This window comes from Hypanus sabinus, chromosome 25 (genome assembly GCF_030144855.1).
Source record: "Hypanus sabinus isolate sHypSab1 chromosome 25, sHypSab1.hap1, whole genome shotgun sequence".
NCBI lineage: Eukaryota > Metazoa > Chordata > Chondrichthyes > Myliobatiformes > Dasyatidae > Hypanus > Hypanus sabinus.
The window spans coordinates 15883315-15955403 of NC_082730.1; the positions used below are offsets into that span (position 1 = coordinate 15883315).

Genomic DNA, 72089 nt, shown 5'->3' on the forward strand with positions numbered 1-72089 from the left:
CCCTGCGTGTGGGCCAAGACTGAGCCAACTTTAGGAACACCATGTTGACAGTGCTGTGTGTGGGGCTCCCATATTGGCCCAAGAGTGCCTGAAGCAAATTCAAACCCCCATGCTTCTAAAACACCATTTCTCCATTGCTCTTTCTCCTCTAACTGGGCAGATGGGAGAATCATAGGTGTAGATGTGTAGCTGCTGTCTGAGACTCAATCGCTCCAGTCGTGTGGCTTGCAGTATTTACAGTGGGAGCTCATAAACTCTTGCCTTTGGCTTAGCAGTAGGTCTCAGCCTCTGGTTCAGAAGATTGAAGAAGTGAAGCCTTATTTCCAGCCTGTGGAGACCAATGTTCCTGAAACGTCGACTGTGCTCTTTTCCATATGAAATGCTCTGGTTCCATCGGCTGCACAAGTCTAGGGAAGACAGTCTCCGGCCCCAGCAAATGTATGAAATTGAGGAGCATGCCCACCCAGAAACCCCTGGTTTGTGTTGATGCTGCGTGATTCATTACCCTGTTATGAATAGGTACCATGAAATAACAGACAGTGCACCACACACAATTAAACTTGCAAATAGAATATAATTCTTAATTTGACTAAAGAGTTAGTGAAGAAAAAGCAAAAAAAAAGGGCCCATGTTAATGAAACAGTCTAACGTGCACAAGTTGGAGCTCACAGTTTCCCCTTTGCCAATCCTCCATTTGATCTCCCCAGGCTTCATCGAATCATGGCCCTGCTCCCGGCTGAGTTCTATGGCCTTTTCTCCCTCGCATCTTCTCCCTTATCTCCCACCGAACAAAAGACCCAGCTCACACCAGCGTCAAGCACACAACACAAAAATGCACTCCCCTCATTAGACTGCTCACATTCCAAAGCACCCATTATCACTAACACTGCTTCTACAGAAAGACGATTACGTTAGTAGTGAAACCTTTACCAGGGTGTTACACATAGACGCTGCCTGACCTGCTGAGTTCCTCCAGCATTTTGTGTGTGTTCCAAAGTTTCAGCTTGGGATTCTGGGTTTATGTCATGGATATCCTATACTCACCTCCAAATGTTGTATTGATTGTGGAAGCTCATGCAACTTACTAAGTAAAATGGACTAACTCATGTGATTGGTAGAATGGTTACTTTAACAACTTCGGGAAGGCATTGTGAATTCTAGGTAGCAGGGTGGAGATGCCTTTGTACCAAAGAAGGTGTAAGGTGTTCCTTCCCACCAGTAGCCTGCAGGTCACCCTTGAGCAAGTTGTAGCACGCACTTAGCCACCCTGATCAGGGTCATGTGAAGCTGTGGGAGCAACTGGTGCATATCACAAATCCAGGTTATGTGATCATTGACGCCAAGCAGAGAATCTCTGAAGAGTATTGATAATGGCTGGGGTCACCCATCTTGTAAAGACAAGAAGGCAATGGCAATCAACTTTAGAAAAATTTGCTGATAACGAACATAGTCATGGAAAGACCATGATAATCTATGTCAGCAGTTCCCAACAGGTGATATAGGAAATAGAAGCTGTCAGGGGGCATTCAAGATTCTTGGCAGGAGTGGTAAGTGGCACCCTAACTTAAGGCACGAGACTTAACTGACTGTTAGTAGAGGAGGCAGTTCTGAAAAAAAAGGATTTTGTATTAGAACACAGAAAGAACCAATGCTCTGCAGGTGGTGAGCACACGGTGTCACAATGCATCTGAAACTCGGCAATCTGATCCAACCTTACCAACTTCGGCTTCATATGTGTGATCAAGAACCAATTTTATGAGACCTTCTGTGATTGGTCAATCATGCAAGCAGCAATAGCATAAATGTAGCTTGCCGAACACCGGCTCTATCCCAACTAACGTTCAGATTCAAATCTGAATCCTTGTCAATGCAAATTTCGCTGTTGTGATCATCTTCATCTTCGCCTTGCCGTAGCTTTGCATGCCGCTACCATCGTTCCATCCGTGTCAACTTGCTCCCATCATCAACATCCGATAGGCATTCTAAATTTGTGCTAATTTTTTATTTTAATGTAGCGCCATTAATAATGGATAAATCTGTAAGGCACGATCTCTGTGAGCCTGAAGGCAGTGAAGCCTTGAATACTAACCCTGTTGAGAAACAGAGACTACAGAAAGTGCATCAATACAATGTTACATACCTGGAGTATGGTTTTATTCTGTTCCCATCAGATTAACAACCCCCCATATGTCTGGAGGAACTCAGCAGGTCGGGCAGCATCCGTGGAAACAAACAGTCAACGTTTCTGGCCGAGACACTTTGTCAGGACTCAATGAAGGTTCTTGGCCCGAAACATAGACTGTTCGTTTCCACAGATGCTGCCTGACCTGCTGAGCTCCTCCAGCTTGTTTGTACATGTTAATTTGACCACAGCATCTGTACTGTACTTCGTGTTTACCCCCCCATGTGTCTTATTTGTAATACTGTACTGTCTAATGAAGCCATGAAACTATCAAATTTGCAGGAACACATCCATAAAAGACACCCTGAAAAGGCTACTCGGTTCCATAAGATGAAAGAAACATTTGAAAAGCATTGTACGCTCAAGCCATTTGCCATGAAAGATAAAAATGATCTTGACAATGGTCTCATTGCTTCTTATAACACTTCGAAAATGATAGCGAAGTGTGGAAAATATCATACAATTGTTGAAAGATTAATAATGCCTGCTGAATCAAAAGTGCTCACCACAGTTCTCAAAATGGATACCAGTATTTTAAAATCAATTCCACTGAGTAATAACTCTGTAGCTCATTGTATTGATGAAATGAGTGAAGATACTGAGTGTCAACTATGCACAGAATTAGGGATGCAACTGGATGAGTCAACTGTGCCAGACAGTGAGGCATTGCTAATGGCATATGTACAGTTTATCAAAAATGGAATGCTTATGAAGAGATTCTCTTCTGTAAAAAGATAAAATCAATTATCAATGGAGAATGAATCTATGATGAGCTTAAAATGTATATTGAGGATAAAAGTATTCTGATTAGGAACATGATTTCTTGTGCAACAAATGAAGCACCATATATGACAGGTCTCCATGCTGGTTTAGTGGCATTTCTGAAAAAAGAGATTCCAGGTCTGTTTGCAATCCGTTGTGTAATTAATTGTCAACATCTCACAGCCAGAAACCTCAACCAGTGACTTTTTTCCCCCCAAGCAGGACTCTTGTAATATCTGCTATCAACAAAATTAAAGCTCATCCATTAAATAGCAGAATATTTCACCAGTTTGGTCAAGATAATGATGAGGAGTTTGAACGCTTGCTTCTTCACATTGAAGTGCATTGGCTGTCAAAAGGCTGCTGATTAAAATGTTTCTTTGATCTTTTTGACAATGTGATTGATTTTTTGCTCAAAGTTGACAAGATTGAACTTTTACATGGAGATGTGGCATACCTAGCGCATCTGTATGACAAAATGGACATTCTAAATATGAAACCACAGGGCGAAAGTTTCAATTTAATCCAGGCAAAAAGTGCAGTCCACTTTTATTGGAAATATATAAGCAAAGCATTAGGGGAAGAATATTCTCAGTTTTCTTGCATGGAAAGTATGGCACTGTCTTGGACAGATGGTGATTTGGAAGACTACTGCTTACATCTGCAATCACTGAAGAAAGATTTTCAGAATCAGTTCAAGGCTTTGAACAATCTGGAAATTCCAGAATGGGTAATTACCCCATTTCTTTGCAAGTGGAAGAACAGGAAGAGAGCTTGCAAGAAGAAATGATCAAAATTCAAAATGAAGAAGAAACAAAAATGCTTTTCAAAAATGGCAGCTTTTGTGGCATGTGCTGTCATACAAAGTTTCCTGGTCTTTGGAGAAGAGCGAAACTGCTCTTTGTTGCATTTCTATCCCCCCCCCCCCGCCTACCTTATTGAAAGAGGCTTTAGTGCAGCAAACCAGTCACAAAAAACAGAAACCACTTGGACATTGGTACGAGTGGGAACCTTAGGCTTTTGCTGTCACAACTTGAACCAGATACTTCAACTCTTGCGAAAACCCATCAAGCTCAAGGACCTCATTGATACTGAAGCTGCTGTACAGCACCACAGGTACTGTGTAAGCTAGGTTTTAAAAGGCAAATAAAAATTTAAAGCAGAATCATTTTTCTCATGTTAGCAGGTTTTTAGACTATGGGGCCACTGGAAAGTATTTTGTGCCAAGAGGGGCATTGGCAAGTATGAAAGTGCTTTAGGGGGGCATTAGGCCAAAAAAGGTTGAAAAACACTGGCCTATGTCACAAGACATGGCTCAGATCGAATGAGGAACTGTGAACTGCCAGACTGTGAAATCCTCTAGTCATTGAAGTCACAATACAAAAATTACAGTAATGATTTAGCACAAGATCAGGCCGTTTGGCCCAACCAGTCTGTGCTGATATGACTCTTTCAAGTGAGGGAACAAAGTCATAGCTTTCTTTCATCATACAAATAGTCAATGCGTACACAGTACGTTCCCAGAGGTATAACTGCATTGGTTCAATTTCATCCAGAAAGTGAATCAGCATGGAATCTGTGGGAATTTCATGGCATTGATTCAGACTGAGCTTGCCCACATGAGGTTAATAGATAGAGCATATTCTGCCTGGAGGTCTAGACTTGTGGTGTTCTGCTGGTATCTGTTCTGTGACCCCCCCCCCCCACCACCACCATCTCTTCATCATTTTTATAAATGACTTGGATGAGAAAGTTGGAGGTGCTGTGCATGGTGTAGATGGTTGTCATGGGTTACAACAGGATATAGACAGAATGCAGAGCTAGGTAGAGAAGTGGCAGATGGAGTTTAACCCAGAAAAGCATTGAAGTGATACACTTTAGAAGATTGAATGTAAAGGCACAGTACTTCATTAATGCAGAGTTCTTAGCAGTGTGGATGAACAGAGAACTCTGGGTCCAGATCCATGGATTCCTCAAAGTTGCCACAAGTTGAAAGATGTTTAAGAAAGCATATGGTATGCTGGCCTTTATTAGGTTGGAGGTTGAGTTCAAGAGCCACTAGGTAATGTTGCAGCTCTATAATGCTCCAAGCTTAGAATATTCTGTTCATTTCTGGTCACCTCGTTTATAGGAAGGATGTGGACACTTAGAGAGGATGCTGCCTGAATTAGAGCAAAGGTTGGGTGATCTAGGAATTTTCCCTTTGGCGTGAAGGAGGATAAGAGACAGCTTGATAGGGGTGTTTAAGATTATGTGAGGCATAACTAGAGTGGACAGCCAGTGTCTTTTTCCCAGGGTGGCAATTACCAATTCCACTGGACAAACATTTAAAGTGAGTGGAGGGAGAATTAGGGGGGATTTCAAAGGTAGTGTTGTTTTTACAGAAAGTGGTAGGTGCCTGGAACGCATTGCCAGGGTGATAGTAGAGGCTGATACAACAGGGACATTTCAGAGACTCTTAGATAGGCGCATGGATGGAAGAAATTTGTGTCGGTGGGAAGCGTTAGATTGATCATGGTGAAGTTTATATATTTTGGCACACTAGCTTGGGCCAAAAAGCCTGTTATAGAAACATAGAAAAGTTACAGCACAATACAGGCCCTTCGGCCCTCAAGGTTGTGCTGAACATGTCGCTCCCCTAGAATTTACTAGGCTTACCTATAGCCCTCTATTTTTCTAAGGTCCATGTACCTATCTAGAAGCCTGTCAAAAGACCCTATCGTATCCGCCTCCACCACTGTAGCCAGCAGCCCATTCCACGCACTCACCACTCTCTGAGTAAAAAACTTACCCCTGACATCTCCTCTGTACCTACTCCCCAGCACCTTAAATCTGTGTCCTCTTGTGGCAACCATTTCAGCCCTGGGAAAAAGCCTCTGACTATCCACACGATCAAAGGCTCTCATCATCTTGTACACCTCTCAACCTCCGTCGCTCCAAGGAGAAAAGGCCGAGTTCACTCAACCTATCCTCATCAGACGTGCTCCCCAATCCAGATAACATCCTTGTTATATTCTCTCCTGTTCTGAAAACAACCCCTCCCCCTTTACTGGTTCCTTTATCAACTTCCAGCATAAAATTCATCAACATTGACTCGGTTTCAGTCTGATCTTTTGAGATGGGTGGTGAACTCCACAAATCTCTACCAAGTGGTTTCTGCTGCCATTTGCTCCAAATGGCTGTTTGTGATGCAAAAGTCTATTCCCCAGCTAAACTATACTGCAAGACAGAAATGCCTTGCTTCTCCTCAGTCAACCTCAATGTGAAATGGATGTTTTAATCCAGGTGCCATTTCCCAAGCCCATTTACACTTCACAGCTTTGTCAGTGTGCACACACACAGTCCATTTGACACTACTAGATGCTAAGAGCATCAAATTCTTTCAGGTTTTTCTTTCGTTTTTTATTCTTTGCTGTATAAACCCATTCACAAACACCCTGTGATAAACATAACATGCATCATACCTCAGAGTAGTAACTATAATAAATAACTAGCTTCATCCACCAGTAGAAACTATATTTTTAAAAAATAATTGTTCTTTGTGCAAAATTGGACAGAAAAATGTCTGAGAAACTAGTGTGAATCAGAGTTAGGGCCCATTAGATAAACAGACACTGTAAATGATGCAACTACAGACATTAAAACCTTTTAAACACAAGGACAATACAGTTTAATGTAGCATTAGGAAATTTAGTGTGTATGACTCTATGACCTATTTATTCTAGGGTAAATAATGTAGAACAATTAAATGAGGTCCATTTCAAGATCTGTGATCACAATCAATGCTGATATTTCAGTTCAATTCTGCTTGATTAAGAGCCTTGAACTGCCAGAAGTCCCAGCATGTGATTGAAGGCAGCATCAGTCTGTTCAGGTGGATAAGAAACAGAAGGCAATGAATGGTTTGTCTCTCTGGTTCCGTAACTTACCCTCAACCTCAATCAGCTTGATTAACTAGCAACTCTGTAAATCTTGCTGTGCAGAATATTGTGACTCTATTTTATTTCTTTGTTCTGCTGTGAATGCCCATAAGAAAACGAATCTCAGGGTAGTATATGGTGACATATACGTACTTTGATAATAAATTCACTTTGAAGTTGAACTTCTGTTGTCCTATTTGACAACAAGACAGGTTGAATGGCTTGCAAAAAATTCTCTTGGCTACCCAGCGATTTACAAGTCCTTTCCTTCTTCATCAGCCGGCCCTTGTTCACCTTTGACAGGGAATAGTTCTGCAGATATTTATTGTGGGAGAGTAAAGTGTCAGGCAATGTCCCTGGTAATGTGAAAATTACTTCTGATTTTGGATATCTCCACAGCAGCTGACCTGCCTCTGATGGCCAACAAGTCATCTTCTGAGTGTTTATATCTTCATTGACCGCTTGCTATTAATGTTGAAAGCATCTGCACAACAAATAAACAGTTAAAACTCTACCACTTTCTTGACCTTAACATGTTATTACAAGTGAGTTTTTCATGACCTGTTGAGTCTCTCTTTGAGATGAATTTTTGTCCAGCAATTCACAGGACACCAACTCCTTGTGGAGCACATTCAATATGTCCAAAGAGGCCATCATTACTGTAAAACAAGACGTAACAAAAAGTGTTAACGAAAGTAGAAATTAAACCAGCTGTCTCTGCATTGCAAATTGACTCACTGCTGTAACCTGCTCACCTTGTCCTCCGCTGTAACAAATGTCCAAAGTGTTCAATAAGATCTTTCCCAATGCTCGTCTTGATATACTCTATAGGCAAAATAAAGGGAAAATACAAATTGGAATGCAAGGTATCCATGCTAAGGAAGAGGGATGGGAACATTAGGAAGTCAGAGCTCTGACATCACTTATATCCATTGACTCTGACAGAACTACCAGCACCAAAATAAGGAGGCAGAAATACCTGCAGTACTTTGCAGTATATAGGTACGGTGCCTGAGATCTTTAGATAGTACCGTAATAGTTTTGTGTACTGCACTCTACTGCTGCCACACAAAAAAAAAACGAATTTCATGACTAAGTATGTGAGTGATGATAAGCCTGATTCTGATATAGGTCTCTATCGTGAACTGAGAGTGGGAATGGGGCAGGGAGAGGAGAATCATGGTTGGGACAAAGGGAAGAGAGAGAAGAAGGAGTGGGAGACATTCCTTATTGATCAATAAGCATATTTTTTGGAATCAAATAACCTTGCATGGTGTCTCAGGGCTAGGTGTGTCTGTACCCACACCATTTCCCGCCATCACTCCTTCTCTGCCAACTGTTCCACACCCCTCCTGCAGCACTCCACCCTCGTCATTCCCAACATCCTTTGCTCCTGCCAGATTTACTAGCTCGCTTCCTGCTCAGTACTGTGCAAAAATCTTGGGCGTCCTAGCTATATATATGTGTCCAAGACTTTTGCACAGTATTGTAAATGGAACCCTGCATTTGAACATGGTGGAGAGATGTAACCTAAGGATCAAAATAAGAGAAAGATCAATACCTTGAATCTCAAACAATCTCTGAAAATTCCACCCGTCTTCAGTTGCAGTGGCTGAATTGACACATATCCTGCCATGTGGTAACCAATAACCATCTGCTGACAGTCCCTTCGCTGTAGCGGTGAGATCCAGCATAGACCATAGTCAATTTCCTAAAGTTCCTTCTGTGCTTAGATCACCGAGTTTTGTCACTCTGTGTTGGTACAAGTCTCCAGTACCTAGACCCCTTTCCATTCCAAACTCTGCAATTCCTTTTCCACCTTTATAATGCAACTTAAAACAATTCTTGGTTATCTGCGTTTTATGGGTTATATTGTTAAATTTGACAACATTCTGGGAAGCACTGAAGCACTTTGATCTGTTTTACAGAAGATACAACACACATAAGCTATTACCACTCTTGTGGATGAATTAGCAAAACACATACTGTGATCCAAAATTAAAACCAAAAGTCTAATTGTGTTCATACAGGAAGGGACTGCACTCAGATGCAGTGTACATTGTAATAAAATCACGAAATTCTGAAAAACATTTAGCAGGCAAGGCAGCGTCTGTGGAATGAGAAGCAGAGTCAGTTTTTTGATCTAAGATCTTCCACCAGATTCGGGTACATTTGATGAATCTTCAACCTGAAATGTTAACGTTCCCTCTCCAAGGATCAGGGGTTCCCAACCTTCGGTCCACTGATCCCTCGGTTAATAGTAGGGTTGCATGGCATTAAAAAGGTTGGGAACTCCTGCCATAGAGGCTGAGTGATCAGCCAAGCGATTTCTGCTTGTTTTCAGTCTTCCATCAGCTGAAGTTTCTTTTTAATTTTCTAGGATTTCCATGATAAATATCTATGTAACCTCTCTATGTATCTAAGTCCTTCATATTTTTACAAACATCCTCCTTTGTTGCAGTAAGAATAAACCCAGTCTATCCAACCTCTCTTTGTAACTACATATCTACATCCCTGGGAATATCCTTGTGACCCTCTTCTGCAATCTCTCAATTACAACCACATCCTTTCCCTAGAGAGGGGGCCAGAAATGTACTTAATATTCTAAGTGTGATTTCATCAGTGTTTTGAAAAATTGCAATGTGACACCCAATTTGACTCTAACTCCAAGTCCGCTGGAGGCTGTAGGCCAAAGAAGATGGCCTTTCCTGGTGGTTAGTGTATTGTGTATACAGGTGAGTGGGATAGAGGAAAGGGGCTTGTTTTGCTGTTTTTTTTTGTTTCTTGTTCTGCTTTGTTTCTGTTGTGTTCCATGTGGTTCTGCCGAGCATTGTGGGCATGTTATGTTGGCATCAGAATGCGTAGCGACACTTGTGGGCTGCTCCCAGAACACTCTCGGTTGTGTTGGCTGATAATGCAAACATCTTATATCATTGTGTGTTTCAACGTACACACCGACAAATAAACCTGAATCCTGATCTTGATCCCTTTATTCTAAGCCTCGTCCTATGAAGGCAAAGATATTCAGCCTATTTTATCTGCTGCAGTCGTTCAATTAATCCATTTAATTTCATTCTTAGGGAGGTGTTACCAGCAGAAGCAAAATCAGTATGCAACTTTGCAAAAGCGATGTGAATTCTGAGAACCTGTAATAAAAATGGTAAATGCTGTAAATATTCTTATTTGAATCTGCAATTATTCTGGACTTGAACCAAATCTGGAAGACTAAAATATGTCTCAATGGGCAATAGGTCCTGTTTCTCAACTAGGATTGCACAGAATGCAGGAAAGGATAGCACAGTAAAGGCCCTTTAGCCCAGGATATTGTGCCAACCTTTTAACCTATTCCAAGGTCAATCTAGCCCTTCCTTCCCATATAGTCCTCTATTTCTCCCTCATCCTTCTTCCTATCCAAGACTCTCTGTAAATGTTCATAATGTATCTGCCTCCACCATCACTCCAAGCAGCATTTTTGAAGCACCTACCTCTCATTCCCTCAATACTTTCCTCCCAACACTTTAAATTATGCCCCCTTGTATTAACCATTTCCACCCTAGGTAGAAGTATTTGGCTGTACACTTGATCTAGGCTTCTTATCATCTTGTATACCTCTGTCAGGTCACCTCTCATCTTCCTTCTCTCCAGAGATAAAAGCCCTGACTCACTCAACTTATCCTCATAAAACATGCTTTCTAATCCAGGCCTCATCCTGGTAAATGTCCTCTGCACCCTCTCTAAAGGCTGCAGAACGAGAGGTAGTTTATTAATTGGGTTTCCTTCTGCTTACAATCATAGGCTACGCACCCACACTTCTCTGTATCCATCCTCTGTATTGCAAACTAACTGAGACTGGTCCTGGGTTTGAAACAGAATCACAAACCTGACAGAGGGAGGGGAATGATCAGTCTTCAGTGAAGGTTAAAACACACAATCTGCCAGCACAAATGAGATGAAATGTCCTTCAGGAGAGGAACCCCCTGAAGGGTTTAATCTAATCCTACCGACACGAATTAGATCAAGTTAACAGGAGATATTCTTCTGGGAAGGTCAGGGATAATTACCAGCAGTCGCAGCTGTTGCAAAAGCTGTAGGACATCGGTCAGCTTCTCCTCCACCAGTGAGAGTCTCACACGATCGGCTTCAACCATCTGCACTTCCATCCGCAGCATCTCCACCTCCTCCCCCTTCAGCTGAAGCTCCTTTGTCATTGAACAGGCTAACTGCAAGGGAAGAGGTGCAGCTCAGACCAGGACTACAGTCACCTGAAGTTCCTCACAGGGGCTGGAGGAGCTTGAACATTCCTCCAGGGCATGGGAGAGGGACTGAAGAGGGGTTAAACTCAGGAAGGTTTCTGGGCAAAGCAAATAAGGAGATGGCAACCCCCAAGGCAGAAAGATAGAGAACCAGAGGAGAGGGTTAAAACTCATGACTCTGAGGGAAATGAGGAAACCTTGTTTATGTGCTGCATGTCAAAGCAGTGGAAATAAAACCTTCAAAGGAGAAATGGATAAACACTTCATAAGAAGTATTTACTAAGGTTAACTGAATAAAGTAAGGCGAACATGTTTGCTTTCATTGGCTGAGGTATGAGTTGAAACATGATGTTCCAGTTCAATTAAACATTGGTTAGACCACACTTGAAGTGCTGTGTGGTGTTTTGCTTACCACTCTGCAGGAAGAAGGTGGCGACAATAGAGAGATTTCAGAAGAGATTCACCAGGATGTATCCTGGAATGGAGGCCTAAGCTATGAAGAGAGACTATGTAGGCTGGTTTATTCTCCCTGGAATATAGGAGGCCGAAGTTCAACATCATAAAGTTTTATAAAATTATGGGGGGGAGGGGTATAGGTAGGATAGAAAGCTCCATTCTTTATCCCAGGACATGGAACCAGAGAGCATACATTTAAGCAAAGAGGGGAGAAATTTAAAGTAAAACCGTGGCATGGTGAATCTGTGGAATTCATTGCCGCAGACTGCTGTGAAGGCCAGGTTGTTGATTATACTTAAAGCAGAGTTTGATAGGTTCGTGTTAGTAAGGGCATCAAAGGTTACGGGGAGAAGGCAGGAGAATAGAGTTGAGAGGAATAATAAATCAGTCATTAGTAAATGGTGAAGCAGACTCAGTGGACTAAATATGGCCATCTGGAATAAGCTGCCAGATGGAGATAGTGGCGACAGATTCAAAAGGCATTTGGAGGGGTACTTGGATAGAAAAGATGTTGCAGGACATTTGCCTATAAGGCAAATGGGATTAGTGTGGATAGGTATGGATAAGATGGGACAAAAGGGCCCATTTCTGTGTTGATTCCATGAATAAGCTCCTTCTACATTAATCTATGGAAGCAGGATTTCCATTTAAGTAGCAACTTTCAAAATCACGAAGCACTTGTGTCCTTTTGAAGTGCAGTCATAATGAAGCAATTCTCAGCACAGTAAACACGCAGGAACAGCAGTCAAGGAATGCCCAGGTGATATGTTTAACCTCTCCTGCACTTCAATCAAATAGTGCCGTGTCCTGCAGGAGCAGACATTTTGGGTCTGATTTGAAAGACACACAGTGCTCTCTATGGAAGACTGTTGGCAGATGGCCAAATGTACAGTGATCTGGTTCTGAGAGCCAGGGTTAGAGTCACAGAGTCATACAGCATAAAAAAAAGGTCACTTACCTCATTTGGTCCACACTGGCCAAAACACCCATCCATTTTAGTCCCGTTTGCCCGCATTGGGTAGGAAAATGGAAGGCCCTAGATATTTACTTATTCTCGTTAGGGATACTGTGCAAATAGGCCCTTCCAGCCCACTGAGCTTCACCATCCGGCAACTCACCTACTTAACCCTAGCCTAACCACAGGACAATTGACAATAACCAATTAACTCAATAACCAGTATGACTTTGGATTGTGGGAGGAAACTGGAGCACACAGAGGAAACCCTCGCACTCCACGGAAAGGATGTGCAAATCTTCTTAGACAGGGTGCTGGAATTGAACTCCCCAATGCACCAAGCAGCAACAGCTTTGCGCTAACTGCTACGTGCTACTGTGGTGCTCACAGATTACTGTGTTGAAGGATTAACACGATAGGTATGTAGAGCAGAAAGAGTGGGGCATGCCTGAGGACAGAAAAACATTTGCAATGTTGTAAGCTGGCTCCGCATTCTGTGAAGCCCATTACACATTTATAAAGCCATTAAGCACAAAATAAGTTTGAGAGGGATGTGGGTAAACATGGGCAAATAGGGCCACCCTAGATAGGCCTCTCAGGTGGCATGGACAAGCTGATCCAAAGAGCCTGCTTTTGTGCTGTATGACTCCATGTATCTATGTTGGCCAAGGCAAGTGGCTTAGTACTATATAGTGCTCATATAGACAATGACAGAAGATCTGAGCATTGAACAGTCAAGCAGGGGAAAGACAAAAACAGCCTTTTATACTGTATTTGTTCTGATCTTTGTTTCGAATCTCTCTGATTCCATGGTATCTCCATCCCTGAACTTCTGGAACCTTCTAACCCAGAGGGATGGGGAGTCCAAATCTTTGGAGGGATAACAATTTTTGAAAGATTAGGAAACTGAGGTGTCTCCGAGAACACTTGAAGATTTCTACAGATATACCATGGAGAGCAATCGAACTGGCTGCATTGCAATCTGACATGGGGGGTGTGACTGCACAGGGTAGAAGAAAGCTGCAGAGAGTTGTAAACTTAGTCAGCTCCACAATGGGCAATGGCCTGCAGAGTATCTAGGGTATCTTCAAGGAGCGATGTCTCAAAAAGGTGGCATCCATCACTAAGGACCCCATCACCAAGGTCATGCCCTCTTCTCATAGTTACCATCAGGAAGGAGCTACAGAAACCTGAAGGCACACACTCGACAATTCAGGAACAGCTTCTTCCCCTCTGCCATCAGATCACTGAATGGACATTAAACCCATGAACACTACCTCTCTAATTTTTTATTTCTATTTTTGCACCACTTGTTTAACTATTTTATATAAACTTGCTGTAATTTGCATTTTTTCTCTATTATGTATTGCATTGTACTGCCACAAAATCAACAAATTTTATGACGTGTGCCGGTGATATTAAACCTGATTCTGGTTCTGACTAGCAGAGAGGAGCGGACAGGGTCTGGGGCAGATCCATCTCAATCATATTGAATGGCAAAATACGCTTGATGAGCTCAATGGCTTACTCCTGCCCCTTTTCTATTGTATTCTTCCAGTCCATAGTCTACAGTTTCCAGGATGCTGTACCCAAAGGGACCATAAAGCTGATGTATTACTTGTGTCAATACAGTACTGTGCAAAAGACTTAGGCAGATGAATATAGCTAGGGTGCCTAAGACTTTTGCACGGCACTGTACTAATTTTATTTATTGCACTGTTCTGCTGCCACAAAAAAACAAATTTCATGACATATGTGAGTAATGATAAACCTGATTCTTATATGGGTCTCTATTGTGGACTGAGAGTGGGATGGGGGCAGGGAGAGGGGAATCAAGTTTGGGAAAAAAGGAAAGGTGAGGGGAGGGAGTAGAAAGTGTTAGAGAGAGATATTGCAATTATCAATAAACCAATTTTTTGGAATCAAATTACCTTGCTTAGTGTCTCAGGGCCACCCCCTGAACCAACACAAACACCCCCCCGCAAATGCCACCCCCTGAACCACCACCCCCCCCCCCCCCCGCAAATGACACCCCTTCTCTGTGAGCTGCCCCACACCTCTCCCACAGCACTAAACCATTGCCATTCCCAGTATCCTTCAGATTGACAAACTCGCCCTCTGCTCCATGCTGCAAAAGTCTTGGGCACCCTAGCTATTTATATGTGCCTAAGACTTGCACAGTACTCTATAGCCAGGGGATAAATGTAAATGCAAGCATTTCAAAGACAGCGATTAAATTCAGAACCAAACAAAATTACTAGCTAATGGTGTTGACATAAGCTGAACAAATAAAGACAGGAATTCAGGCTTGCAAAACCTTGTACTGAATAGAGGTGTGTCAAATCCTGTCCAAACAAGACTGCTTATCTTCCTTCACAAAAACAATTTGTAACGAATATACAGTATATTAAAAAACAAAATAGTTCATCAGACTGCTGAGGGAGCGGTCATGCTAGTGTTACTGATCAACCAATGACTAGGGCTCCCTCCCCGGAGGAAGAGGTGCAGGAACTGACGGGTGGAATTCCTTAACTTAGGGTCTAGGGTGATGCTGGTGACATGACTCCTTAATGGAGGAGAGCTGGTGAAACTTCAGGGGTGTAGAGGAGATTGGGTTAGAGTAATATCGTGAGGGATTTAAACACTAGAAGGAGACAGAGATTAAAGGGGAGAGAGGAGTCCTTTGGGATAAGTTCAAAGTAAATTTATAATCAAAGTACATATATGTCACCATATAACCCTGAGATTCATTTTCTTGTGGGCATACTCAATAAGTCCAATAACCTTAGTAGAATCAATGAAAGACTGCACCAACAGGGCAGGCAGTCAGTGTGCAAATGACAACAAACTGTGCAAATACAAAAAGAAATAAAAAATAATAATAATAAATAAATAAGCAAAAAATATGAAGAATATGAGATGATGAGTCCTTGAAAGTTCCCACAAGTTGTGGGAACAGTTTTGAGTGAAGCTATCCCCTCCGGTTCAAGAACCTGATGGTTGAAGGGTAATAACTGTTCCTGAACCATGTGATGCCAGTCCTGAAACTCCTGTATCTTCTTCCAGATAGCAGTAGTGAGAGCAGAGCACAAGCTGGGTGGTGGGGGTCTCTGATGATTGATGCTGCTTTCCTGTGACAACACTCAATGAAGATATGCTCAATAGTGGGGAGGAGATTGACTGTGATGGACTGGTGATATCCACTACTAAAAAGAGACAGAATTAACACTAAAGTGTTCTTATGCTCAATGGAGTTTGATGGGTCTAGGAAAAATGGTTTGGAAAAAAGAAGCAGTTAAGTAGCAATGAAGCACTGGCCAAGAATTTTGTCCTCAAAACAATGGTGTAGGACCCGAATGTTGATGCATTTCCCACTTGGTTGGAGAGGAATAGGGGCATAGGGGCAGTGGCAATAAGAGAGAAATAAAGGAAATGGAGCATTAGGGAGATATGGAGAATTAGAGAGGGGGCGCAACATTTTAGGGCATTAGCATGATGCAAAAATAGCCTGGGAGGGAAGTACATGAATAATCTCTGACAATGACAGACAAAGGAGGTATTGACATCACACTTAATCACATTACTAAAATCAGTAAGTTCTTTGGCTCAATATGCTGATTTATATTCCAATCACTATATACACTATAAAATCAGTCACTTTGGGCAGGTGGTGCTCGTCAGCCATGGTTGTCAGCTCATCTAACGGAAGGAAAACTCTGATCTCACACCTCCGCTACCTTGTGACTATGCCCACTCATGGGGAAGGCTTCAGAAGTAAACCCTGAGGGAAAATTCTGGAATTGGAGTCCCTAAGGCAGTCCCATACTGAGTTCAATGCTGACGGGCAACTCCTGCGATGCTGCTGGTAGCAAACTGTATAGGTCCCTGCCATTCCTTTGGGTTCATCAGTTGCGTGGAGAGGGGGAGCTTGCTACATGGGCAACAGCTTGCTCTCCATATCGTACTGTCTAAACAGCTATGACGCATCATTCATGGTCAACTCTAACCAACAGAGGCCTTAGCTATACATTTTTGACTATAAACACAATTCCTATCCTGAGTGGTTGGGTTCAGAACAGGTTTGGATAATTAAAGTGACGTATTAGATGGACTAGAGTCATTTAATCTGCAAAGTATTCATTCTTGTGATTAAATCCAGCCTCACCTCCTGACCAAGTTCCTGTAACCTCTCTAGTCCAGCATCTACCCAAAGCAAAACAATATTATGCTGGGAATGCAAATAAAACTAACTAAAAAACACTGGAAAGACTCAGCAGATCAGGCAGCATCTGTGGAGAGAAATCAGGCATTGAATCTTTGACTTTATTTCTGCCTTCACGAATGGCATCCGACCTGCTGAATGTTTACAACATTCTCTTATTTCAATTAAAACCTGAACTCTACATTTCCTAGACTTGCACTGCTTCTCTCCTGGCGCTGGGTTTCATCTTTCAAGGATCTATAATTTGATACTCCCTCTCCAACTCCTCCACCTTTTCATTTATCCCTCTTGTAATAAGAGACAGGATTAATTATCTCATTATTTTCAGATGGAAGAAGGTTTACCTGCGTCAGAGGCAGAACATATTTACACATTACTTTAAAGGTATTCAATTCTTTTTCTTATAGTTTCACACTCCATGTCCCAAGGTTCCATTTGTCTATCATCCCATATGCCTATTTAAATGTCTCGTAAATGTCCCTGATGTACCTACCTTAGTCACCACACCTGGCTGCAATTTCCATGCACCCACCACTCACTATGTAAAAAGATACCTCTGACACCCTCCCCCCTTATACATTCCTCCAACCTTAAAATTATGCCCCCCCCCCTCCCAGGATGTCAGGATTCTTTGAGCATCCGTACCTGGTCTATCTCAGCCTGGAGATCAGCCACTTGTCTCTCCTTGTTTTTTAGCTCTGCCGCGAGTTCCTTCTCCCTTTCCCTGGAGACCTCAGCACCTCTCCCTGCGTGACGACAGCTGGAGTTGTAAGACAGTAATCGCTGTAATGTGCTACTGGGACTCCTACTGAAAGTGAGATGAATGCAGTATTAATCCCAAGGAGATAGCCTTCACGTCTGCCAGATCCCCATGCAGCATGAGTTTGGGAATGTAATTAAAATGAAGTTAGGAATTAATAGGATACTAATAAAGTCTTAAATAAATTTATATTTCTTAGACAGCTTAATCATATTAGGATGTCCCAAAGGGTTTTAATGCTCAACTATATTGAAATGTAACACAATTATAATAAAGTAGCACAGCAAGATTCCACAAAGACCAATGAAAATTTACGAGCAGATAATCTGCTTGCTGTGATATTGATTTGTTCCAGATAATTGTTGTGTAGATACCAAGAACATCCCTGCTCTTTGAGGAATGCAAATCATTAACACAAGAGATTCTGCAGATGCTGGAAAGCCAGAGCAACACACACCAAAATGCTGAAGAAACTCACCAGATCAGAGGAATAAAGATTGATGCCTTAGGACAAGATCTCAGCCCAAAACGTCAACTCTTTATTCCTTTATGACTGATCTGCTGCGTTCCTCCAGCCTGTTACTCTTTGAAGAACACGCTTTACTTGGCAACAGAAGAATTTTATCCTTTCCTGAGCTCAAGCCAGCTTTTGATTCAGTTTGCCAAACAAAATAATAGTAAATAGAGCAGACTCATTCTATCAAGTATACATTTATAATGTTTCTTATAATGAATCTGACGCAGTCAACTTTTGAGTTGAGAGCTTCTTCAGATTTATTGGCACTGTCTTGCAATTGTGATGTGATGGACCGAATTAGGAAAGTTCAAATTAAATTTATTATCTAATTACATATGTGTCATCATATACTATCCTGGCATTCATTTTCTTGCAGAAACAAAGAAGTATAAATAGAATCAATGAAAAACTACACACAAAGACTGACAAACAACCAATGTGCAAAAGAAGACAAACCATGCAAATAAAATAAACTAATTAAATAAATAATACTGAGAACATGAGTTTTAGAGTCCTAGAAAGTGAGTCCATAGGTTGTGGAATCAGTTCAGAGTTAAGTTAAGTGAAGTTATTCACACTGGTTGTAATAACCGTTCTTGAACCTGGTGATGTGTGACCTGAGGTTCTTCTACCTCCTTCCCAATGACAGTAAGGAGGTATCGAGACTTACTAAGGTCTTGGAGCTTAGGAATTAAATAACATTAATGATAGATTATTTGAGGACTGGCTTGTTTTACAGCAGAAAATGCACATTGAAGCTTTAAGCAAAGTGGGACACCACTGAAGCGGGAGACATCAGTGACTATGGTCTGCATAAGAATTTAACAGGTGGCACCGGGCAGAGAGGTGAGGAGCTGTTTGACCTAACTGAAACATTACCTTCCAGAAACCCTTAGAGTGGTCCTGCCTCACATCATCTCCACAGGAGATAAATATTGGGAATAAAGTATCTACAGCAGACTGGACAATGCATTCACATTGTAAAGGGGGGGCTAGAATATAAAAGCAAGGATGTAATGGTAAGGCTTCGCAAGGTAGTGAGGCCTCACTTGGATTATTATGAGCAGCTTTGGTCCCCTTATCTTAGAAAGGATGTGCTGACAATGAAGAGGTTTCAAAGGAGGTTCATGAAAATGATTTTGGGATTGAAAGGCTTATCATTAAAGGTGTATTTGAAGACTCCGGGCCTGTAATCACTGGAATTCAGAAGATTGAGAGGTGACCTCATGGAATGCTATTGAAAGGCCTTGATAGAGTCAATGTGGAGAGGATGTTTCCAATGGTGGGAGAGTCTAGAAACAGAGGACATAGTCTTGGAATAGAGGGACGTCCATTTGGAATGGAGGATGAGGATGAAGTTTTTCAGCCAGAGAGTGGTGATCTGTGGAATTCATTGCCACAGGTGGCTGTGGAGGTCACGTCATTGGTTATATTAAAGGCAGAGGTGGATAGGTTCTCGATAAGTTAAAACATGAAGGGTTATGGGTAGAAGGCAAGAGATTGGGGCTGTATTTAAATATGTGTAGCATTCGGAATAAGGTGGATGAATGGTAGCCAAGATGTGGGGTTGAGAATGCAAAGGGAGCTGGAATAGAGACTTCAATGTAATGAGGACTTCAATGTGCAAGCAGATTGGGAAAATCAAGTTGTGTCAGATTACAACAGACGGAATTAGTCGAATGCCAATGAGGTGGCTTTTTCAAGCAACTCACGCTTGAGTCTACTTGGGGAAAGACTATCTTAGATTGGGTGTGTGTAATAATCCAGATCTTATTAGGGAGCGTAATGTAAAGGAATCCTTATGAGCCAGTTATATGATGGAATTCATACTGTAAGGGAGAAGCAAAACTCAGATGTATCAGTATCACAATGGAATAAAGGGAATTACAGAGGCATGAGGGAGGAGCCTGCCCAGGCAGATTGGAGGGGGATACTGCTGGGGATGACAGCAGAGCTGAGGTGGCTGAAGTTTCTGGGAATAGTTCACAAAGGTGCAGGATGGATATGTCCCACAGAAGAAGTGCTCAAATGGTAGGAGTAGGCAACCGTGGCTGACAAAGGAAGTTAAGGACTGTATGCCAAGGAAAGGGCATATGAGGTAGCATAAGTGAGTGGGAAGTTGGATAATTGGGAAGCTTTTAAAATCCAACAACAGGCAACTAAAAAGGATATAAGAAGGGAGGAGGAAATATGAGGTCAATCTAGCCAATAATATAAAGCAGGATACTAAATTTTTTTCAGTTATATAAAAAGTAAAGGGAGGTGAGAGTTGACATTGGACCACTGAAAAATGATGCTGGTGAAGTAGTAATGGGGACAAAGAAATGGCAGATGAACCGAAAGGGTACTTTGCATCCGTCTTCACTGTGGAAGACACTAGCAGTGTCCCAGAGGCCCGTGAGTGTCCGGGAACAGGAGTGAGTTCCATTATTATTACAAAGGAAAAAGTGCTAGGCAAACTCAAAGGTCTTAAGCTGGGTAAGACAGCTGGACCAGGTGAAGCACGTCCTAGAGTCCTGAGAGAGGTTGCGGAAAAGATAATGGATGCACTGGTCATGATCTTCCAAGAATCACTTGATTCTGGCATGGTCCCAAGGGATTGGAAGATTGCATATGTCACTCCGTTCTTTAAGAAGGGAGAAGGTCAAAGGAAAGGAAATTATATGCCAGTCAGTGGTTGGTAAAGTGTTGGAGTCTATTATTAAGGATGAGGTTCCGAGGTACTTGGAGACTAATGACAAAATGTCAAAGTAAGCATGGTTTCTATAAAGGAAAATCTTTCCTGACAAATCTATAAGAGTATGGAGGAATTTAATGTGGGGGGGGGGGGGGTTATATGGGAAGCAGGGTTTGAGGGTCAGCACAATATTGTGGGCTGAAGGGCCTGTAATGTGCTGTATTATTCTATGTTCTATGTTCTTCGACAAAGTACAAACAAGGAGGACAAAGGATAAGCAGTGGATGTAATTTACTTGGATTTTCAGAAGGCATTTGATAAGATGCTACACATAAGGTTGCTTAACAAAACAAAATCCTATGGTGTTACAGAAAAGATACTGGCATGGACAGAGGAATGGCTGACAGGCAGGAGGCTGCGAGTGGGAATAAAAGGGGCCATTTTGGCTTGGCTACAGATGACTAGCGGTATTCCTCAGGGGTCAATATTAGGACCGCTACTTTTCACATTGTTTGACAATGATTTGGATAATGGAATTGGTGGCTTTCTGGCAAAGTTTGCGGATGATACGAAGATAGGCAGAGGGGTGGGTAGTGCTGAGGAAGCAATGTGTTTGCAGCAGGACTTAGACAAATTGGAATAATGGACAAAAATGTGGTGGATAGAATATAGTGTTGGGAAATGTATGATATTGCATTTTGGTAAAAGGAACAATAGTGTGGACGATTATCCAAATGGGGAGAAGGTTCAAACTTCAGAGGTGCCAAGGGACTTAGACCTCCTCGTGCAATACTCCCAAAAGGTTAATTTACAGGTTGAGTCTGTGGTAAAGAAGGCAAGTGCAATGTTGGGAATAGAATATAAATGCAAGCAGATAATTCTGAGCCTTTATAAGGCACTAGTCAGGCCACTCTTGTCGAGTGTGTAAAACTGTCGACAGTTTTGGGCCCCATATCTCAGAAAGGATGTATTATCATTGGAGAGAGTCCAGAGGAGGTTCACAAGGATGATTCTGGGAATGAAGGGGTTAACATTTGAGAGCGTTTGGCAGCTTTGGGCCTGTACTCAATGGAATTTAGAAGAATGCCTGGGGATCTCATTGAAACCTACCAAATGCTGAAAGGTGGATATGGAGAGGATTTTTCCTCTGGTGGGGCTATCCAGAACTAGAGGGCGCAGCCTCAAAATTGAGGGGCGACTTTTTAGAATAGAGTTAAGGAGGAATTTATTTTTTTTAGCCAGAGAGTAGTGAATCTGTGAAATGCTCTGCCACAGACTGCAGTGGAGGCCAGGTCGTGCATATACTTATGGCAGAAGTTGATTGTTTCCTGATCAGTCAGAACATCAAAGGATATGGCAAGAAGGCAGGTGTATGGGATTGGTTGGATCTGCAATGAGCCATGATGGAATGGTGCAGCAGACTCAATGGGCAGAATGGCCTAATTCTGCTCCAATGTCTTATAGTTTTAAGGAGAGGGAAATGTATCAGCCAAAACGAAATGGTGGAGCAGACTCAATGAGCCAATTAGCCTAATTCTCCTTCTATATCTTATGGCTAACGTACAGCAGGATTACTCTGCAAGGGGTAACATTCTGGTCATCAAGCAGTTGGGAAACTTTAACTCTACAGAAACCTACTAAATTCCTGTGCAATCCAGTACAGGTGGGGGCAGATGGGCAGAAGGGCCTGTTTCTATGCTCTTTGACTAACGCCTAGTCACTACAAAAATGCAAAGTTCTTCAATGCTAGCAAGCACGTGAAAATTTATTCATCTGTTTCCAGATTTGACTTAACCATGGACTGAAACCTGACTCTGTACAGGATTGGATAAGGTACACTGGGGGCAGAGAAGGTGACAGAGTGGGGGCACTGGGGTACAAGGACTGTTTCAAATGCTGGGGTGCTGACATTCTCTCCCACCACAAAGTCAGATCCAGCATTGCAAAGTGTTGGTGCAATGTTATTGCAAGCACTAAAGGCCAGTAGATCAGGACTAGTTCTGTGGTCCCCATTTAGTCTGCAGGGCGTAATGGAGAAAAATCAGGACAGTCCTTTCCTTGGGGTTTTTTTTGGTGAGAATCTTACTTACTCTCCACTGCTGCAGGCATCTTCATTCAATGTCAACACCTGACTCTGCTGCTCGGGTGAACCTTCCTCCTCCTCCTCGTCAGAAGCTGCCCGGCCTTCCACTGCTCTCAGTAACCACTCATTATCTGTAGGAAGAGCAGAATTAGGTGAATGCTTTCCTGCAACCCAATCTGACTTGGCCGTACACTGGAATAATGTCAATGGAAATAAGTCCCTGCAATAATTCTCAGAATTGATGGCAAAATGATACGCTGCATCATCTCCCTGCGTAGATTTGTTGCCAAATATTGCATGACCCTAAACAGTCTCTGCTTGAAGGAACAGACTCTGATATCAACTCAGCCAGCCCCATCATGGGCACCAACCTCCTCACTATCAAGGACATCTTCAAAAGACAATGCCTCAGAAAGGTAGCATCCACCTCAAGGGCCCTCACCATCCAGGACTTGCCTTCTTCGCATTACTACCATCAAGGAGAAGGTACAGGAGACTGAAGACACACACATCAACGTTTTAGGAAAACGCTTCTTCCCCATTGCCATCAGATTTCTGAACGGACCACGAACACTAACTCACTATTCTCCTCCTCTGTTGTACTATTTATTTTCTACATTTCTCATTGTAACTTAGAGTTTTTTTTTATTATTTTTATACCTTGCACTGTACCACTGCCACAACGTTACCAGCATTTCGCAGCATATGTTAGAGATAAACCTGAATCTAATTCTGAGGATTTGCCATTGACAACATTGGATCTGCATGGTACACAATCCTCCAAACCAGTGTAAATCTGAGAATATCACCCGAGAGTGGGTGCACATTCTGCCAGAAATGCAAGAATTCATACAACCCTCCAATTTGCAGGGACATACAACAACTATTTTTCACATTCTGTGAGGAGTCAGTAAGAACCACTATTAAACCTGATCATCCAGTGAGTGAGATCATTCCATTTGCTATAAACTCTGGAGTGACTGTGGTTTAATTCCTTCCGTATTGTGTACCCAAAGATTCACTCAAGGTTGCTTTTGATTACTTTGTCACAGAGACAGTTTTTCCCCCTCAATATTACCTTCATTACAGGGAGAAGGCCTCATCTGCTCTCCGCCGAAACTCCCGGCCTCTGGAGTTGATTCTGCTCTCCCGGCCGGAGATCTCCGTGCTTGTTGCTGGCAGGGACTCCAGGCGCAGTGCTTCCGGATGAACTGTGAGCGGTTCAGCAGAGCAGGGGCCTCTGTGCTCTGTCTTCCTTGCGATCTTAATTAAAAAAGAAAGGTGCTGTCAGTAATGGCTTAGAAACTGAATATGGACGTATTTATTTGATATGAGTCCCTCTTAATATATCAGCCAGGTCTACATAGAGCATCTAGTAAGGACCCTCACTCCACAACAGATATGTCTATTGGCAGAGGATAAATCTAAGATGAAAAGTAAGATATTTAGAGGGGATCGGAGGAAGAGCAGTTTTTGCTCAGAGAATGGTCAGAATCTAGAACACACCATGGAGGAAGATTTTCTCACAACTTCTAAGTACTTAAATTACTGAACAATAGTTGACAAAGGACCGACTAAATGGGATTAGTATAGATAAGTACTTGACGGTTGGCATAGGCACAGTGGGGCCAGAGGGTCGGCTTCTGTGCTATATGACTCTGTGACTCTAACATTTACTCAGCTTAGTGATGAACTGTGGCTGTTGCCTGCTCCAGCTGCATTGATGTCTGGCTTCATGAACCTCCAGCTCTGAATGCTACTTGCTTACACTTATTGTTGGTGGAATTCGTTTTCTTCTCTCTCTGGGCATTGGGTGCTTGACGGTCTTCATTTTAATGAGTTCCTTCGAGCTTTCTTTGCTTTGTGGCTGCCTGTAAGGAGATGAGTCTCAAGGTTGTATAATGTGTACATACCTTGATAACTGTACCTTGAACTTTGAATATTCAGCCCAAAGGCACTCTTCACTACATTGTGTGACTTTGCCATTGTACTAAATGGAGTAACTCTAACTACTTGGAACTGGGCATCCAAAAGATACTAATGGGGCAAATGCAATGGTGGAAAAGGAACATAAATAGGAGCAGGATTAAGCTATTTAACCATCTGCCATTCAATAAAATCCTTACCAACCCAACTTGTCACATTTTACCTGCCCTCCCCCCACCCCCATGTCCCTTGCTTCCTCCAAAAGCTGTTGACCTTAGTTTTGAGGGAAATTAGTAACTGAGCCGTCTTGCCTTTTCATGATAGAGAATTCCAGAGGTTCATCACCCTCGGAGTGAAAGGAAATGGGTCTAATATTATTACCAAGTCAGAGGACCAAATGGCCTATGATGAGCTCAGTGATGAGTGTACAAAGGTGCTTTGCTGGAGGCAGCATCAGGCCCACCTAAAACTGATGCAACATTTTGGTAAAACCACTACAAAGATTAACTTGTACTCTAAAACTAGTATGAACTAGACAAACGCAAGTAATCTGACCACAGTGGATTGGATCAGACAATCCAACCACAACTCTTTATTAAAAGAACAGGACGCTTCAATGTACAGTAAAGGCAATAAGACCAGACACTTTAAGACCTCTGCTCCAAGAACACCCTGTCCTCTCATCAAGCTGCCGCTCCAGCACAGATCTTTGTTTTGTTACATAACACGTCATTAAATTTTTAATCTTCTAAACCAAAATGAAAACTGCTTGGCAACCTCTCTGATCCCAAAGAAACACTTCCATGGTGCAGGCTGTAATCCTCTCAGCTGTAAATGTCTTTTTATTTATTGTCAATATTTAGTAGTTGTACGTCAATGCAAAGTGGATGTTCACATCTTCATTTTGCATTATCACAGGAATCTAAAATCTATCATTTTAACAATGCATTTCTGTTCAAATATATATTACAATTTGTATATTTAAGTTCCTTTGAGAATCCTAAACTAGGCTTTGAGTTTCTTTTTCGTTTGGACCACTATTGCTTGGCGTCTAACTCTTTGAATAGCAGCAGAAGGGTCCACACACAGATCAGCAGATCCTTAATGCATACATACTTTAAGGACCACAGTGAGAGACATTACCTCACCACTGAACTATAAAGATTAGCTTTATTTGTCACACGCACCTCAAAACATACAGTGAAATGCGTCACTCTTTTGCACCAACGATCAACACAGACGAGAATCGTGCTGAGGGCCCGTAAATTACGTGACGCCAATGTAGACAGCCCACAATTCACTAATGCTAACCAATATGCTTATTGGAATGTGGGAGGAAACCAGAGCGCCTAGAGGAAGCCCACAAAGACATGGAGAGAACATAAAAATTCCTTACAGAGAGCAGCCCTGGGTGGCCACTGGCACTATAATACGATTGTGCTAACTCTCTCTCTTCCATGCTGTCCCCCTAGCCCAAAGTCACACACATGGGTAAAGATTCCAATAAACAATTATTGATGGGAAAACATAATTTCCGAGCAATAAAACCTGGTGTTTAATAAAAATGCTACAATATTCTTTCTGCACCTTTGGGAATATTTTATAACTCATTCGTAAATCAGCGACTGAGTTTGAAACACCACAATGAACTACTTCCACTCAGTTACTTCAAATTCCCTATGTTCCATTTTATTCCACTCAGTTTGTTCTACCACTCCCCCCTTCTCCGTTCCATATTTTCACTCCATGTAGCAGAACTAAAACAGATTAGTCAGGATTTTGTCAAGTGAGCCACCTACTTGTTCTAGCAGCATTGTGTATCTCTCAGCTGCTTCTGTATGCTGACATTAGCAGCTCATTCATGCCCGCTAATGAAGTGTTACAAGCTCGACAGCAGCAAGCAGCAGCTTAACAAGACAGCTGGTGACCACAAAAAGCTTGCTGAAAAACACAAGGCAAGTTAAAGCCACTTCACTCACTTGAAAGATCCACATGATAACCATCAACACGGTCTGGTTCATGGGGTTATGACAAATAGCTAAGCCTTTGAGCTGCCTTGTTCAAAGATGAATCTTACAATGTAGATTGATTGCAATGTAGATTGATCGCAAATCAGTGCTTCTATGCATGTTAGAATCCAATTTGACTTTTGGGATTAGTTCTATTCAATTCTTTACAACATCACTACAGTACATTAATTTTTGATTATACACAATTTATTCTATTCAGTTCTTCCCTCAGAATTAGAATCAGGTTTAATATTACCAGCATTTGCTGTGTAATTTGTTTAACTTTGTGGCAGCAGTACAATGCAATGCATAATAATAGAGAAAACTGTGAATTACAGTGAGTATATATATTAAATAGTTAAATAAGTAGTGCACTTTTCTCTGCTGTATTAATCCAATACTCTATGCACTCAGTGGCCACATTATTAATACACATGTACTCCTCTTTGTTAATGCAAATATCTGACTAGCCAATTACGTGGCAGCAATTCACTGCATAAACATGTGCAGTCATGGTCAAGACGTTCATTTCTTGTTCAGATCAAACATCTGAATGGCGAAGAAATGTGATCTCAGTGACTTAATGATTGTTGATGCCAGTAGGGGTGGCTTGTGTGTCTCGGAAACTGCTGATCTTCTAGGATTTTCACACACTACAGGCTCTAGGGCTTACAAAGAGTGGTGCAAAAATACACAAAAATCATCCGCTGAGCAGTAGCTCTGTGAGCAAAAATGCCTCGTTAATGAGAGAAGTCAGAGGAGAATGGCCAGACTGGTTCAAGCTGACAGGAAGGTTCAGTAACTCAAATAAGCATGTGCTAAGACAGTGGTGTGGAGACATGCACAGCACGTCAAACCCTGAAGTGGATGGGCTACAGCAGCAGAAGACGATGAGGTTACACTCAATGCCACTACGGGAGCTACCTAATAAAGTGACAATTGAGTGTAAGATTCTTATTTAAATCAAAACTGTGTTAAACTTTAAAACTTTCTCAGAACTTCACTGGAAATAGCAAAACCAGGAAATCTCTCCAGCAACAACAATCCGCTGGAGGAACTGAGTTGGTCGAACGGTATTGTTGGACTTCGTGTTTCTCCAGATTCCAGCAGTTTTGATACATATGCTGATGATATTAAACCTGATTCCGATTCCGATTCTGATTTGCAGTCTCCTGTGTCTCAAGAAATCTCTTCCCCTGACTGCAATCATAACCGGATGGTCTGCCCACCTGAGCTCCTAGCTCTCATCTGGTGCTTAGGAAGGATCAGGTGAGACAATTTAGACTCAGTTCAGGTTTTGAAACTTTATGGCTGACGAATCTTGTGTTTCCTCCTTGGAGTTTATGCCAGATTTCGAACTGTCAGTCCTGGATACTCTACAACTCGGGCTTTGCATCCAACTCTTGACATCAGGAAGGAGGTGAAGTCCCAATGAGAGGACAAGGAGATTGATCACCTAGAATGGATCCAGGGATAAGGTCTTGTCCCACATTGTTAGAGTGGAGAACCATTTTCAGTTGAAACCCCTTATCTGGGCTCAGATAAAGAATTCAGAAGAAAAACCTTTGTCAGGGAGTAAGGAGAATGTGAAACTCACTGTCACAGGTAGTTGGTGGAATGCGATCTCATTACCCAAAGGAGATGATGACAATGTGGAACTCACCATCCACAGGTTGATGAAGTATTTAAGGGCAGGCGGATCTGACATAGGAGGGGTCATGCTGACAGTCAGATAGGGGAAGGGAGGAAGAAAATGAGGGGTTAGTTGCAGGGATATAATAATGGTGTTGATGGGGATACTCTGAGAGTTGGTAGAGACTTGATGGACCAAATGGTCCAATTCTCTACTATGAGAAGATCAGAGACACCAGCATTGACTAGTTTCTCTATCCTGTGTGATGGTAATCCCTCACACTGACCTGTACTGTTCCAACTCCTGCTCCAGCTCCTGGACTCTGCTCTGTAGAACGGGGATCTGCTTGGCTCCAACCTCCAGCTCCCTCACCTTCTCTATGGCACCCCGTAGCTGTGCGCTGGCTTCTTCCGCCTTCCTCCTGATCTGGGTGGCGCAGGCTGTGAGCGTGGCCGCCGACTGCTCCCACTGGGCCAGCAGGCAGTGCGCCTGCCTCAGCTCCTCCTCCAGTTGCTGGTTGAACCGCATGGCTTCCTGGATCTGACCATCCCTCGACTCCCTGATCAGCTCCAGCTCCCTCAGCACACTCCGGAACCCCGGACAGCTCCTCTCCACTGCCTCGCTCCTCTTAGCCCAGCGTGGAGATCCTTGCTCTGTCCAGGTGTAGACCTTAGCACATAGAACAACAAATATTAAACACAGAACAGTACAGCACAGGAACAGGCACTTTAGCCCATAATGTCTGGGCTGAACACAATGCTAAATTAAACTAAGTTTCTTCTTCCTACACATGTTCCATAGCCCTCCATTCCCTGCATATCCATGTAGATATCTAAGCCTCTTCAAGTATCTTCTTCCATCACCACACCTGGCAGCCCATTCTAGGTCCCGACCACTCTCTATATAAAGAAAATGCCCATAGAATCAAATAGTACTAAAACAGGTCCTACAGCCCAACTCACCCATGCCAAGGAAGATGCCCATCCAAGGAAGTCCCATTTGTCTCTGTTCAACCTATATCTCTCTGTACTAAGGTTTTCCAACCTGCAGTCCACAGACCTCTTGTTTAATGATGTTGGTCTATGGCATAAAAAAAGGTTGGAAACCCTTGCATTCCAATCTATGTACCTGCACACGTATCTTCTCAAAGTTCTTAATGTACCTGTCTCAACCACTTGCTCTGGCAGCTCATTCCATATAATGGCCACCCTCTCAGTGAATAGGTTGTCCATCACGGCACGGCAGTGTAGTGGTTAGCACAACTTGTTACAGCACCAGCAATAAGGGTTCAATTCCCGCTGCTGCCTGTAAGGAGTTTGTATGTTCTGCCTGTGACCATGTGGGTTTCCTCTGGGTGCTCTGGTTTCCTCCCACAGTCCAAAGGTGTACTGATTGGAAGGTTAATTGGTCATTGTAAATTGTCCCATGATTAGGCAAGGGTTAAATCTGCGTGGCATGGCTGGAAGGGCCTATTCCACACTGTATCTCAATAAATTAAAAATAAATAACAGACAGCCTCCCCATTCCAAATACCCATCTTCTAGTATTGGACATTGCCACCCCGGGTAAGAGATATTGACTGTCTACTCTATCTAAGCCTCTCTGACTATATAAAATTGTGTCTGATCTCTCCTCAGCCTCAGCCCTTATGGCTCATAGCCTCTAATCTAGGCAGCAAATGATAAACGTTTTCTGTACAGATTTACTGAACAGGAAGGGCCTGTTGGCTTTGGAGGCAATACATTGGAGGTTCACCGGGTTGATTCCATGGATGAGCAAGTTAACCTATGAGGAAAGACTGAACCTCTCCCTATGGGATTATACTTGCTGGAATTCAGAAGAGGAGACCTTAAAGAAACATATAAAGTTACTAAAGGAATAGATAAGATAGAGGGAAGAAAGTTGTTTCCACTGGTAGGCAAGACTAAAACTAGGGGATATAGTCTGAAGATTTGGGGAGTAGATTTAGGACCGAGATGAAGAGGAAATGCTTTTCCCGGGGAGTGGGGAATCTGTGGAATTCGCTGCCCAGGGAAGCAGGAGAGCATTCCTCACTAAATATATGTAATATAGTGCACAGTAGGGGAATTAAAGATTATGGGGAAAAGGAGGAATGAGGCAGTTGAGTGCATGGCCAGATCTGCCACGATCTTATTGAATGGCGGAGCAGGCTCGATGGACCAAACGGCCGCTCCTTGTGTCCCCTTTCCAAAGCCTGCACATCCTTCCTGTAATAGGGCGACCAAAACTGCACACAATACTCCAAGCCGTACCTTCTGGAGGGCAACTTGCAGAGCCAGGCACCGCGCGTCGCTGCCCTGCAGGGCGCCTCGGAGATCCTCCACCAGCTCTCGCAGGCTGGCGTTCTCCAGCTCCAGGGAGGTGGGACTCGTCTCCCCGTCCCCAGCGGGACCTGGTCCACTTTGGAGGTTAGGACAGGACGTCCCGTGCGCTTGGTTCTCCACCCAACCCTTGGAGAGGTCAAAAGAGACGCATTTCTTCCTCCGCCGCCGCCGGGGGCACCTCAAGCTGATCTGCCTCTCGATATGTTCCGTCTCTTTCCCCACCGGCAGCCTCCCCGGGTTCTGGCCGGCTCTCTGGTGGAAATAGCCGCAGAGCCTGGCATGAAATTGCCGGAAAGTGACCGCTTCGGGCAGCCCGGTCAACAGCGACTGACCCTCCTCGTCCCGCACCAAGTCCAACACGGAGCAAAGTAGTCGGAAGTCCTCGGCCGACACCAGACCGTCTCCCTGGTAATTCAAATGCTGGAATATTTCCTGCAGATATTGGTCGGTGCCGGTGGCTAAAACCACGATCTCGTTGTCCTCCTGGGCGCTCTCCGAGCCGAAGTAATGGGAGAGAGCGCTCACTATCCAAGCGCTCCTGCGGACGGGGCGAGCCAGCGGTTCGGAGCAGTTCAGCATCGCCGGAGAGCTGTAACACCTAAAACGCTTTGTGCATGCCGCCAATACATCCACCAGTTGCAAACAAATCTTCCAAAACCTTGCCACCAACTGCCGGAAGCTCGATTAAAACTTGATTGTAAATGCAAGGTTAAATTCCATTTGCGCTTTCTTTCCCCCTTCAGAGCGCAAAGGTATAAACTTTGCAGCAACACTGCCAGGTCTGTCCTCCCTCTGGTTTCTTCGCCGCCGGTTCTGCTCTCGATGTAAGCGCTGGCTGGGATAGTTTCATTAATGCCCCGACCCCAGGCTTCAGGGCACGCCGGTTAACGCGGGACCGGAGTGCGAGAAGATCGAAGAAGGTCGCTTCCCCGGAGTGACTGTGTATCTTTTGGCATCGGACCAACTTGTGGCGCGGTAGGTGTATTATGGATGCTGAGAGCCACAGGTACGTGTAATCTCACGCTATAGGAACATCGAAGTTTTATCATCACAGAAGAAGAGCATTGAAGTGTATGATACAACTGTGACTTTACCACACGGATCCTTCCTGCTAACAAAAATCTTTTAAGTGGACTCAACCCCAGATTGGGTTTATTCCCCTTTATAGACGCTGCCTAACCCGCTGAGTTGCAACATTTGGCGTGAGTTGCTCTGGATTTCCAGCATCTGCAGAATCTCTTGTGTGCTGAATTCATACTTCCTGTCTTATACTTATTGGTAAATTGCTTTGGTCAACTTACAGAAAGGATTCACAGGGTAAATGCAAGCAAGTTTTTCTCCCCCCAGAGTTTGGGTGCCAGTGGAAATAGAGATCATAGGTTTAGGGCAAAAGGTGAAATATTTAAGGGGTGCTTCTTTATTTAAGGGTGGTGTGAATATGCCAGTGGAATTGGTGCCTATTGATTTCATTGCAACATGAAGTTTGGATAAGTAGATGAATGGGAGGGGTATGGAGAGTTGCTCATAGTCAATGGGATGGGGCAGAATAACAGTTTAGCAGGGATTAGATGGGCCAAAGGGCTGGTTTCTGTGCTGTGGTGCTCTGTGACTCAGTGATGAAGTATATTGGCTGGACTGGAGGCTCAGGTTGTAAGGAGAGACCCAATAGGCGGGGATGATTTCCCCCTAGAGAGAAGGAGGGTGACGGGTGTGTTGCAGAGAAATGTCAAGTAATGAGGGGCATGGATCAGGATGGTCACATTTTTCCACAAGGAAAAAAAAGTTCTAAAACTGGAGCACATAGGGCAAAGGTTTTCCTGCAGAGGGAATGGTGGATGCATGGAACAAGCTGCCAGAGGAAGCTGGAGAGGCAGCTGCATTTAGAAGATATTTGGCAGGTGCATAGATCGGAATATTTAGAGGGTACGGGCCAAGGCAGGGACTAGCTCTGAAAGACAACTTGGTTGGCAGGGATGAGTTGGGCTGAAGGGTCTTTTCATGTGCACAGGACTTAGCACAGGGTTTCCATCCTAAACATCAACAATTCCTTTCCTCCCACAGAGGTGGAGTTCTCCGGGCATATTGATTGTTGCTCCAGATTCCAGCACCTGCAATATCTTGTATCTCCATTACACTATGACACTGAGCAATTCACACTTTAAACATACGGACAGGAGGCTCTGGGGTCACTGAGTCCATGTAAGCTTGCAGTGGATTAACAGAATCTAAGGAGGGATGTGCATGTATTGGAGAAAGCACAGAAGAGGTTCTCAAGAATTATCCCAGGAATGAAAGGGTTAACTTATGAAGAGTGTTTGATGGCTCTGGAGCTGCACTCAACTGGAGTTTAGAAGAATTGGGGGGGGGGGGGGTTTCACCGAAACCTATCGAATATTTAAAGGACATAGAGAGGATTTTTCCAATAGTGGTTGAGTCTGGGACCAGAGACCACAGTCTCAGGGTACAAGGACATCTCTTTAGAACAGGGGGTCCCCAACCTGGGGTCCACAGACCCCTCAGTTAATGGTAGGGGTCAGTGGCATAACTAAGATTGAAAACCACTACTTTAGAACATAGATGAGAAGGAATTCCTTCAGTCAGAGATTAGTGAATTTGTGGAATTAATTTCCACAAACAACTGTGGAGGCCAGGTCATTGGGTATATTTAAGCTGGAGGTTGATAAGCTCTTGGTTAGTAAGAGTGTCAAAGGTGGCAGGGAGAAGGCAGGAGGATGGGGTTGAGAGGAGGAATAAATCAACCATGATGGAATTGTGGACCAGACTGAATGGGCCAAATGGCTTAATTCTGCTCCTATGTCTTATGGACTTCATAGCACTTCTCCTATTCTCTGTACTTTGTACTCCTACATCTCTTTTACACATGCCCATCCCATCCATTCCCTTTTGAGTCCCTTTGCCTTTGACCAACACTAGTTAGTCATTCCAATTTACCTACCAACTCCTCTTTGGGACGTGGGAGGAAGCTAAATCACACAACATAAACCCACGCAGTTAGGAAGAGAATGTGCAAATCTACGCAGGTTTGGTGAAAGTTGGATTCTTGGAGCTACCAGCCAGCCCTCTCCTGTATAACTGTAGAAAATAAAAAATCCATCAGTTTCATTGTTTGGAATTTACGGTACTATCTCAAAACTATATTGACAATATCAGTTCTCCTATCTCTGTCTCACTTGGTACAACTCCGCAAGGTATGCCATCTATTTTTGGATAAAATCAGTCTAGATATTATTTTGATTTGAGAAAAATTGTACCTTGTGTGTGCACTCTGTCTCAACAAGATATTTCTGGGTCCCATTCCCAATGTCCCTCCCTCTGCTTTTGTGTGGAATACGTGTCTCAATTTCTGGATGATTTTTATCTAGTTACCAAGATGTCTCTTTCTGTCGCAGCAAGATGCATGTCTGTCTTGCAGATTCTTCATCCCAATGACTCAACAAAATGTCTGTCAGTCTCAACAAGGTCTATACAATTCACTTAAACTTAAAGGGACCTGGATGAATTAAATATGAAGGGTATTGTACAGACCTGAGTAACAAACAAGTTCCATTTTTATAGAGTTCGCAACTCAAATTTGTCCAGAATTTGGAAAATACAGAAAAATCACCTGATATGACAGGAGTTACCTCTTGGGGTCCATGGCATAAAAAATGCTGAGAACCCACTTGATAGGATCACCATATCTCGACAATAGTGTAATGAATGGCATCAAAAGCATATGAAAGTTAAGAAACAGAGATAAAAAAGAACAATTACTAAAAGCAGAGAAAGAAAGGAAACTGGTTCTGCTGTTCATAGGATATATGTATGTATACTAGATCTATGAATTTAATATTATGAGAGTTCATTCACATGTAGAGGTGTTCGTACGTTGGGCAGAGACAGCCGGAAGAGAGTTCAAAAACTTACAGGAAACGATTTAAAGAAAATAACAACAGAATTAGAGCCATTGAGGTGATAAGGGTCCAAAAAAATCATGGAGCGAGAAATCCTCAGCACAGAACTGGAAACTTTTTGATCTGCAAGGCTGTGGACCTAATGCTAGAAAGTCGGTTTAGATTGGGTCGCTCTTTTTCTGATTGCAATAGATGTGATGGGCTGGAAGCCTTCCAGTCTAGTAAACTTTCTATGATTCTATTCTTGTGCAGTAATTGAATCATGTAGCACAAGGTCATTAACTCAATGTACATCAAGTACTGATCTTAATTTTGAACCTCCAGATTTCCTGCTGGTCTAGTGGTCAGGGTTTGGTGCTCTCACTCTCATGGCCCGGGTTCGCTTCCCAATCAGGGAAGAGAGTTGGAGGTACCACAATGGCATATCAGTTAGTGGAATGCTATTATAGCTCAGGGCATTGGAGTTTGGAGATCAATTCTAGCATCCTCTGTGAAAAAGATTGTAGGTTCTTCCTGTGTGTGCATGGGTTTCTCCTAGTGGTCCAGTTACCTCCCATAGTGTAAAGATTAGTAGGTTAGTTGGACATTTGTAAATTGCCCTGTGATTAAGCTAGGGTTAAATCGGCAAGTTGCTGGGCAATGTGGCTCCGTGGGTGGGAAGGACCTGTTTGCACTGTACTGTATCTCTGAATTACCAGCACTTGATCCATAGCCTTCTAAAGTATGCTTCAGTGATCCAAGTGATAGTTTAAATATGAGAGTGACTGTTTCCATCACTCACTCAGGCAATGAGTTCCAGGTGGCAACCACTCTCTGACTGAAAAATCACTCTAATCCCCTCTCAACCTCCTATCGCTCACTTTAAAGACTTTTCCCTTCGGTTTTATATACCTCTGCAATGGGGAAAGATTGCTTCCTATTTACCCTGTCCGTATCGCTTATAATTCTGTTTTACTTCTAAAATATGTTTCTGTCATTTTGCTTCACTCTGTGTCAACAAGGTAACTCCGTCTCAAAAGTAAAATACTGCTCAAGCTGGAAATCTAAATTAAAAATGGAAAACTTTGTAAACATTCAGCAAGTCACCTGCATTTGTGCTCAGAGAAACAAAGGCCAATGGCTCAGATTGTTGATCTTTCAAGGATGTCTCATGTTCAAGGTCTCTGCAACTCATGTTCTCAGTATTCACTTTCAAGGACTCTATATCCATAAGATGTAGGAGCTGATTTAGGGCATTTGGCCCATCAAGTCCGCACCACCATTCCATCATGACAGATTTACTATCCCTCTGAAGCCCGTTCTCCTGCCTTCTCCTCATAACCTTACTAATCAAGAACCTATCAATCTCCACTTTAAATATACCCAATTCCTTGGCCTCCGCAGCCATTTGTGATAATGAATTCCATAGATTCACTATCCCATCTAGAGAAATTCTTCCTCATCTTTGTTCTAAAGTCGTCCCTCTATTCATAGCCTGTGCCCTCTAGTCCTAGGCTCCCCCCACTATAGGAAACATCCTTTCCACATCCACACTTTCTAGGCCTTTCAGTATTCAATAGGCTCAATGAGATACCCCTTCTTTCTTCTAAACTCCACTGGGTAGCATGTTCACGATGTTCACTTTCAAGTACTCTACAACTTATGTTCTCAGTGTTATTTATGTATTCATTATATTTTTTATTTGCACAGCTTTTTTTTGCACATTGGTTGTTGGTCAGTCTTTATTTATCTATAGTTTCTTTCAATCATTCTATTATATTTCTTTATTTTCCTGTAAATATCTTATGGAAATGAACGGCAAGGTTGTATATGGTGACATGTACATACTTCGATGATAAATTTGACTTTGAAGTTGACTCAACAAAGTTTCTCCTCCCTATCCCCTCCAGCAACGATAGGGATGCATGAACATGTCAAGTTGTTGCTCCTTATGGGATATGTTCACTGGAATACAGTAACTCCTCATAATTATATTGGTAGAAGTAAGAAGGGCATATATTAAATGTGAGAGGGGGAAAGTTCAAAGGAGGTGAACTGGGTGAGTTCTTTTTTCTTTTACACATGAAGTGGTGGGAGCACAGAATGCACTGCTGGTGTTGTGGTGGGGATGGATATGATAGAGGTGTTTAAGAGATTCTTACATAGGCACGTGAATATGCAGAGAATAGACGGATATGGACCACATATGATGTCAATTATCTGGATGACAGAATTGGTGGCTTTCTGGCCAAGTTTGCAGACAATACAAAGATAGGTGGAGGGGCAGGTAGTTTTCAGGAAATAGGGAGGTTACAGAGTACAGGACAGACAAAGGAGAATTGGTGGATGTTGGGTACATGGATTTTTAGAAGGTCTTTCACAAGATGCCACACATGAGGCTGCTTAACAATTTAAAGGCTCATGGTATTACAGGAAATATACTAGTATGGATAGAGCATTGGCTAGTTGGCAGGAGGCAAGAAGTAGGAATAAAGGGAGCCTTTTTTAGTTGCTGCCAGTGACTAGTGGTGTTCCACAGGGGTTTGTGTTGGGACCACTTCATTTTCCATTATATGTCAATGATTTGGATAATGGAATTGATGGTTTTGTGGCCATGTTTGCAGATGATACAAAGATAAGCGGAGGGGCAGGTGGTGTTGAGGAAGCATAGAGGAGTGAGACAGGATAGGAGAATGGGCAAAGAAGTGGCAGATGGAATACTGTATCAGGAAGTGGTCATGCACTTTGGTAGAAGAAATAAAAGCATAGGCTATTTTCTAAATGGAGAGAAAATTCAAAATTCTGAAATGCAAAGGGATTTGGGAGTCTTTGTGCAGGACTCCCTAAAGGTTAATTTGTAGTTTGAGTAGGTGGTGAGGAAGGCAAATGCAATGTTAGCATTCATTCGAGAGAACTAGAATATAAAAGCAAGGATGTAATGTTGAGGTTTTATAAAGAACTAGTGAGGCTTTACTTGGAGGGTTGTGAACAGTTTTGAGCCCCTTATCCAAGAAAGGGTGTGCTAACATTGGAGAGGGGTCAAAGGAAGATCACAAAAATGATTCTAGGATTGAAAGGCTTGTCATTTGGGGAGTGTTTGATGACTCTGGGCCTGTACTCACTGAAATTCGCAGGAATGAGGGAAGACCACATTGAAAGCTATCAAATATTGAAAGGCCTCATTAGACTGGATGTGGAGAGGCTGTTTCTGATTCTAAGCCCAGAGGACACAGCCTCAGAATAGAGGGGCATCCCTTTAGAATGGAGAGGAGGAGGAATTGCTTTAGCCAGAGAGTGATAAATCTGTGGAGTTTGCTGCCATGGGGCGCTGTGGAGGCCAAGTCATTGGGTATCTTTAAGGCAGAGGTTGATAGATTCTTGATTAGTCAGGCCACCAAGGGATACAAGAAGAAGGCAGGAAACTAGGGCTGAGAGGGAAAATGGATCAGCCGTGGTGATGATGATGAAGCAGACTCGATGGCCCAAATGGTCTAATTCTGCTCTTTATGTACACACAGAAAGGATTAGATGCCATCTTAACTAGTTCAGTACAACATTGTGGCCTGACAGGCCTGTTCCAGTGCTGTATTGTTCTATGTTCTACATTGATGGAAGCTGATAAAAATTGAAATAGGAAGAGAAGTTCAGAACAATCGATTAGAAAGGGAAAACTAGTAATTTAAATGGTCAAACTAAAAGAGAGGGGAAAGCAGCCAGCTGGACAGTAGGTAAAATGAGAATAATGATACAAAGGTCTGAAGAACTTTCGAGACAAGATTCATGTCTTTAAGACAATGTTAATAAACCTGATTCCAAATCCGTCATCACAAGATGCAATAATATAACTCATTAAACCTAAAGCACAGACTTCTTGAAGCCAAGCTGAATCTAATAAATCTTAACTCTTGATATGTGCAATTAAGAATAGCTTTTTAAATTATGGCATCAGTATCCGAGAGCGTTTACCTTTAAACAAAATCAGTTGCTCAGATGGAAAATAAAGTTGGTAAACCCCACATTCCTTCAGAATGAATTTCAGAATGACTCCTGCTTCCAAAATTGAGTCTCAGACAATTATCTTCCCTTTGATACAATAAGCCATCATATTAGCTGTCCTAAGCAGCCTCTGACTAATCATTAGGGAGAAATGTAATCCTCTGGTAAAATCTGCACACCTGGATTGAAGGTAATGTTTCTCTCCTGCACAATGCATCATTTACCTACTGCCTTCCTAAGGCACTGGTTCAAGCAGGAAGTCCTGCTGAAACATTTGGTGTCCCTTTACATCTTTTGAAGGAACAGCTTCAGCATTTGGTCACTGTGACAGTTTCCTTTTATATTTTAGCTACCTTTATTAATCTCTAGTGTGCGTCAGACAAATAGAACCCACATCCTGTGCCCATGGGTACAAAGTCTGTGCAGAGGAATGATTAGGATGACTTGAGAGCTTAAAGAGGGTTGGGGAAGTGGGCACACAATATAAACGTACAAAACAACAGCTCATTAAACTAAAGGTGCGGCTTGGGTTCCACCCAAAGACAAAGGCTCAAACTGATGAGTGAAGACAGAATTACTTATTAACTAAACACAGGCATTCTCTGCAGAAGCTGGAAATTCAGAGTAACACATACAAAATGCTCGAGGAACTCAGCAAGTCAAGCAGCAGATATGACAAGGAATAAACAGTCAACATTTCAAGGTGAGACCTTCATCGGGACTGGTTATTATCTAACCTCTGCACACAGCAGTCACTGTGCTTCATACCTTGAGTCCCAGAGTAGTATAGCACAGAAAAGGCCATTTGGACCATCAAATTCATACTGACCATTGCACCCAACGGTTACAAACTAAACGCTCCAAGTCCCTCATTGCAGTGGTAAGGGGGTCCTCATGAATAAAAGTAAAGATTAAATTACGCAGAAATGTCTATTCATACCAGCTGTCTTTGCCAGTTTTGATCTTCCACAGAACCTTGTTTCATTCTATGCTAACAGCACACCCCTCTATTCTTTTCCATATCATCTCATCTACATCAATTCCAGTTAAGTGTATTCATCCTGTTTCCCTCAGTTACTATGATAGGAGGTTCTGAATGCAATCCTCTCTACAAAAAGGAGAAATCTTGCTGGGTACCTCCCGATGCATGGTAATAATATAGGGGGTCAATTGGTCTACCTTCTGATGGTCAAATTAGAGTCAAAGTCAAGTGCACTGACATATAGCATGCACAAGTACATTTATGCATAGTACAATGACAAACTGACTTGTAACAGCATCACAGGTACATAACGTCATATAAATAACACTCACATGAAAAATGATACAAATTATTCACAAATTTTTACAAGAAGGAACAGAATTAGAAGAAATAAAAGTCAATTTTGGAGCAAAGTTGTCATAGTCTTGCAAAATTGGAGTGATTAGTCGGAACAAGAGCTCAACAGTCTTCCCTCTTGGTGAAAAGAAATCTCACAGGGCGGAAAGAGAGACTGTATGTGCAGTCATTTCCAGCACTGCTAATGACTGCCTTTACTCAGGTTAAGAATGTCCGTCTTATGGACACCACACATACAAACAAGCTCCCATAATATTGTTAATTCAAAATGTATGTGTACATGCTTGTGCTTATGAACCGCAGATCTAGTTCCCCCCCCCCCCATTTTAATAATTATTCTTTCTTATCAGTATAATGTGCTTTTGATATCATTTATAACAATACTGTGTAGGTACGATTAACCATAAAGATTGTTTTTGTGAGGTTCTGACTTTTGGACAAAATTGACTTTGGACATCTGTAAGAACAAAACACAATCATTACCTGTATATTTCTTGGATTGTTGTACACATTTGAAGGTGGTTTAATTTCGTGGATTTTTGATAAAAATTGGATTGAAGTTGCACAGATACATTTCAGTGGAATCTGTGGTATTATCGGTGTGCTTGGGACTTGGTTAGTATGATTTTTATTGTTATTTCAGGAAAAAGAACAGTAACAAGCCCTTCTGGTCCAATGAGCCCACAGCGCCTGATTACGCCCATGTGACCAATTAACCTGCTAATCTGTACATCTTTGAATGTGGGAAGAAACTGGAGCACCAGGAGGAGACCCTGTCCTTACAGACAGCAGTAGGAATAGATCATGCTAAGTTAAGTGTCATAGTGAAAGGCAAGGACTGACCCCAGATATTCTGGCATTAAAGATAAAGAAGGTAACTGTGCATGCTGCCAACAACAAAACGTTGAGATGTTTCTGCATGCGCAGCAAAGCATGAATGATGATCTAGAGCATTTTCACAGATTGCATTGTTTGCAACCTTGTGCATTGCGGTCACTAGAACTGATGCAATTTCAGGTACTTATAAACCCATATTTCAAGGTATAAGAGAGTTTGGATAGGACATAAATAGCAGGGATATGGAGAGCTTTGGTGTTGATGCAGGATGATGGGACTAGAGTTTAAATGGTTTGACTCAGACTTGATGGACCCTGTTTTTGTGCTGTACTTTTCTATTATTCTACATTTGTATATTTCAAAATATTTAGAAATTATGTAATCTTGTCGCATTTTTCATATATTTGCTTATGGAAAAGAAGGCCATTCAGCCCAACATTTTTTCTGATGGTCAGAGCCAGTTTCATTCCTCCTCTTACTCTCCACAACCAATTCACTCTCTCACTCTGCTCATCTCTTTCCTGTTTCTCCCTCCACATAGTTAATCTGTAGCAGACAATTATCCAAGTAATATGCATGACCTTGCACTGTGGGAAGAGCCCAGAGAATGGATGGGAGAATCGAAGTCATCGAAGAATGGGCAAGCTCCACAGAGACAGCAGCTGAGGTCAAATTCAAATGCAGGTCACTGAAGCTATGCAGGAGTATTACACACTGCTGCACCGCACCATTCAACCTAGTTCATAAGGTCCAGGTAAGTTTTAAATGAGCTACTCAGCCAAAACTTTGTTTGGCAGGCTGTCTGGTCAAATAAGCTAATGTTTTTCATTGCAACATACTCTAAATGCTGGAGGAACTCACCGGGTCAGACAGCATCTATGGAGAGGAATAAAGACCCGCTGTTTGTGCCAATTTCCAACATCTGTAGAATCTCTTGTGTTATTTATTGTATGTTCTTTGTTACATCTAATCATAAAGCTCTTTGTTACATCTACTCATTCAGTTGAAGTTTATGGAGAAAATAAATGAATTAATTTCAACTACCTTCTTTGTTTTTAACTAAAGGATTATGTATCATTCAGAGCCTCTACTCCAGGCCCCTGTGTAGCCGCAAGTCCTTGAACTCTGCTAAACTGTTAACCAAGTATTACTTTCTGGTTTCCGGATTCATCAGTTGTTGGGTGCTAGGAAAGCCCCTTCAATTAACACTTGTCAGCCTTGCGGTCAGAGAAGGGAAGTTCTCACCACAGAGGGTGATAGACCTTTGCAGTAAGTTCTCAGTCAGTTTATCTGTCCGTGCATTGCCTAACCACTGACCTGAATTCTGGGCCACTTATGCAACCTCAAAACATCGACCAGGTTAGACAAGTCAACCTTCAATGCAGATTGATACGGAAATTTGTGAAGTGCTCTGTTTAGTTCTGAAACTTTAATATCTGGGTGTGTTTGTGATTTAGAACAGAGTTGAGGAGGAATTTCTTTAGCTAGAGGGTGATGAATCTGTTTAATTCATTGCCACAGAGACCACGTCATTGGGTATATTTAAAACTAAGATTGATAGGTTCTTCATTCATAAGGATGTCACAGGTTACAAGAAGAAGGCAGGAGAATTGGATTGAAAGGGATAGTACATCAGCCATGATGGTATGGTGGAGCAGACTTGATGGGATGAATGGCCTGGTCCACTGTTATGTCTTGTGATCTTATGGTCAAAAACTGATTCTGTTTTGCTAGATATCCTACCTCTTCATGTAGCATCTAAATTCACAACAGTGGATTTTTGGAGTAGTACATTTTTAAAGCATTAATTTTCTTTTACAGTGTTATCCTACCCCATTGTCGATACAAATTGATACAGCAACAAGATTACACAAGAGATTAAATATAATGAGATTTTTTTGCAAGGAAACCAGTATAATTGTCTCAGATCTAATGCCTTTTGGCGAAGTATTGAATGCATTCCAATTCCATTAAGGCAGCTAATATAAGCCATTATATCTCATATTTCTTATTGGCTATCATATATCTAATCCTTACAGGCATATTAATTTAGATAAAAGACTGTCTCTTCAATGAAATCTTATAGAAATCTTGGTATGGAATCTTGAAAAAAGCAAATTGGAATTTTAAAGCTGCAAATTATTTTAGTTAGTTGTTCTCTTCTAAATCTACATACTTGACCATCCATTTTTGAAACTGATGATGTCTTCCAAAGGGATCACAGTAAAACTCTGCTTTTCTGTAATCGGGCTGTTTGGAAGTTGCAGTGGGTCCACATCTGACTGAAAGGGCGATGTTCTCCATGCTGTCCTGAAACTCAGCAGGATTTTACTTCCCGCATAGCGAGATCCTGGTGCCATCCATTAAACCCACTGTGGATCATCTAAAAATAGCGAATTGAAAGTGTGCTATTGGAATAACACCCAAAGGTTTGGAAAATCTGCCAGTGTGCTCGACCGAAGTATCCACCAGGACAGATTTTCAGTGTTTAAAAGTAGTAAATTTTTAAAGCATTATTTTTATTCTATAACTGCATGTTATTCTACAACTGGGATATTCTAAATATCCCAGTGTTCAATTCAAAGAAATATAGAAAGTATAAAAGCAAGCCCCTTCCTACCACCCAGGACAGGCTCTCTACTCACTACTGCCATCCGGAAGAAGTTACAGGAGCCTCAGGACTCACACCATCAGGTTCAGGAACAGTTATTACCCCTCAACCATCAGGCTCTTGAACCAAAGGGGATAACTTCACTCACCCCATCACTGAACTGTTCCCACAGCCTATCAATTCGCTTTCAAGAATTCTTCATCTCATGTTATCGATATTGATTGCTTATTTATTTCTTCTTAATTTTTTCTTCCTGTATTTGCACAGTTTGCTGTCTTTTGCACACTGGTTGAATGCTCAAGTTGGTGCAGTCTCTCATTTATAGTTATGGTTACCATTCTACAGGTTATTGAGCGTGCCCACAAGACAATGAATCTTAGGGTTGTATATGTTGACATTTATGTACTTTGATAATAAACTTACTTTGAACTTTGAAATACAGTAAATTCTGAAAATACTTAGTAAGTCAAAAAATTATCACTGAAGGGAGAAATGGAATTAAAATTTCAGGTCAATGAGGCGGCACAGTAGCATAATGGTTAGCACAAAACTTTACAGTGCCAGTGTCCCAGGTTCCATTCCCACCACTGCTTGTAAGGAGCTTGTGCACTCTCCCTATGACCGTGGTTTCCTCCAGTGATCCAGCTTCCTCCCAGTCTAAAGATGTACCGACCAGTTAGTAGGTTAATTGGCCATTATAAATTGATCCATGATTAGGCTAGGATTAAATTGGGTGATTGCTAGGCATGGCACGAAGGGCCTATTCTATGCTATATCTCAATTAGTAAATAAAATAAATTTTTAAAAATCTTCAGAATCTGTTCATGCAGCCGCATTATCTATGGACACAAGCAAAAGTCATTGATTTGAAATGTTAATGATATCTCTCATTAAAAGATGTCTGATCTTTTGAGCATCTCCAGTATTTTCGTTTTTATCTGGGATTTCTGGCATCTTGTTGTGTTTTAGTTTGTGTGAGTTTGCAGAATTTAGTTACAGTCAACTTTGTTTAGCCCACATTTGAAATATTGTGTTCAGTTCTGGTCGCCTCATAACGGGAGGGATATTGCCAGGATTAGAAAGTATTAACCAGAAAGTGAGAGCTTGTTTTCTCTGGAGTATCATGGTCTGAGGGGTGATCTTATAGAAGTATATAACATTAAGAGGGGCTTAGACCAAGTGTATAGTCAGAGTCTCTTTTCCAGGGTAGAAATTTCAAATATTGGAGTACATACAGTAGATTTAATGTGAGAGGGGGTTAATTTGAGATTTAAGGTGAGAGGTGTACAATTTAAGGGAGATTTTCAGGGCAAGTTTTTAAATAAAGATAGTGGTAGGTGGCGGGATATGCTTCTACCAAAGGAGGTGTAAGGTGCTCCTTCCCTCTTCTAGCCTGCAGATTACCCTTGGGCAAGGTGTAGAACCTATTTAGCCCACGTTCCCCAATCAGAGTCACGTGAAGCCAGGAAGCAGGTGGTGGATGGTCATATGAGCAGCTGGTGCACATCATAAACCCTGGTTTTGCCACCACTGACACCAGGCAGACAGCCTCTGAAGAGTGTTGACACTGCCCACGAGAAGGCAATGACAAACCGCTTCTGTAGAAAACTTTGCCAAGAACCATCATGGTCATTCAACATGGCACATGATGATGATGAGTGGTAGGTCCCTGGAATGCACTACAAGGGGTGTTGGTGGAAGCAGGCATTACAAAGTCATTTAAGAGGTATTTAAACAGATACACAGACATTCAAGGAATTGATCATGTGCAGGCACATGAGATTGGTTTAATCTGACCTCATGATAAACACAGACACAATGGAAAAAAGAGCCTGTGTTGTTTTATGTTTGTTTCAGACTAATAAGTTCATACATGATTTACATTTTCTTGCTAAATCTGAATGATACAGTGTTGCACTTGCTGCTCCCAAAAACAGGTTTCCTGGTATAATGTTATAACTATGGGCTCAGGTTTAAGAAGTATTGAAAGATTGTGGTTAAAGCTTTGTTCCAATCTGACATCAATAAGGATACAACCATCAGGATGGATTTTCAGTGGTTCATTTGTTTGTGTGTAGTTTTTCACTGATACTATTGTATTTCTTTGTTCAAGTTCAAGTTTAATTGTCATTCAACCATTCATGAATACCTACGAATACAGCCAAACGAAACACCATTCTTCTGGGGCCAAGTAGCAAAACATAATGCTAATAGTCATACGCAGCACAAGCCACGTATAAGATTGCAGCAAACACACAGTCACACAAAAATATATACATTGATGGTGCATGGGGTGTTGTTGGCAAGAACGAGCAGTTCTCAGCAGTCTGCAGACAAGCATACACATGCATACATGCAATCCAGCTTGTCCTCACTTGAGGAGACACTGGAGGGCAGCACCATTGAGGTGGGCCAGCCCCCAATCCAGTACTGACACCATGCCACACAACTTCCTGCACCTCCGGTCCTGCAACAGACAAGCCCAAGGCATGAGGCCTAGACCTCACTACAGCTAAGGCCACACAGCTCCCCCACCATCAGTCTCACCAATAAACCAATGTGAACTGGACTTGCAGTATCTTACAGGGTCCGACAGGGTCTTGGGATTGCAAGAAAAATTCCAAGGCAGTCAGCCGCATTTAGACAGCACACCGCCTTCAAGCACCGGTTCTGACACCTTTCTGTAGCAGGCAGCCTCTGCTAATGAGCAACTTGCTGATAAGGTAGACCTACAATACTTGAAATTATTAATGCCCAGCATTGCTTTACAGCCAAAAAAAAAGACAAAAGCACTTTTGGTTGGCCCTAGAGAGGCTGCTGCAACCAAGTATGCTGCTATCTAATGTGAATGCCTGCAAGAAAATGAATCCTCAGGTTATTATGATGACATATACATAATTTAATAATAAGTTTACTTTGATCGATAATACATCATCATTTTTACTTGCCACTCCCTATTATGTCTTCCACATATTTTCAATACCAACACTAAATTTGGTCACAGCATTCTTTACATGCAACAACATAAGCATCAAACCTCCATAATTTAGTGCAGTTACAGCTGCACCCTGTTTTCCTATTGTTCCTTAACAGTGGCTCCCTGTTAACCACATCAGCACAAGCTATGGTTTGCTAGTTAATAACTTTTTATGTTGCTACCCCTTCAACAGTCAATACGCTTATTTCCAAAGGAGGTCTGTGGAAGGATCATGTTCCTCCAGTCTGTATATAAAGAAATTTAAAAGGGAGACAAATGTGGAAAGTAGCAAGGACAGTGACCATATGGCTAAGTACAGCTCCTATGACTGTGTGGCTAAGTTTATCTCCAACACCATATACAAGTTCACTGATGACACCACTGTTGTGGGCCACATAAAAGGTGATAATATATCAACATACAGGAGGGAGAGTGAAAATTTAGCTGAGTGGTGTCAAAACAACAACCTCTCACTTTCACTCTCACTCTCAGAACAACTTCTCTCCCCTTTCTTGATCACTCGGTCTCCATCTCTGAAGAAAGACTGTCCACTGACATCTTCTATAAACCCACTGACTCCCATAACTATCTTGATTATACCTCTTCACACCCTGCCAAATGTAAAAATGCTATTCCCTATTCCCAGTTCCTCTGTCTCCGCTGCATCTGTTCCCAGGATGAGGCTTTCTGTACCAGGACATCCCAAATGTCCTCTTTCTTTAAGAATTATGGTTTCCCTTCTGCCATCATCAATGATGCCCTCACCCGCATCTCTTCCATTTCCTGCACTTCAGCCCTCACCCCATCCTCCTGTCACCACAACAGGGAACGTGTTCCCCTTGTCCTCACCTACCACCCCACCAGCCTCCGGATCCAGCATATTATCCTCCACAACTTCCGCCACCTTCAACAGGACCCCACCACTAAGGACATCTTTCACTCTCTACCCCTCTCTGCTTTTCACAGGGATCATTCCCTCTGCGACTGCCTGGTCCACACGTCCCTCCCCACAGATCTCCCACCTGGTACTTATCCCTGTAAGCATAAGTGCTACACCTGTCCCTACCCCTCTTACCACCATTGAGGGCCCCAAACAGTCCTTCCAGGGGAGGCAGCACTTCACTTGTGAGTCTGTTGGGGTAATCTATTGCATCCGGTGCTCCCAGTGTGGCCTCCTCTACATTGGCGAGACCCAACGCAGATTGGGGGACTGCTTCATCAAGCACCTACACTCCATCCCCCACAACAGACAGGATCTCCCGGTTGCCCTCCACTTCAACTCTGCTTCGCATTCCCATTTGGATATGTCCATACATGGCCTCTTCTACTGCCATGATGAGGCCAAACTCAGGTTGGAGAAGCAACACCTCGTATACCGTCTGGGTAGTCTCCAGCCCCTTGGTATGAACATCAAATTCTCCAACTTCCAGTAATTCCCTTCCTCTCCGTTCCCCCATCCCATTTTCACTCTGTCTCCTCTTCTAGCTGCCTATCACCTCTCTCATGATTCTGCCTTCTTCTACTACCCATAATGCTTTCCCCTTAAATTCCTTCTTCACCTCTCCTGCCTATCCCCTCTCTGCTTCCCCTCTCCCACCCCTTGATCTTTCCTCTGATTGGTTTTTCACTTGGCACCTTCCACCCCCCCCACCTTCTTTATAGGGCCCCTGCCCCCTCCCTCTTCAGTCCTGACGAAGGGTCTCGGCCCGAAACGTTGACTGCTCATTTCAACGGATGCTGCCCGACCTGCTGAGTTCATCCAGCTTGTTTGTATGTGTTGAACAACCTCTCACTCAATGTCAATAAGACCAAGGAACTGATTGTAGACCTCAGGAGAGGGAAACCAGAGGTCCATGAGCCAGTGTTCATTGAAGGATCAGAGGTGGAGAGGTTCAGTAACTTTAAATTCCTCTGTACCACTAACCCAGAGGATCTGCCCTTGGCACATCATATAAACATAATTACAAAGAAGTCATCACAGCAACTCTACTTCCCTGACAGTCTGTGGAGATTATTTAGCATGTCATCAAAAACCTTTACTAATTTTATGGCTATGTAGTGTGAAGTGTATTGTCTGGCTGCATTATGGCCTGGTATGGCAACCCCAATGACTTTAAATGAAAAATCCTATAAAAGGCAGTGGACTTTCCTCAGTACACCACAGGTAAAGTCCTCCCAGCCACTGAACACATCTACGTGAAACATTGCCATAGAAATGTAGCATCCGTCATCAAAGATCCTCAGCACCAGGCTGTGCTCTTTACTCACTGCTGCCATCAGGAGAAGGTCCAGGAGCCTCAGGACTTGCACCACCATGTTCAAGAACAGTTACTACCCCTCAACCATCAGGCTCTTGAATAAAAGAGGATAACTACACTCAAGCAAAGTGCTGGTGGAACACAGCAGGCCAGGCAGCATCTATAGGGAGAAGTACAGTCCACGTTTTGGGCCAAGACCCTTCGTCAGGACTAACTGAGAGAAGAGATAGTAAGAGATTTGTAAGTAGGAAGGGGGGGGAGATCTGCAATGATAGGAGAAGACAGAAGGAGGAGGGATGAAGTTAAGAGCTGGAAAGTTGATTGGCAAAAGGGATGCAGAGCTGGAGAAGGGAGCGGATCATGGGACATAGGAAGAAAGAAAGGGGAAGGGGAGCACCAGAGGGAGGTGGAGATCAGGCAAGGAGTGATTGTGAGAGGGACGGAGAGAGAAAAGGGAGAAAAAAAGGGAAAAATAATAAATGAATGAATGAATGAATAAGGGATGGGGTAAGGAGGGGCATTAATGGAAGTTAGAGAAATCAATGTTCATGCTATCAGGTTGGAGGCCATCCAGACTCCATTCATTCTATTTCTGGTGTTCCCACAACCAATAATCTCACTTTAAGGACTCATTAATTTGTTATTTCATACTCATTATTTACTGCTGTTTATTATTATTTGCATTTGCAGTTTGTTGTTCATTAATCTTGTTTACAGTTACTGTTCTATACATCTGTTGAGTATGCCCACAGGAAAATAAATCTTAGGGTTGTATGTGGTAACATATATGTACTCCAATAATAAATTTAACTTTAAACTTTACTTCGGAGTTTATTGGTGAAGTGAGCAGACTCTTTGATGACAATGAGTGGAATATTAATCACAAGAGATCCTGTAGAGATGCTGGAAGGGTTCTGGATAACACCCTTCATCAAGAGCCTTCCAGATAACGAGGCCTGGCTTGAAACATCGACTGCTTATTCCCCTCCATAGTTGCTGCCTGCCTCTCTGAGTCTCCAGCATATTGAGATCAGAATATTATGATGTGCACTTCAACAAAGTGCTTTGCCAGTTTCCTTTGTCTTATTAGTTTTATTGTTAATTAAGTTTTCCTACAGAAAATCCTGACAATTTTGGACAATGTTTCTCACCCTCTGCAGGCTACCTAGGCTGATAAGAGGAGCACTTTTAGAAATAGACTAAGACAACAGCGCTGCTCCAAAGAGCGCTATATGAGGTCATTCTTACCCTCGGCCGTTAGGCTCTATAATGAGTCAATCTATAGCTGGAGAAGTGATCATCCCCTCCTGGTAGACTGGTTGAGGTAACTTCTTATTTCATTCTTTTTTACTTCTAATATTTGTGTATCTTAGCACTTGTAATGCTACTGTGACACTGGAATTTCCATTGGGATCAATAAAATATCTCTCCATCTTCTGTGTAATGATGCAAACAGGGAAAAGTAACAATTGAAATTCAATTAATTATTTTTCTGTGTAATCACCTGTGCAGAAAGTGTGTATAAAGTTGTTTTGAAATCATGTTTGGGTAGATCAACAGTGTGCTCGTTGTTCGAACGCCAACTCTGTGTTGCCATTCTCGTTCATTCCTATGTTAGCAATCTAGTTATTTCACATTTAAGGCTTCTCCATCAGTGATTCATCATTCTGACTGCCGAGTATTCTCCTGAATTGATTTGAACCCGTGGGTCAAGGAGAGAAATTTTATCCGACTGTTGGGTAACACTGAACATAAGGCAAGATTTATGTACTGCCCAGTTTGAAAATAACAACACCTGGTGCAAGATCAGTATTAGACCTGATCCTTTAAGATTCGCATCACCAGGTTCACCTGCAATGGCTCCAGTCACACTAAACTATTCTTTCAATAATATTGCTGTGGTAGCTGCTATTCCCCAAATATCCTCCTGCTGCCATATTGTAATTTATCAACAGAGTGAAATTATACTATGATCCTTTGTTAAAAACAGAAAATACTGCAGAGACCCTGCAGGTCTGGCAGCCACCATGAAGAGAGAGAGAACAAGTCAGATTTATTTCAGATATCCCATATTTGCATTATCATGCTCGGAACATTTTGAGTAAGTTTTGTTAATATTCATTATTCTTCCTGTTTGCTAATACTTGCTGGGGAGCTTTAGAGGGGGTGCAGAGGAAATGCTGCCTGGATTAGAGAGCATGTCTTATGAGGTTGGTCTGAGTGAGCTAGGGTTTTTCCTCTTTGGAGCGAAGGACATTGACAGGTGATTTGATAGAGGTGTACAAGATGAGTGGACAGCCAAAAGCTTTTCCAAGATTGGAAATGGGTAGTATTTATTTTTTTTATATATTTAGAGACACGAAGCAGAATTGGCCCTTCTGGCCCTCCAAGCTGCACCACCCAGTAACCCCTGGATTTAACCCTAGCCTAATCGCGAAACAATTTACAATGACCGACTACCTCACTAACCGGTACTCTGGGAGGAAACCGCGGCCCCTGGGGAAAACTCCGGCATTCCACGGACAGACTTCTTGCAGGTGGCATCGGAATTGAATTCCCAACTCCAATGCCCCAACTCAAGCACTATCAGCTGCATTATCGTGGTGCCCCAGGGAGGGCATGGGGAACATAATATGAAGAGAATAATTTTAAGGTGATTGGAGGAATGTATCTGGGGCGGGTGGTGAATGTCAGCACTAAGTTTTTTTTTCACAGTGTGGTGATACTTCCAGGGTATTTAAGAAGCTCTTAGATACACACATGGATAATGCAAAAAATGAAGGTTTATGTAGGAGGAGAGGGGTAGATTGATCTTGGAATAGGTTAAAAGACAGCACAACATCGTGGGACAAAGGGCCTGTACTGCACTGTACTATAGGGTTTCGAGTTTCTATGTTACTTGTGTAGCTGCCACGGGGGGAAGACCTGGAACTGTGCTTAGCTGATTAGAGAATTAAACTAAAATCAAGTGGAGTCTAACAAATAATAAATTGAGCAAGGTGAGTACCCTGGTGCCTTTGCTTCTGAAGGAGAAACCTGACTTATTAACCAATTATTAATTAACGGGCCACAATCAGTAAATCAGATCACTGGATGCTCTGCAGCCCTAGGACATGATAAATTCATGGGGCATTGTGAAGTTGCTTTGTGTCTGTTTGCATTTTAACCTAGTATTATTTCACAAGTAAGCAATTATAATGTCACAAGAACACTATTTTCCCACAGTACTTCCAAGTTGTATTATTTAATTGACAAATGTGTTGTTGGTTGCATAACCCAGAATTGTCGGAAAACTAAAAAGGGTGAATTATATTATTCAAGAAAATCAGGCTGTTGAACCAATGGGGATGCCTTCGCTTGTCCCATCATTGAATTGTTCCCATAACCACTGGGCTGACTTTCAAGGACTCTTCATCTCATGTTCTTGATATCTATTGATTATTTTTTTTATTATTATTATTTCCTTCTTTTTGTATTTGCACAGTTTGCACATTGTTTTCTCCACACTAGTTAAGTTGGGTGGTCTTTCGTTGATTCTGTTATGGTTATTATTCTATAGCTTTATTGAGTATGCCCACAAGAAAATGAATCTCTGGGCTGTGTATGGTGATATATATACTCATAATAAATTTACTTGGAACTTTGAATTTTATTTTATTTTCATTAAGAAATTAAAAATAAAGTCTTTGCCTCTTGAAGCAGGTTTCTTAGTTTAACAATACACTGCGGTTTCATAACCTAATCTGAACAAAATGAAAAGCAGGTCCATACATGTCTGTAAGAATTGGATAATATGCAGAATGGCACGATGGTGCAGCCACCTTACGGAGCTCATTGCAGACCATGATGTCTGTATGAAGTTTGCAGATGCTCCTTTGTCCTCATCCCAAAGATGTGCTCTTATGTCAAGTGGTCATTTTAAATTATGAAAGTAATAAGACCTTTGCTTGCTTTAGTAATGCTAATAGCTTGAAGTGACACTGTGGTATATGTCTTTACTATTTGCAGGATCTGCAAATGTGGATTTAATAGGTACATTTAATGTCAGAGAAATGTATAGAATATACATCCTGACAATCTTATTCTTCCCAAACATCAACAAAACAGAGGAGTTCCCCAAAGAATGAATGATACTTAAATGTTAGAGCCCCAAATCCCCCCTCAGCTCCCCCCCACGCACAAGCAGCAGCAAGGTAACAACCCCCCCCCCCCACCAGCAATCGGCATTTCCCCACTGAGCACTGAAGCATGCAGCAAACCATCAATAAAGTCGCAGCACCCCAAAGACTACTCATTCACCTGGAATTCGAGAAATCACAGCTTCGCTCTCGCCCTAATAAGGGAAAAAGAGGTGTTCCTATTTCTAGCGAGAGGGGAGACATAACAAAACAACTCGCTGATTTATGGTGTTAAAAGCCTGTTATGTTGTTCTTTTCAGAGCTCTGTGTCTCTGGGCACACAGCCAGCAGCAAGCTTGTTGCTTCTGATCTTCCGTGTGCTCCCGCAACACGTCAGTTGGCAGCACCGGTTTTGAATCAGCCCACCTCCAGAGCCATGAAAGTCCGGCACGCTGGTCTTCTAGGCCACGTCCTTGGGATATCGAAAGGCAGCCCGTCATGAGGCCCTGAGAGTCGGTCCCATTCTCGCAATGGACCAAATCAAAGTGTAACTCCAGGTCAGGGTCTTCAAAAGAAACTTGAAAGAGGGAAAAAAAAAGATACCAAAGATAGAAATAAAGCTGTTTCTTGAAGGTGCAAACAAAGGAGTAGCCAATTAGCACCATCAACACTAAGCTCCGCCCCTTTCACTAACCTCCACCCTCTTTAGTGACCATAATCAGTTGTATGTCCTTTCTTGATCCAAAAACATGAGGGTACACCAGAGATTCTACTTCATTAGGAGTTTGAGGAGATTTGTTTTGACACCAAATTTCTATAGATGTATGGTCGAGAGCATGCTGACTGGATTCATCATAGCCTGGTATGGAGGCTCCAGCGCCCAGGGTTGTTAGAGGCTGCGGAGGTTTATAGACTCAGCCATCTCCATCATGAAAACAACCCTCCCCACCATTGAGGACATCTTCAAGAAGCCAGTACACCAAGAAGGTGACAACGTCATTAAGAACCGTCACCATCTGAGGTGTGTCCTCTTCACATTACCATCATTTGGGAAGGTGGTACAGGAACCTGAAGGCCCAAACTCAACATTTTATTTTACTTTTAATTAGTTTTTTTATACATTTTCTATATCGCTACAGATAAAAAAAACCCAGATCGAAATGAAGAACAATAATACAGTGCAAAAATAAACATACAATAATAATATAAAACAAAAGAAGATAATTGAGAAAGGCACCCAAATTGAAGATATGTGAAATTAATATCCTCCCCAAGCCCCACAACAAAAAAGAACTCCAGACCAACCACAACACAATATAGAGAATATACATCAGGACATTCAAACCCCCAAAACTGTAAATACACTTAGCAACAGAAGATATTGATGCCTACTACCAAAAAAAAGGAGCTGAAAGCAAGGGACCGAAAAAAAAAAACCTTAGTTAAGAGGAAGGTTATGAAAGTACTCAATAAAAGGTCCCCAGACCTTATGGAACTTTGTATCCGAATTAAGAACTGAGGAATGAATTTTTTCAAGGTCTAAGCAGGACATAATATCATTAAGCTATTGAGCATGCGTGGGCGGGGCAACATCTCTCCATCTAAGAAGGATTAAACGTCTAGCCAGGAGAGAAGCAAAACATAATATTCGACACTTAGTCGAACTCATACGTAAATCTGTCTCACCCAGAAAACCAAACAAAGCAATTAAAGGGTTAGGTTCTAGGTGGTGATTCAGAATATAAGATAAAGTTATGAAGACATCTTTCCAAGATATCTCCAAGCTAGGGCAAAACCAGTACATATGAATGAGAGAGGCCTCGCCCCTTTTGCATTTATCACAGAGAGGACTAATATTAGGGTAAAATCGAGATAGTTTAGATTTAGACATATGAGCTCTATGAACAATCTTAAACTGTAAAAGGCAATGGCAAGCACAAAGAGAGGTTGAATTAACCGATTTCAGAATCGAGTCCCAAGTCTCATCAGATAAGGAGATATTTAAATCATGCTCCCAAGCCATTATAATTTTGTCCACAGTGGCACGCCGTAAGGATGCTAATTTATCATGAATAAATGATATTAAACCTTTACCTAGTGGATTAATAGAAAGAAAGAAATCCATAACATTTTTCTCAGGCATTTCAGGGAAGTTAGGAATTAAAGGATTAATAAAGAGTCTAATTTGGAGATATCTAAAACATGAGCATTGGGCAGATTGAATTTAGCAGAGAGCTGTTGAAAAGATGCGAAGCGATTATCAATAAAAAGATCTTCAAAATGTCTAATGCCCTTTCTATACCAATCATGGAATGCTGAGTCATACGTAGTAGGTAAAAAAAGGTGATTATGTAAGATAGGGCTAGAAAAGGAAAAACCATGGAAACCATAACATTTCCTAAACTGAGCCCATATATACGCAAAGTGTGTCTAACAAGAGGATTAACAATTAATCTGGACAAACTACTAGGGAGTACAGAAAAAGTGCAAAGAAGTGCAGAGATAGATAAATCTTTAGTGGAACTCAACTCCATTGCCACCCAATTAGGGCACTCGGGTTGGCCATGGAAAAAAGACCAAAAGGTAGCACAACATATATTGGCTGCCCAATAATATCAACGAAAGTTAGGTAAAGCCATGCCACCCTCTTTTTTAGATTTTTGGAGATAAACTTTATTAATTCTAGAGCGCTTATTCTTCCACAGATATGACAAAATAATAGAGTCTAAGGAATCAAAAAATGATTTGGGAATAAAAATTGGGATTGATTGAAATAAATATAAAAGTTTAGGGAGAACGTACATTTTAACAACATTGATACGACCTACCAAAGACATAGATAGAGGTGATCATTGTAACAGACTCTGTTTTATAGTATATGAAAGATTGGCAAAATTTTCACAAAAGAGATCTTTAAACTTCCTTGTGACTGTAATCCCAAAATAAGTAAATTGATTATGAACTACTTTAAAAGGGAGATCCCGAAATGTTAATTCTTGTGCTTCTTTATTAATTGGGAAAAGTTCGCTCTTATGTAAATTAAGTTTATAGCCAGAGAACTGGCTAAACTGATCAAGAAGTGAAAACATTGGGGGTAAAGATATAGATGGATTTGAAAGAAAAAGTAATAAGTCATCAGCATAAAGAGAAACTTTATGCTTAACACCCCATCTCCAAATCCTGGTCAATTCAGGACAATTTCGAAATGCTATCGCCAAAGGTTCTATAGCCAAATCAAAGAGAAAGGGACTTAAAGGGCATCCCTGACAGGTGCCATGTTTGAGGTTAAATAACTGGGATTTCTGAAAATTAGTCAAAACAGAGGCAGTAGGACACAAATACAGCAATTTGATCCAAGAGATAAAACTTTGACCGAAGTCAAATTTTTCTAAAACTGCAAAAAGGTAGTTCCACTCTATACGATCAAATGCTTTCTCCACATCGAGGGAAATAACACATTCAGGAATCCCAGTTGGAGGTGAATATAAAATGTTAAATAAACGCCGAATGTTAAAAAAAGGAAGACGGTTTTTAATAAAACCAGTTTGATCATCAGAAATAATAGAGGGACTAACAGTTTCTAATCTAGAAGCCAAAACTTTGGCCAAGATTTTAACATCAACATTAAGCAAAGAAATCGGCCTATACGAGGAACACTCTGTTGGGTCTTTACCCTTTTTTAATAAAAGAATAATAGATGCCTCATTAAAAGAGGGTGGCAATTTACCGTAATTAAACGAGTCAGATAATACTGATAATAACTTAGGAGAAAGAAGTGAAGAGAATGATTTATAAAATTCTATGGGGAACCCATCAGGTCCAGGAGATTTCCCTGAAGACAATGCAGAAATTGCAAAAGATATTTCTTCTGATGATATAGGCGCATTAAGTTTGGCTTTAAAATCAGATGAAAGTGAAGGAAGATTCAGATTATTTAAAAAATGGTCAACAGAGATATTGTCATTCAAAGATTCAGAGGAATAAAGTCGAGAATAGAAATTTTTAAATGCGTCATTGATTTCTAAGTGATCCGATGTAAAGTCTCCATTCTCCTTCCGGATCTTTGTAATATGTTGTTTGGCTTTGGAACGTCTCAGCTGATTGGCTTGAAATTTACCAGCTTTGTCACCATGAATATAGAAACGACTCTTACTTTCAAGAAGTTGGCGTTCGACAGGTTGAGTAGACAGAAGATTAAATTTAGTTTGAAGTTCTACACGCTTCTTGTATAATTCAGGATTCTTAGTTTGAGCATACAGTTGATCCAATTCTTTAATCTGATTAATGAGGTCTAATCGATCTGCACAGGACTTTCTATTAAGATTTGCTGTATAGGAGATTATTTGACCCCTCAAATATGCTTTCATGGCATCCCAGACAATCTGGGATGACATTTCAGATGATGGATTGGTGTTAAAATAAAAGGTTATCTGATCCTTAATAAATTTAAGAAAATCATCATCCGATAATAAAGTTGAGTCAAAACGCCAGTGTTCATTCCTCTGAGGGAGACCAGGAAAATTTAAGGACAAAGTAATTGGGGCATGGTCAGAAATCAGTGTACTCTGATAGTCACAAGAATAGACAAATGGAATAAGTTGATTATCGAGTAAAAAGTAGTCAATTCTAGTAAAGGTATGGTGAACGTGTGAAAAAAAAGAATAGTCTCTCTCAGTAGGATGAAGGAAATGCCATATATCAGAGATACCATAATTAGAGAGAAAAGAGTGAATAGCTAAGGTAGATTTAGTAGGTAGTCTAGTAACAGAGGACAATCGATCCAAATTAGGATCTAACCAACAATTGAAATCGCCACCCAGTATAAGAGAGTATGTTTAAATCTGGTAGTGAGGAGAAAAAACGTTCAAAAAAATTAACATCATCAAAATTGGGAGCATACAGGTTTGCTAGTACAACTTTAGTATTGTATAATTTACCAGAAACAATAATAAACCAGCCATTTGTATCAGATATCTTATTATGGAGTTCAAAAGGAATATTTGAATTAATAAGGATGGAGACCCCCCTAGCTTTGGCAGCAAAAGATGAATGAAAATTCTGACCCGCTCACTTTGACAGAAGCCGAGAATTATCAGAACTACGAATATGAGTTTCTTGAAGGAAAGCAATGTCAGCTTTGAGTTGTTTAATATGCGAGAAGACCTTCCTTCTTTTAACAGGATGATTCAATCCCTTTACATTCCAGCTCACAAATTTAAGTGAATTAACCATTATCAATTGTTAGTGCATAGAAGGTAGCAGGCATATAAAAAATCGAGCAGTACAATAACTGTCTGGGAGCAAAATGTAAACATAGATCCGTAGAATCAAAACAGAGACATGTCCTGAATAACAAAGGAAAACAAAAGAAACAGTGAGTAGTGTTGGAACTGGTGAACTCCCCCCCCCCCGCAACCCAAAATTAGATGGCTACCTAAAAAAGCAGCTAGCTCTACCAAAAAAATTAACCCAAGTATGACTTCCAGTTCTGTGTCGTTAACAAAAGTTCCGTATAAATAATATAAGCAAATAATAACTAATTTATGCACTAGAAAACAAAACTACAAATAGGAACAACTTTAACAGAAGTATAAAACTTAATACAAAGAAAATCAGAAGAAAACTAAAACTAACCTACCCGCGAAAAATTATAAAAGATTAAAAGGAAAAAAAAGGGAGGGAGAAAAGGGGGAAGTTGTAAAATTCAAAGAGAGTCCTTATCAACCATTTACAGAAAAAAAAGCAAAACTTAAACTATGAATCAACCAACAGGGAGGCCTTCAATAAAAACTCCAAACCTCCAAAACAAGTTAAAGACAATTGTAGTTCTCTATAGATAAGGTTATACAAAAATAAAATAGATTTCACAGGTAAAATCTAAAAGTTCTCAGGGAAACATTAAACTTAAATTATCTATTTAGAAAAAACGCACCAAGTCCAGGGAGAAATTGACTACAGCCCTTAGAGTTACAATAGATAATTACTGAATTATTCAAGTAAAGTCTGAGTTCGGAAAAAATAGTTTTACTTTGAGAAGAACTTATCAACCATTTTAGAAGGTCAGGCCGGTTCCGAAGAAGACGAGGTGGCCGAAAGACTTCCAACAAACGCCTCAGCCTCCTTCACTGATTTAAACCACTTATAATCTCCAGTAGTAAGCAGAATTTGAAGATCGGCTGGATTTCGGAGAGAGGGTCTGAATCCGCAATCAAAAAGCACTTTCATTACACCTTTAAACTCACCACGCATATTCAGAACCTGGGGGGCAAAACCCTCCACAAAACGACTGACCATATTTTGAAAAGCAAAAGTACCTCTGCGGCGTGCCTCCATAATCAAACGGTTTTTCACCTAGTATTGATGAAAGCTCAAAATTACCGGCAGTGGACGGGAACCCAGAGTTGCTCGAGGAACATAGATCCTGTGTGCCCTTTCAAGCTCAGGTGGAGTCTGAAGAAATTCTTTCCCAAAAATCTCACAGAGAAACTTAGAAAAAAATTCAATGGGAGAGCCCTTTTCGGTGGCTTCTGGCAAACCAAGAATTTGTAGATTGCAACGTCTGCTCCGATTTTCAAGATCCACCAATTTGGAAAAAAGTTTACTATTCTTCTCCTCTAGGCTGGAGCAGAGAGTTTCAAGATATTGAACACAGCGTTTTAAATCTTCAGAAGTTGAGTCAATACGAGATAAATGTTCAGCATGTTCATCCACTCTAGCATTGATCCGATCCAATTTGACATCCAGCTGGTTGAAAGAAGTTCTAAATTCAGTTCTAAAATCCATTAAAGTATCTTGTCGATGTTGTTCCAGAACAGCGAGAATGTCAGCCGGCAAAGCCGTAGAAGTTTCCTTTTTCCTGGTTTTAGTACTTTTGGTAGCCATTATAAGATAGATGTGTTCGCAGGCAGGTAAAAGAGAACTAATAAAATACCTAACTAAGGTTTAAGAAGGGAGACATATAGTACAAAGGTAGGAAGAATAACGGAGCAAAAGTTCGGAGCAACTAAACAATCGCCATCTTACCGGAAGTCCGATCCAAACTCAACATTTTAGAAACAGCTTCTTGCCCTCCACCATCAGATTTCTGAACGGTCCATGAACACTACCTCATTTGTTTCCTTTAGGTTTTGCACTATTTATGTTTGTAAGTTTTATTTCTGTGCACCCTACTGTTGCTGTTGGACAATAGATTACATCATGTGCAAATTTCCCTCTAGGGTGTGCACATCTTTTGCTACTCTCACACAAAGGAATTTAAACTGCGCTCAAAATGTTGTCACCCTCTACCTCGTTGGCGTGTTAAGTGTACTTCACGATCATACACAATCACATTTCCTTTTCCGGTTTCTGATGCAGATGGTGTTGGCAATGTGGAGTCTGCAATGATTTATCTGCAGATTTTAGAACTGGCTTATTTATACTGTTTTTATTGAAGAATTTTTTCAGTGCTTGCACGTTTTCACTGGGCAAAGAATTTCACAGCACAAAATTTTTGTGCACGCTGGTCATTACAAATTAGAGGCAACATCGGTCATATGTCAGTGATAATAAATCTGATTCTAATTCTGAATTTAGAATACACTAAGGATTCAAAATAAAATTCACATAATACAATCAATTTGAATTCTGATCAAAGTTCAGAGTAAATTGATTATCAAATTACCTATCTGTCACTGTATACAAACTTGAGATTCATTTTCTTGTGGGTATACTCAATAAATCCACAGAATAATAACCACAGTGAATGACCTCACCAAATTGGGTGCTCAACCAGTGTGCAAAAGACAACAGAAATAAATAAATAATAATGATAAATGTGTAAATAATAAATATTGAGAACATGAGATAAAGAGTCCTTGAAAGTGAATTCATGGGTTATGGGACATTTAACTTTGGAAATGGAACTGAGTTAATGTTTTTTTTTCATTGCTTGTATACCTTCAGAGGACTAAAAAGTAAATGCATCCCTTTTGTAAGATTTGTATAGCAACTGTCAGAACCTCGGCACACCCAAAGTACTTTAGGGAATTGATAACTTTTAAGTGCAGCTACTGTTCCAAATTATCAAAAGATGCAGCATGCAGTTTGGATAAGTATCAGCCTCCAGAAACACAAATGTGATAGTGATGAGATAACACACAAAGCACTGGATGGGTCAGGCAGTATCTGTGGCGGGATATGTGATCTGCCGCAATGTGTACTGTGTCATATCGTGCTTTTAACTTCGTTCAGATTATGGATTAAACCCACATGATCAGATAATCTATTTTATGATGATCAGGGGTAAATAATTGGTCCTTGGGCATGAGAGGTTTATCTTCTCCTTTTCTGCCCCATGGTCCTGTGAAGCTTTATACATGCATTTAAAAGAGAGAGTGTGCTGCAGTTTAATGCAAAAAACAATGACTCCCATCAGTCTAATAGTCCTGTGCTGCCATGGCAACCTGACTACTGACTCTTAAGTCTCAGAAACAGAGATGATTCTGCAGATGTTGGAAATCTTGAGCAACACACACACACAAAATGCTGGCGGAACTGTTTAGGAAGGAATAAAGTGTTGATGTTTTGGGCTGAAATCCTTCATCGGGAAACATTTTCAAGACTTCCATCTGAATTAAACATGAGCTCTGACTGGAGTCCAGAGGTTTATGAATAAATTCTAGCTATCCTGGTTGGTCAAGAGGTCAATTTGATCTCCCCACCAAATTTATCAGTGTTTCCACCACCTCTACCTCCAAGAACCTGGTTTGGCAGAGGATAGGACTCTATCCATTTTATGACACAATAATAAATATACCATTTTGCATACTGTTAACAGGGATGAGCAACCGGGGGAACCAAAGGGACCAGGTCTCTGGCACTGAGTCTGGCGCTGTAGCTCAGAAGGGAAGAGAGGTTAAGAGAACTGCAGTAGTGATAGAAGATTCCATGGTTAGAGGAATAGAGACGAGATTCTGTGGATGTAATAGAGACACTTGGTTGGTATATTGCTTCCCAGGTGCCAGGGTCAGGGATGTATCAGATGCGGTCTACAGCATTCTAAAGGGGAGGGTGAGCAGCTTGAGGTCTTGGTATAGCTTGGAACCAATGACATAGGCAGGAAAGACAAGGAAGTCCTGAAAAGAGATTTTAGGGAGCTAGGTAGAAAGCTGAAAAGCAGGATCTCCTGGATATTTCCTGATTGCTGCCTGTGTCATGCACCAGTGAGATTAATGCCTATCTGAGTGAACTGGTGCAGGAGGCAGGGGTGCAGATTTCTGTATCATTGGGATCACTTCTGGAAAAGGGAGGTGTTATACCAAGGAGGACCAATATCCTTGCAGGTGGGCTTACTAGAGCTGTTCAGGAGGGTTTAAGCTAATTTGGCAGGGGGATGGGAACTAGAGTGATAGAGCTGATGATGGATAATTTGTTTCCAAACAGGGGCAGTGCATAGTGAGACTGCTAGCAAGGAGAGGCTGATAATAGGGCAAACTTGCAGTCAATAGGATGAGTTGCAATGTAAAAGGGAGACAAAATCAAAAAGGATGAATACACAATGGAAGGTGTTATATTTGAATGCTTGCAGTGTACGGAATAAGATCGATGAACTTGTAGCACAGTTGCAGGTTGGCATGAATGAAGTTGCGCGCATGACTGAATCATGGCCGAAAGAAGATTGTAGCTGGGAGCTTAACATCCAAGTGTACACATTGTATTGGAAGGACAGGTAGGTAGGCAGAGGAGGCGGAAGGCTCTTTTGGCAAAACATGAAATCAAATCCTTCAAAAGGATTTCTAGGATCAGAAAGCTTTTAATCGTTGTAGGGTTAAAAGACCCTTGGGAGTTATATACAAACCCCCAAACAGTAGTAAGGGTGTAGTCTACAAATTACAATGGGAAATAGAAAATGCATGTATAAAGGGCAATGTTATGACAGTCAAGGGGATTGCAATATGCAGGTAGATTAGGAAAATCAGGTCAGTGCTGAATCTCAAGAGGGGGAATATGTAGAGTGCCCGCAAGATTGCTTTCTAGAGCAGCTCGAGGTTGCGCCCACTAGGGGATCCACTATTCTAGGTCGGGTGTTAAGCAATGAATGGGAATTGATTAGACAGCATAAGGTAAAGGAACCCTTAGGGGACCAATGATCATAATATGATAGAATTCACCCTCCAATTTGCGTGAGAGGAGCTAAAGTCAACATATCAGTATTAAAGTTGAGTGAAGTGATTTACAGAGGCACGAGAGGAACCGGCCAAAGTTGATCGGAAGGGGACCCCGGCAGGGATGACAGCAGTGCAGCAACGACTGGAGTTTCTGGGAGCAATTAGGAAGGCACATGATAAATATATCAAAAGAATAAGGTATTCTAAAGGCAGGGTGATGAAAATGTGGCTGTCAAATAGCGACAGCAACTTGGGTTCAATTCTCACCGCTGTCTGTAAGGAGCTTTTTTTGTTTTTCCCCTGACCACCCGGGCTTCCTCTAGGTGCTCCAGTTTCCTCCCTCATCTGATAGGCAAACAAGTTAGTATTTTAATTGGTCAACACACACAAAATGCTGGTGGAACGCAGCAGGCCAGGCAGCATCTGTAAGAAGAAGTACAGTCGACATTTCGGACTGAGACCCTTCGTCAGGACTAACAAAGAGAAAAGATGGTAAGAGATATGAAAGTGGGAGGGGGGAGGGGGAAATCCGAAAAGATAGGAGAAGACAGGAGAGGGACGGATAAAGCTAAGAGCTGGAAAGCTGCCTGGGTCAAAATGTGATCAAAAAGTTGAAGGGCTGAAGAAATTATAGATGGGGAGCAGTGAGAGAGGGTTTCACTGAACTCCCTCAAAGAGAAGATTTAAACTTCACATTGTCTGACTGGGCGGCAGGGATTCATTGGGCCTGAAGGGCTGTTATTGTGCAGTATCTCTAAGGTTAAAAGTAGTTGCAATGACACCTCTACCAATATCCAGGAACCATGGTTTTAGCAAAAGACAAGAAGGAAAGAAGATACACATTGTTACCAGTTCTGACTTGCGGCTACAGTGTGCCAATAACCGCTCAAACACTCAGGAATGAAGCCTGCTGCCTTTCAGAGAGCAGCCCTTGCATTCCAGCTCACCAGATAGTCTGCATTTAATCGTAACTTCTTAGATTCCCATCGTTCAAGGTGCTTCATATCACATTAACAGGTCAGTGTGTAAAATAAACCTATTGCTTTCCATGCAGAGCCCTGCTTTCTGTAGGTTGATCATCTTGTACATGCAGCTGAGCAGAAGAAGCAACCAGCTCTCTATCACTCTGTCTTACTTGATTAAAAAATACTCATGTGAAAAAACATTGAGACAGAGAGCAGAACAGCACACAAACAGGCCCTTCAGCCCTTCTAGTCTATGCTGAACTGTTATTCTGCCAAGTCCCAACAGCCTGTGCCGGACCATAGTCCTCCATATTTCTCCCATCCATGTACAGTGCCTACCTAAAGTTCTCTTAAATCTGAATCATGTTTAATATCACCAGCATTGAGTGCCTTCCACCTGCTGGGAGATTAGAGTTCAAGGAGGATTATTATGAGCAGCTGGTGCATATCACAGATCCTGGTTATGCGGCCATTGACGTCAGGCAGACCATCTCTAAGGAGTATTGGTAATGGCTAGGGTCTCCCATCTTGTAAAGATTCTGCCCAGAAGAAGGCAATAGCAAACAACTTCTATAGAAAAATTTGCCCAGAATAATCATAGCCATGGAAAGACCTTGATTGCCTACGGCACCTAACGAATGAACAATTTTGAGAAAGGGGTTGAAGGAGGTGCATGGATCCTGAAATTTTCAAACCTGTTTAGGATAGAATCTTATATAATGGAAACAGGCCTTTTAGCCCAACTGCTCTGTGCTGAGCAAGATTCAACTGTTCACATTTGCCCCAAACCCATCAAAACCTCTCCTATCCACGTACCTGTCCAAATTCCTTTTAAGTGCTGTTAACATAACTGCCTCTTATCTCTGGTTTCTAATAAACTTCTCCCCCCTCGCCCTGAACCCATGACCTCTATTTCTCGATTCTCCAATCCTGGTAAAAAGACTGAGCTCTTTCGTTGTATCTATACCCCTCATAATTTTAGAACCTCTCGTATACCCCTCATCTCCCTCTGTTCCAATGAATACAGTCCCAACCTGCTAAAGCTTTCTCCATAAGATTCAAGATTCAAGATCGTTTAATGTCATTTCCATCACACAAGTGTAAAGGAAAACAAAATAATTGTTTTTCTGGATCTGATGGAACAGAAACATAAAGCACAATAAATATAAATCTTTAAGATCACTTATATACATAGATTGATTGTATGTCCACAAATTGACGCTAGGCACAGGAGTGTCCGCACATAAGGTGACTGACAGGAAGTGATAAAGTAGTGGTGGTGGTTGGGGTGTGGTGGGAGGGGTAAATGGGTGGAGGTGTTGATCAGCCTTACTGCTTGGGGGAAAGTGACTGTTTTTGAACCAACATGATGAAGGAAGCCTTGAATACCACCAGAGCTGGGGGATCTTCATTCCTGCCCCAAGCAGTAGCAATGTAGCAAGCAGTAAGTAAATGAGGCCATGAAATTACCAAATTGTTAATTCTTTTAACAGAATGCAGTTTGTTACCATAATTTAATGAACAAAGTGAACTTTAACTTCGTCTGCCTCGTGTTTAATTGCAGTCAACAGTTATTGACTCCTGCACCCAGACAACTGCAGAGTCCTTTGGACTGAGGAAATAGGTGCTGGGCTCCCCTGAAAAGCCCAAATCCTGTAAATGAAGACCAAAAATAAAATTTAGTCTGTCCATGTAACATTATCTGTCTGTCCTAATTTAGCATGGGGCCATTCTTGACCCAACAACAATGTGGCAATTTGGATTAGCATTAATCATAGACCAGCAGCTGCAGAGGAGAACTGCAGAAGGATTTTAACTTAGTCAATCTATTCATCACAAAAGTAAGTCATAACATCTTACAGGAGGAATTAAAGCAATTACAGCATTCATGCTAGGTCATGTCTCTGTACGTTTAAACAGCATTAAAGTACAATTGCCTTTTTGAGTTCAGAAATTAGATTGATTAACACAATTTTTTTTAACCAACAGGTAAAGATGGCGCAGGTGAGATAAGGTTACAGCCAAACAAACAAAACTACTAACTATTCTGTTAATTACAAACAAAGGAAAATCTGCAGATGCTGGAAATCAAAACACTGTGACAAAGTTGAAGCATCATTTGGAGTTTTTAAATATGGCATATTCCATTGGGAATAATTAGCTTCTAGTATCTCAGCTAGTAAGAAATCTATTGTACTGAGGACTCGATCTTTCAGAACCAAGGGAGCAGAGGAATGGGATCAGGGGCAAACTTCCCACCCACCGTCTGGTCACTCGCAGATTCGGCAATGCCATAACCTGTGCATCATCTGATTCCTCCTTCGACTGCACAGCAGTGCATTAGTCATCCCTGAATGCAGGTAGCTCCCACTGATGAGGGCAGATTTATGATGAATTTACAACGGGATAAATCCTCTGAAACTTGAGCCCTTCGTGTGGAGATCTGATTCACCAGGAGTCAACGTCAGGCAAATGCTGCGGTGCTGGGCAAGAATTCAATTAAATCATTCTCAGACCGCATCAACATTTTCTTCATTCATACCGCAGTTCTCAGAATAATGAGCTGAAAATTTGCATTTATATTTTGATTTATTGACATTTATGTGGAGATGCAGAAGAACAACAGGTTCTACTGGCCCAGTATTGGCACCACCCGATTACACTCATCTGACCGGTTAACCTGTATATACTTGGGATGTGGGAGGAAAACAGAGCACCTGGAGGAAATCCGTGCATTCCCAGAGAGAACATACAAACTCCTTACAGATAGCTGTGGGACTGAACGCTAGTGGGTGTCATTGTAATAGTGTTCTGGTAATTGCTACACTGTGCTGCCTGTTCGTTAAAAGGATTGCTGGAGTTAGCAGGGAAGTCTAGGACCAGAGGGCACAGAATTTAGAACAGGCATGAGGAAGAATTCCTTTTGCTAGGTGGTGGTGAATCAGTGAAATTCATTGCCACAGACAGCTGTGGTGGCCAAATTATTGGGTATATTTGAAGGGTTGGGTGATGGGTTCCTGATTAGTCAGAAGGTTATGGGAAAAAGGCAGGAGAACGGGATTGAGAAGGAAAACTAAATCAGTCGTGATTGAAGGACAAAGCAGACTTAATGGGCTGAATGGTTTTTTTCTGCTCCTATACCTGATGGAATTATGGCTTGACTATCTGATGCAAAGTCTGTGAAGCCAGCTAGGGAGAGTTTTTCATTTCCCCCTCAAATATGATTCAGCTGTCCAATGTTCCTGCCCAGGTACAGCCATCCACAGGGACTCTAAAATGCAGAGTACAATGCTACATTTACAGGGAAAGTGCAGTGCACATTGAAAATAAGGTGCAAGGGCCTTGACAAGGTAAATTGTGGGGTAAAGGGTGGAGCTCTAACAGTAAAGGTCTATATACATGTCACCGCTTACTGGCAACCATGTGAAGAGATTTCGATAAAGCTTCAAGTTCAATTGTTTGCATGATCTCTGCCTTTTGTGTCCTGCAGACCCTCGTGAGTTTGTTTCAATATAAAGGGCTAAATGCACAGAGATGAAATGAACCACACAATCTTCCTGAGAAGGCTGAAGCAGTTGCTTCAAGAACCAGACTGCCGACTGCGGTTGAACAACCAAACTTCCTGATTGTTTTCAATGTGTGAAACCGATAGGAAACCACACAGCTCTGAATGGGTCACTGAAGTTCCGCCAACAAGCACACATCAAACACTCCGAACCAGCAGTTTCACATCTCGTCGGCAGTAAAGTTCGAGCTTCCTCAACATGGAACCATGACACCATCTAGCCGTGAAGCTGAGGTAAAACTATAACTGGAAACAAAACCTGTATGTTGTAGATTTCACTCAGACTTCTTATGATCTCAAAAAGCAACAGATACAAAATGCTGGAGGAACTCAGCAGTCCGGGCAGCATCTATGGAGAAGAGTCCAAGTCGACATTTCGGGCAAAGACCCTTCATCAGGACTGGAAAAATAAGACGAGGAGTCAGAGTAAGAAGGAGGGGGAAGGGAGGAAGAACCACAGGGTGATTCTATGAATTACACATTTTCTGGGCTATGATCACTGCAACCCATGGCCTGCAATTTCCCTTTGGGAGCTGTGATTTTGAACTGTCTGTATGACTGCCATTTTTGCAGTATCCTGGTAGATTCAGCAAAATGAGTTCTCAAGAATGCAACTGTGGCTGTGGTGGCCATAGCTGAAGCAAACTTGAGGCAAGCAGAAATTTTGGATCAGGTTGATGTGGTGGGGCCCAGGCCAGAGAGCAGAAAGTGAACCAATGTTTATCTGACTTAAGCACTGAGCCGCATTAAAAGATCAAGGCCTGAAGGACAAGGGTGATGGACAAGTTGGTGTTCAGCTCACTACTGAAGCATTGTTTCTCTGAAGCCTAACAGCAAAACAGCACGTCTGGTCATACACACCACAAATAGTTATGATCCAACACATATAATCACAAAATAATATCAGCACAAGTTTCTGAGTTTCATAGACTGAAGACTGATAAATTGGCATAAAGTGTGACGTACCTTTCGGTGGGCTATACCTTCTGCTGTCGGTCTTGCTATTGAACCAGACTGCCAGTATTTTGTACTACTGTTGTCCAACTGTGTCTAATTTGGTTCCTTTAGTGGATTTTATGAAGCAATTATTTTGTAGATGGAATCCACTTACATTTTTGATAGCCGGCCAAATTCATGCAGTTGAAATGATGATTTTACCAAAATTTTTATATGTATTTCAAAATATTCCTATTTATTAACTAAGAAGTTTTTCAATCAGATTGATTCTGTTATTTCTTCTTTTGTTTGGAATAATAAAAGACCAAGAATTGGTAAATATCATTTACAAAAGTTAAAAAAAGATGGAGGTCTTGCTTTGCCTAATTTGAGAATGTATTATTGGGCTGTTGATATACGTTATATGTGTTTTTGGTTATATTGGGCTGATAGAGATGAACGACCACCTTTGGCCGATTCGGAATTGAATGCTGTGAAACAGTTTCACTTAACATCATTATTAGGAGCTTCTCTACCTATACAATTGGCCAAAATTACTAATTTAAATTGATATCCTGTGATTAAACAGTCATTACGAATTTGGCTTCAGTTTCATAATTTTTTAATCTCAAAAAATTTAAACTTTTATGTTTAATTTATCAAAATTATTTATTTAAACCTTCAATAAGTGATCCTTCCTTTCTTCATTCCTTCATGGATCTGTTCCAAGATGGCCGATTGATATCTTTTGAGAAATTGGTAACTAAATACACTCTCTCGTATTCACATTTCCTGCGATATCTTCAGGTCAGACACTTCTTACAAAAATGCTTAAGTGATTTTCCATATATACAAGATTCCGACCTGTTAGATATTATTTTTAAAATGAATCCTTTGTGAAGAGTTTTATTGGGAAAATTTATAATTTATTGTTACAACAGCTCAATTACCCTTCACTTAAGATTAAGCAAGATTGGGAGAGAGAGCTTAACATGTCCCTGATAACAGAAGATTGGTTGCGGATTTTGAAGTTGGTTAACTCTTCTTCAATCTGTGCCAGTCACTCTTTAATTAAATTCAAGACTGTACATCATTACTATTTGACAAGACTATCCAAAATGTTTCCTAATGTTAATAGTGTGACAGATGTAAAACCGAGACAGCCACATTGACACATATGTTTTAGTCATGTTCTGTACTGAAACATTTTTGAAAGTCTATTTTCTCTACAATTTCTAAAGTTTAAAAAATGAATTTACAACCTAATAAATTGACAGTTTTATTTGGTATAATCCCTCAATATATCCATGGTATTTCTCCATCAGACCAATGTGTAATTGCATTTGTTACATTATTGGCCAAAAGGGCTATTTTGTTGAAATGGAAAGATGCTTCTGCTCCTACTTTGATACAATGGTTCTCTCAGGTGCTGCTAAGTCTTAGTTTGAAGAAAATCAGAAGTCGAACTTTTGATCCTCGATTTGGTGTTGAGAAAAGGTGGGGTTCATTCACCTGCTACTATCATCTGATTTGAGTTCATTAACATGGTTTCCTTCTGATTTTTCTTTAAATGGATTTGAGTTGGTGGATTGATGTGTTTTTATTGAAGCTTGTATGATGTATAGCTTTGGGGTTGTGCTCCCAATGGGGTTTATTTGTTTTTTTTTACAGGTAGTAGGTTTTATTTAGTTGGTAGGGGTTTTTGTTTTCCTTCTTTTTCTTTCAAAAAATATACTTAACACTTTATTTTTTTTCTTCTTGTTATTGATATATTGTTTAGCTTTGTTAATCAGTTATTTGCTAATTTAATTCCTTATTGGACATAATGACATATTGACTTAATGTATCATTTTTTTGTTAATCTTCAATAATAATTAATAGAAAAGATTTTAAAATGAAAATGAACAGTGTCTTGCAACCATGAGGAAAACGTGCAGGACAAACATTTGCGCCATTTGTTGGATCTGGAGAAACCGCTGCAACTAAGTGTGCCACCATTTTCTAAGTATTTCTGACTTTAACGTTTATACCTGGTGCCTGTAAGCCTTACTTTACAGTGCTGAAAATACTTGTGAACTTCTGCTTGCACTATGAATGACGGCGGGTGTTTAATCTTATGCGACTGACAGGCCAGATAGAAGTGGAGTCGCACACGTACACAGAATTACACCATTCCCACCTCCAACCACAAACCCCTCCCCCCCCAAGCATTTTCCCCTCTGGAACTGACTTGGGGAGAAATCCTTTAAAGCCCGAACCAGTAGTCCGCTCAACAGACGTTCACCGGCTGGGAGAGTTCAAGCAGATCCCGTCAGGAACTGTCCATATCTGTTTTCTAGGTCAACGCATTAAATGTCCTCTTAATTGATTTTGTTGTCCGATGGTGTCCAGATGTGCCACTAATAATAAAGCCAACACAACTAATTTATGCAAAATCTAATTTCCAGGCAAGTATGGAATGATTGAATTGTTTGAGGATGTGACTAAACACATTGATGAAGGAAGAGCAGTAGATGTAGTGTATATGGATTTCAGCAAGGTATTTGATAGGGTACCCCATGCAAGGCTTATTGAGAAAGTAAGGGGGCATAGGATCCAAGGGGACATTGCTTTGCGGATCCAGTACTGGCTTGCCCACAGGAGACAAAGTGTAGTTGCAAACGGGTCATCTTTTGCATGCAGGTTAGTGACCCGTGGGGTGCCTCAGGGGTCTGTTCTGGGACCCTTACTCTTCGTGATTTTTATAATTGACCTCAATGAGTAAGTGGAGGGATGGGTTAGTAAGTTTGTTGATGACACTAAGGTTGGAGGTGTTGTGGATCGTGTGGAGGGCTGTTAGAGGTTACAGTTGGACATTGGTAGGATGCAAAACTTATCTGAGAAGTGGCAGACGGAGTTCAACCCAAATAAGTGTGAGGTGGTTCATTTTGGTAAGTCAAATATGATGGCAGAATATAGTATTAATGGTAAGACTCTTGGCAGTGTGGAGCATCAGAGGGAGCTTGGCGTCCAAGTCCATAGGACACTCAAAGCTGCTGCGCAGGTTGACTCTGTGATTAAGAAGACATAGGGTGTATTGGCTTTCATTAATCATGGAATTGAGTTTAGGAGCTGAGAGGTAATGTTGCAGCTGTATAGGACCCTGGTCATACCCCACGGAGTACTGTGCTCAGTTTTGGTCACCTCCCTACAGGAAGGATGTGGAAGCCCTAGAAAGGGAGCAGAGGAGATTTACAAGGATGTTGCCTGGATTGGGGAGCATACCTTATGGAAACAGGTTGAGTGAACTTGGCCTTTTCTCCTTGGAGCAATGGAGGATGAGAGGTGTCTTGATAGAGGTGTACAAGATGATGAGAAGCATTGATCATGTGGTTAGTCAGAGGCTTTTTCCCAGGGTTCAAACTGTTCCCACAAGAGGACACAGTTTGGCATGACACCGACTGTTACATGACCGTGCCGTCCCTGTCTGAGCGAACAACAAACAGAAGAGCTTTACTCAGAGAGCAGACATGATCTGAGATCCATTGGAGAGATGGTGGGCGCAGAATCAAATTCTATCGTAAATTATGATAATATATGCAAATTGTGTTGCTGCATCAAAAGGCTACTATTCATGATATTTATACCATGCATGTGCATGCCTGTGATTTATTGAACTTACTTACCAAAGGGAATTGAACAGGATTGCAGAAGTCTCGAATGGGCTGTCTGTGAGGCTGGTCAAAGCAGGTTCTTTCATTTTGGTT

The 72089-nt window shown here is 41.6% G+C and overlaps 1 protein-coding gene across 1 annotated transcript; it reads right to left on the reverse strand.

Annotated features, from left to right (window-relative positions):
* Window positions 1-6493: 6493 nt before the first annotated feature.
* LOC132381277 (EF-hand and coiled-coil domain-containing protein 1-like) lies at window positions 6494-31497 on the reverse strand. The gene is made up of 8 exons (XM_059950660.1): window positions 30629-31497; window positions 28642-29024; window positions 23866-24050; window positions 22795-22918; window positions 17396-17558; window positions 10926-11084; window positions 7620-7689; window positions 6494-7523 (listed from the first exon to the last, which is right to left on the reverse strand). The coding sequence occupies exons 1-8, from the start codon at window positions 31277-31279 to the stop codon at window positions 7393-7395; spliced, it is 1866 nt and encodes a 621-aa protein (XP_059806643.1). The 5' UTR covers window positions 31280-31497; the 3' UTR covers window positions 6494-7392.
* Window positions 31498-72089: the final 40592 nt, after the last annotated feature.

Excerpts from the sequence above, each read along its gene's own strand:
- LOC132381277 (XM_059950660.1), bottom strand. The coding sequence starts at position 31,279 with ATGCTGAACTGCTCCGAACCGCTGGCTCGCCCCGTCCGCAGGAGCGCT. Across the intron at positions 17,559-22,794 it reads GATGCCTGCAGCAGTGGAGA|TAGGAGTCCCAGTAGCACAT; the intron begins GTAAGTAAGATT and ends TCTCACTTTCAG. Across the intron at positions 7,690-10,925 it reads TGCAACAGCTGCGACTGCTG|AGTATATCAAGACGAGCATT; the intron begins GTAATTATCCCT and ends TTTTGCCTATAG.